Below are 72,089 nucleotides of genomic sequence, written 5' to 3' on the forward strand. Positions count from 1 at the left end.
ACCAAATAATAATTAACAATCAAGAACAAAAAAATCACAAAAAATCTCATAATTAAATCAAACTTAAAAAAATTACTCATCATATACTTAATATACATTAAATTAACTACATATACCTAAAATAAACTAAAAAATAACTAAAAATCAACTCACACAACAAAAAGAAATTATCTAAAAATATATAAGGAATAACATAAAAATAAAAATAAATTGTTGCACATTGAATTTCAATCAATAACCATGGTTATATAAGGACAACTCTCATATATGTATATACTAACATAAAATAATATCACTATTAAAAACTGAAACTTGAGTACTCCTTAAAATCGTATGGCCATCTATATCATATAACACGCGTACTTTTTTTTTTTTACTATGAGGACATATATACTATATATCTTCTATATAAAAAGTGTGTAGATAACGGAAATTCTTGGTTTAACGGAATTATTATAAAACTCTGTTAAGTTTGACGGCTTTTAAGAATCTGACGTTAATTTTAACAGACTTACTTTAAATAATTAAATTTTTTTAAATAACATGAGGATAACGTTAGAAATATGATGGCATTCTTCTATATAAACTTTTTAAGTACACGTGTATATTTTTGGGCTGTTAAAAAAATCTATTAACGTCATTAGAAAAAATCCCACAATTGATATTTTTATTTCAATTTTTAAACTTTTATTTAAAACGGAATTATTATAAAACTCTGTTAAGTTTGACAGCTTTTAAGAATCTGACAAGGTAAGGAATATGATAGTATTCTTCTATATAAACTTTTTAAGTATACGTGCATATTTCTGGAGTGTTGAAAAAAATATGTTAACGTCATTAGAAAAAATCCCACAATTGATATTTTTATTTCAATTTTTAAACTTATATTTAAAATAATAAAAATATTTATAGGCCTTGATTTTTTTATTTTTTTTTTATTTTTGAATTTAAAAAAAAACGTCAGTTAACATTACCGAGTGTGTAATCTGTTTCGTCTAGATATTTAAAAAAAAAATCAAGTTTAATTTTTTTTTTAAAATATCTTTAATTTAACAGTACTCCTATATAAGAGTCATCTTATCAAATATAATTTATCTCTCTCGAAACTCTATCAATTGTGAGTACATTGACTACATTGTTAGGCTACCTTATCAAATATAATTTCTCTCTCTCCAAACTCTATCAATTGTGAGTACATTGACTACATTGTTAGGCTAGAGTTGAACAAGAGAACACGGTAAATATTTTTGTCACACAAAATCACATCTCAAATTCTTTATAATCATCCATTATTGATTTACTATACAATTTTCACATAAATAATTACATCTCAATTTACTATCCAATTTTTTCTCAAATAATTGCATCTCAAATTCTTTATAATCATAAATCATTGATTCAGTAACTATTTTTTTCACAATTCAGGTGGTGGTCAATCTTCACAGCAAAGTCCCAAGGTAAGTTGACACATAAAAATAATGCAAATTCAAATTTTTTAAACAAATTACTGTATTCACTTATCAATTACTCTATATCATAGATCATTTATTTACTAACCATTTTTTTTTTCTGAAATTAGGTGGTCATTCTAAGCAAAGTTACAAGGTAAATCGACAGTAAAAAATAATGCAAATTGAAAATATTTAAACAAATTACTCAATTCAATAATTAATTACTTTATACATCTTATTCAAAATAAAATTTTATCTCAAATGAGGCAGTGAAATGCCATCTTATACAAATTCAATTATAAATTACCATATTCATCTTATAGAAATTTGGTTTTTTTCTCTAATCAAGTAGTTATTCACAAATCAGTGCAGTCAGTTCATATAAGATAAGGTTCAACAAATCACAAGGTATCTTCTTATACAAATTCAGTTATGATATATTATGCTATGTGAGTAAAAATATTTTAAATGTTTTCAGTTTATAAATTTAGTGAGTTGAAAATAGTAACAAAGTAAATAGACAAATAAAACCTACAAACATTAATAAGAATTTAGGATTGATTAGATCAACTATCAAGAAAAAATGCTAATGCAAAAATAAAATACTTAGATCTAGAGCTAACTCATTAATACTTGGATTGTTAAAATCTAATTTAATTTTATTGAAAACCCATGTAGCCATTAAAAAAGAAAAAGAAAAACTTTTAAAACTTATACTTGCCTCTGAAAAGTAACACATTAAAACCTAGTATAACATGTACACATAAAAAATATAGTAACATAAATCCACCTATGCCAAACCATTCTCAGATCATCATATGCCAAAAATTTTACAAGCATGAATCCCCAAAAATGCTTACATTAGAGGAAAAAACAGAATTAAATTATAAAAATATTTCAACAATACTCAAACAAAAAATTAATCACACAAATAAAAGGATTTGAATAAGTAGTAATCAATTTAGTGAGTTTAAAATAGTAACACGATCAATTAGTAAATAGAGAAACAAAACATACAAGTATTAATAAGATTTTAGGATTGATTAGATTAATTATCAAGATTAAATAATACTCAAACAAATAATGCTAACAATGTATAAATAAAATTCTTAGATCTAGAGCTAACCCATTAATACTTGGGATTGTTAAAATCTTACATAATTTTATTAAAAAAACCATGCAACCTTTATAAAAGAACAACAAAAACTTTTAAAACCTATACTTGCCTCTAAAAAGTAACACATTAATACTTAATATAACATGCACATACAAAAAATATAACCTATGCCAAACCATTCTCTGTTCTTCTTATGATAGAGTAGTTAGGAAAAGTTGAGAAGAAAATAATAGAATCTGTTGACGCCGTTTTTCGTCAAACAGTGAAAGAAGAGCACGTAAACAATGAATGACAATGGCTAAATGAAATAAAACAAATCAAACACGCTATTTTTACGTGGTTCAGCAGTTAAATCTGCCTAGTCCACGAGTCTCTGTTATTAATCTTAAGATTATCTCTGAAAATTCTTTAGCATGAATTCTGCAGAGATTTCTCTCAAGGATCAGAATTTCGGTCCATTACAATGGTGCATGGCTTCTATATTTATAGAGAAGGATGCAGAATACTATCCCACATATTTTGGGTAGTTACTCTTTTGTGAATAAAATAAATGGCTTTAAATGCCTATAATCAGATATAAAAGGAAACGTCCCTGAAGACCAGGAAACGCATAACTGACCTTATAATATCCCACGATTCTTGGGGATTTACATTAATAAATGAGGATTACATCTCATATTTATAATACTTGTAGATATTCAAGGTGGTTATCGCGTATCTCTAAGGCTTTAACATCCCAGGTCTCACGTCATTGTGCGAGCTAATGACATCTCCCGAGATCACGTGTCTTTCGAGATCGTACGTACATCGAGCTCGAGACCCCCGGTCCGAAGTCGTCCCCGAGGATGAGTGTGTTCTCGGAGCTACCTTTCGAGATCGAGATCGTTTCGAGCTCACCATATTCGAGGTCATATATCGTACTTTGCAGGCTCGATATACGATCCTGGAGCATACTCTAATCCTTACGAGACCATTTGTTGCAAATCCAACTTTCGAGGTCACATTTACCATGGCTCGAAATCTGGGTATAACATCTTGCCCCCTCAAAAGTATTTGTTCGAATCCTAAGAGAAGGAAACTTTTGAACTACTTTCTTTGAGAATTGTACCGTTATACACTCTTGAAAATGGACACGCGTCAGCTGGGTATTGCTCACTTTAGGTACTTGAGTACCTTGGAAACACGCCCACGATCGTCCGTCTGACAACTTTTCGGCGCCTTCTTGTCATTGATCCCCATCCGTTCGATCTAGTGGGGATTTCATTCGACGCTCCTGATTAATTCCTTTTCCCCACCTATATATACAAGACCCCACTCTTCATCTTCTTCACTTTTATCTTCATTCGCCATAAGCAAGAAAAGAAAAAAAAAAAAAAAAAACTCAGAGACCTCTTTGCAAAGTTCCTGTTCCGTGCATGTTTTCTCGACCAAAGAAACAAAGGAATCCTGGTCGGTTCGAGTCAGTGAGTTCTTTCCTGCAACCTCTTCTTCAATCGACGATCTCTCTGCAATCGCCATTACTGTGTAAGTATGTCGTTTTTGTTTTCCATTTAAAATGTTCTTGCTGTGCGTGCTAGTTTACGTTCTTAGCATGATACGATAGGAGGTTTTGAACCGATAGGCTTTTATGCTTTCTAGATTTTCATTCTGGATGTTCGTCTCTGGTTTATACCCAGTTTTGACGTTTGAGTGTGGTTCCCATTTTCTGGGTTTTGAAACTCTTAGGCAGCGTTTCTTGTACATTAAGTTTTCGGATAAAAACATGGGTCTTGACTAATGCACGAAACTCAAAGACGCCTTTCCTGGTTAACCGCCATTCTTCTTTCCCTTGAATTTCGGGATTTTCAAAAAATTATCCACGCTCCTTTTCTTTTTCGTGGAATACACGCCCCTGACTCTTCAATAAGGGTCTTAGTATTTAGTCTCGTTCCTAAATTTCCGAGCTAATTCCATTGAGCTCGTGATTCTTGCATGCATGGCCCTCACCATTTTTTCTTTCTCGTTAGATATCACAGAATCTGGAAAGACGGTGGGGGTCATTGCGGGCAATCCCTTACGAGCCAAAATCTCCGAGCCCATAATCGCTCTTCGCCCGGAACCAACGTCGGATAAGAGAATACGAGCTTGCACGCGAGCAAGAAGACATTCGAGCTCACTACCGCCGTCAGATAGACGAAGTCATCGAGGGGAAGAGGGGAGTTCTTCGGGAGGCCATCTATCCGGAACCTAATTCAGGCCCTAGGCCGATTCCTCTCGATCCTGCTTTAAAGGTTACTGTCACATACCCCCCCGGAGAGCTCAAATTTGCATTAATGGGGGAACCTTCCACCTCTCAACCGAGGAGAGAGATGTTCGAGGCCGAGCTTTACTGGAGCACGGTTACCACAACCAGTCAAATATCTGAAATCCTGGCTTTCCATGGCCTTAGTTTGTCAGGCACCTTGAAGTGTCGACCTCCGACTGGTCAAGAACGGAGCTTCTTCGCCCCTGGCGGCCGTGACGCCACAGTGAAATATGTGGCATGGATCCAAGAACATATGAGGGCAGGAGCATTGCTGCCCTTGAAGTCTTTTTTCAAAGGCTTTATTGATTTTGTTGGGTTGGCTCCGTTCCAACTCAACACCAATTCGTATAGGGTGCTGTCTGCCCTGAGGTCCTTGTACCACGAGCTGGGGTGGGAAGGACCTTCACCTCAAGAGATTTTATATCTCTTTTGTTTAAAAAGTAACCCCTCCCGAGCTCGTGGAGGGGATGGCTTTTACTACCTCTCGAGCTACCCCAAGGAGACGAAGGTTTTTGGGGACCTTCCCAACCACCCGCCTGATTTCAAGAGAGCCTTCTTTTGGACAGATGGTCTATCCCCGTCTCGACATTATTCGTGCAGGCGGATTCGTAAGTATTCTCGTTACTTTCATTCCTGAGCTCGAGACTTTAGTTCTTAAATCCATATTTAGTTGAAATGTGCTTCGCTTTTCAGCTAATTTTAAGCGTCCCACCCCTACTGAAGCGATGACGAGGCACAGAGAAGCCTTGCTCCGACTCCCTAATGGCAGGAGATCTCTCTCGTATCTATTACATGACGACAAGCTCCGAGCTTGCGGGTTGTTGGGAGAGGGCCAGTCAACCTCTGACTGGTCCAGTAAAAAATATGAACACTGGGAGGAGGTGCCACTGCCCACAGGCGCCCTTCCTCCGAGGAGAGAAAGGAAGACATCACTCCCAGTTCGCTTGAGAAGTCTGCGTTCTGGGAATGAAGCCAACGATGAAGCCTCGAGCTCGGACTCAGATGAAGGTAAAACCCTTCCTACTTTGCGAATGTGGTCCCCCACTTTACTAAAACACAGGCCCAATAGGTTAGTCTCGTTCCCACAGGATAGATACCACTTCTACATATGGAGTTGGGTAGATGACTGTGTCCATAGGTTTGATAGTGGGCTCGGGAAATACGACACCATGTACACCATGGACGAGGTGTGGAATGGGATAGCTGTGCAGTACGGGACCAATGATTATAGGGACCTCTTGAGGTTATCACCTACTTATAGGGAAGGCACTCCCCCCGCCTCCTCTGAAGACGGGGGAATTTCATTGTCCCCAAGCTCGAGCTCGGGGGAGAGTTCAAGTTAGGTTTCTTCTATCATCACTCTATATGTCTGTGATACTGAAATAACTTGATGTACACTTTTCTTTTACTGACTCACTGTGTTGTGACTTGTGCAGGCGAGATGGACTCCGACCTTGACACCCTTATCGACAATGCGGGCGCCAAGAGGAGCAAACGCCCTAGGGCGGGGTCACTGAAGACCGGCCAGCCGAGCAAAGGCTCCAAGAGATCCAAGAAGGCACCTCCGCTTGCCCCGCCGGCTTCGAGCTCTGTTGCTGCGTCGACTGTCCAGGCCAGCGCCTCCACGACAATGCCATCCTCACAGGCCGTCGTCTCCGCGGTTGCACCGACTTCGCTGGTTGGTGCCCCTGCCATTGTTGAGTCCCAACCTCCTGTGGTGGGTGAAACGTCTTCTGCTCAACTTTCCAGAAGACCTTCTGCTTCTCGAGTTCAGAAGCTAACAATCTCCACCCATATGGACTCATATGTGGTGGACAATGCTGCTGGACCTCACGGATCTACGCTGATCTCGGATGTCATGTCTCGGATCGGCCAGAGCTATGGCAGTTTCGAAGCTCCCCAGTGGCAGTGCTTAACCGGCACCCGAGACCGCACTGTTCTTTACGAGAAGAGTATCGAGCACACTGCTGCGGTAAGTATTCTTCTATGTTCCTTTTGCTTACATTCATACTGACCTGAGGCTAATGGTGGTTTCTTCCTTTTTTCAGGCTCTTGCCTTCACTGCCCAGCTCAATTACGAGCTGAACAACGAGATCCATTCGAGCAGGACTCATGCTCAAGAGGCGAAGGACCTCCACCTTAGAGCGAACGATGATCTGAAGGCGGCGAATGCTAAGCTCGAGGCAGTGGTTAAGGAGCGTGAGGACATGGCCAAGGAGCTCGGAAAGCTGAGAGCTGAACTCGAGGAGCAAAAGAAAGATAACACCCAGCTTCGGGAGACCAATAAGAAGCTTGAAGAGGACAAGGCCACCACCTTCGACATCATAGAGGATGCCAAAACTCGCCTTCTTGCCGAGTACAAAGAAAAGAAGGAAAAGGCGGTCGACTCAGCCATGTACCGGATGTGGGCTTATAACGAAGAGCTGGACACCAGCTTCTTAGGTCCCCACGAGGCGCCGCTTCTTGAACGATGGAATGCTCGGCTCGAGAAGGAAGAGGCTGAACAGCTTGAGAAGGAGAAGGTTGAGCAGCTCGAGAAGGAAAAGGTTGCTCCGGGCACCGTTTCAGAGGAAGCTCAGGAGGATAGTCATGTTATTCGTCCTGAGGGGTCCGGTGCCACTGATGCTGAGAAGGCCAAGGAGACTCCTCTTCCTTGAATCTGACCTCGGGGAGATCAGTTATCGGGGCTGCGTCCCCTTATTTCTGTAACTATTTTAATATATGCCCACGGGGCTGATACAATTTCTTTTACCATTCTTTTATATGCTTTACATTTCTTGGCTCGAAATATTTTGCATATTTTTATACTGATGAAGCGGTTATGTTTATTTATTCATACAAACATAGTTTGGATTTAGGCTCGAAATTCGATGCATTCATGCATAGTTTATTCGAATTATCCGCTTCCGACCTCGTTACTTATCAAGGTCGGATATTACTTTAACCATGAATCAAAAGTACTTATATGGTATGTAATGTGAATGATCTGGTTATATTTTTTTTTGTTTAGTCACTTTTCCTCTGCATCCTCGGTTTTTGTTCTGAGGTTAAGAGTTTGAAACTATTTCTCTTAAGATATTCCAGCCTCGATCTCGACTTGTCTCGTTATAGGTTTAGGCTCCTACTTATCATCGATCAATTTTTTGGCTGGTTTGTTCCAGACCTGTTAAGTTTGCACATCTGGTTAACTCCAAACGTTTTAGGTTTTTGGTAGTTCGGTTATGTCCGAACTATCTAAGCTCGCGTATTTGGTTTTCTCCAAATACTTTTATCTTTTTGATAAGTCGGTTATGTCTGAACTATCTAAGCTCGCGTGCTTGGTTATCTCCAAATACTTCATATAAATATATATTTTTTATTTTTTAATTTGACGGTATATATACCAATGATGCCCCCTTAATATCCTATGAGTGTGACCATAGGTTATTAAATTAAGAGAGATTGCAAAAATAAAAAGAAATTACATATGGAACAAAATAGACCTTTTATTTGATGAAATTCAAAAACAAACAAACAAACTAGTACAGATAGAAATTCATGGTTACAGGCAACACTTCCTACACTATTGATAGTAAGGTCTAAGGTGTTCGCCATTCCATGCTTGCGGTATCGGGCTCCCATCCAATCTCGCAAGTTTGTACACACCAGGTCGGATGACTGACTCTATCTAGTATGGTCCTTCCCAGTTTGGCCCGAGCACTCCAGCTGCTGGATCTCGGGTTGCCAAGAATACGCGTCTTAATACCAGATCTCCCATTCCGAACTTTCGATCTCGAACCCTCTTATTGAAATATCGTGTAGTTCATTGCTGGTAAGCAGCATTTCTCAGCTGAGCCTCTTCTCTTTTTTCTTCGATCAAGTCTAGGGTTTCTTCGAGCTGAGTATGATTTGAATCCTGATCGTAAATTTGAGTTCGGATCGTCAGGATTTCGACCTCGATGGGCAACATTGCCTCGCAGCCGTACGCTAGAGAGAACAGGGTATGTCCTGTTGAGGTCCGAGCTGTAGTCCTATATCCCCAAAGGACTTGAGGCAATTCCTCGGGCCATCGTCCCTTTGCCTCCTCCAACTTTTTCTTTAGAGAACTCTTGAGAGTTTTGTTAACGGCTTCGACCTGACCATTCTCTTGAGGGTGAGCCACTGATGAAAAACTCTTTATTATGCTGTTCTTTTCACAAAAGTTGGTGAATAAATCGCAATCGAACTGGGTTCCGTTATCGGATACAATCTTTCTCGGTACTCCGTATCGGCATACGATGTTCTTTACCACAAAATCAAGGATCTTTCTCGAAGTTATGGTTGCCAATGGTTCAGCCTCCGTCCATTTCGTGAAGTAATCAACAGCGACTACAGCATATTTCACTCCGCCTTTTCCAGTTGGGAGAGAGCCTATGAGGTCGATGCCCCATACTGTGAAAGGCCATGGGGATGTCAACATGGTAAGTTCGGAAGGTGGAGCTTGGGGTATCGTTGCGAATCTCTGGAATTTGTCGCATTTCTTCACATACTCAAAAGAGTCTATTCTAATGGTTGGCCAAAAATATCCTTGACGTATGATCTTCTTGGACAGGCTATGCCCCCCGGTGTGGTCTCCGCAGAACCCTTCATGAATTTCTTAAATGATCTTCTTTGCTTCGGGAGGGGTTACACACCTAAGCAGCGGCATGGAATATCCTCTTCTGTATAGCTTTCCGTCCAAAATGGTGTAACGAGGAAGTTGATACATCAATTTTCGAGCCTGGTTCCGATCTTTTGGAAGAATTCCATTTTCGAGATAATCAACTATTGGACTCATCCAGGTCGGTTTTGTTTCAATCATACACACATCTTCCTCGTCTGGCTTAGTAATGCTGGGTGCTGATAGGTGTTCTACGGGTACAACATTCAGCTCTTCATTTTCGGCGGAAGTGGCGAGTCGAGCTAAGGCATCTGCATTTGAGTTTTGTTCTCGGGGAACCTGTTCGATTGCATAAAACTCAAAATACTCCAATGCGGATTTTTCCTTCTCCAGATAAGCTGCCATTCTTGTGCCACGAGCCTGGTACTCTCCCAAGATTTGATTAACCACGAGCTGGGAGTCGCTGTAGCAATGTATAGCTTTGGCCTTGAGCTCTTTTGCTATTCGTAGTCCCGCGAGTAGAGCCTCATACTCAGCTTCATTATTAGATGCTTTAAAGCCAAATCTTAAAGCAGAGTGAAATTTGCTCCCTGCAGGAGTGATCAGAATAACTCCTGCCCCCGCTCCATTTTCATTTGATGAGCCGTCGACGTAAAGTTTCCACAGCTCGTGGGCCGTGGTTATTACCTCGTCGTCGGCTATACCAGTGCACTCCACTATAAAGTCTGCCAAGGCTTGTGCCTTAATGTTCGTTCTTGGATGGTAGGTGATCTCGAACTGTCCGAGCTCAATAGCCCATTTAAGGAGTCGACCTGACGCCTCTGGTTTAGACAGGACTTGCCTAAGTGGTTGATCTGTCAGTACATGGATGGGATGTGCCTGAAAGTAGGGGCGGAGCTTGCGAGATGAGTGGATTAAACTAAGGGCGAGTTTCTCCATCAATGGATATCTTGACTCTGCCCCCAGTAATCTCTTACTGATGTAATAGACGGGTTTATGCACCCTCTCTTCCTCTCGAATGAGCACCGCGCTTATTGCGTGTTCGGTGGTTGAGAGGTATAGGTACAATACTTCTCCCGTTTTGGGTTTTGACAGGATGGGTGGTTTAGCGAGGTGTCTTTTGAGCTCCTGAAAGGCTAGCTCGCACTCTTCTGTCCATTCAAACTTCTTACTTCCTCTCAATAAGTTGAAGAATGGAAGGCCACGATCCGTTGACTTCAAGATGAATCTGCTCAGGGCGGCCATCCTGCCAGTCAAGCTTTGGACATATTTATGCTTCGGAGGTGAAGGCATATCAATCAGGGCCTTTATTTTGTCGGGATTAGCCTCGATTCCACGAGAGTTGACAATGAAACCCAGAAATTTTCCCGAAGATACCCCAAAAGTGCACTTCTGAGGATTTAGCTTCATGTTGTATTTTCTGAGCACACCAAAGCACTCTTCGAGGTCATCAACATGGTTCTTGTTAAGTTGAGACTTTACAAGCATGTCATCAACATAAACTTCCATGTTGTTCCCTATTTTCTCTGAAAACATCATGTTTACGAGCCGCTGATATGTAGCTCCAGCGTTCTTGAGCCCAAATGGCATAACATTATAACAGTATAGCCCTTTATCTGTAATGAAGCTCGTATGTTCTTGGTTGGGGGCATGCATGGGAATCTGGTTATATCCAGAATATGCATCCATGAATGACATCAAGCCATGCCCCGCCGTGGCATCCACGAGCTGATCAATTCTTGGCAGCGGAAAACAGTCTTTTGGGCAAGCCTTGTTGAGATCCGAGTAGTCAATACAGGTTCTCCACGTCCCATTGGGCTTTGGGACCAACACTGGATTGGCTACCCAGTCAGGGTAAAAGGCATCCCTAATGAAATGGTTTGCTTTTAATCTGTCAACTTCCTCCTTTAATGCTTTCTTTCTATCCTCGTCCAGCTGTCTTCACTTTTGTTGCTTCGGGGGAAAGCTTTTGTCTATGTTTAATGCTTGGCTCGCAACATTCGGGCTTATCCCCACCATGTCTGAGTGTGACCATGCGAAGACATCCTGGTTTTTCTTCAGAAAGCAAATTAATTGTTATTTTGCTTCGTCTTGGAGGTGTTTTCCGACCTTCACCTTCTTCGAGGGATCAACTTCGTCGAGCTGAACTTCTTCGAGCTCTTCCAATGGTTCGAGGTCAACTTTCTCCTCAATCCTTGGATCGATTTCCTCGTCAATTTCTAAAATCGTTCCATCTTTATTTTTTATGATAACGAGTGCTTGAGCGCTCGTTTGTTTCTTTCCCCTCAAAGAAATGCTATAGCACTCCCTTCCTGCCAATTGATCTCCTTTTAATGTCCCGACCCCGCTTGGGGTTGGGAACTTAAGGGCCAAGTGCCTCACAGATGACACTGCCCCCAGCCCGACCAGGGCGGGTCTCCCGAGCAGTACATTGTAGGCAGACGGTAAATCTACCACCACGAACTCCATTATCTTGGTCACCGAGACTGGATAGTCTCCCAAGGTCACAGGGAGTTCAATGGATCCCATACAGGCAGTCCCTTCTCCTGAAAAGCCGTACAAAGTAGTTGTACATGCCTTTAGGTCACGAAGGGAGAGTCCCATTTTCTCGAGGGTCGCTTTATAAAGAATGTTGACGGAGCTCCCATTGTCTATGAGAACTCGGCGGACTCTCTTGTTGGCAAGCTGAAGAGTAATAACCAATGGATCATGATGAGGGAACTGAACATGGGAAGCGTCCTCCTCAGTGAAGGTTATCGGTTGCGTTTCAACCCTTTGGCTTTTTGGTGCCCTAGGTTCGGGTTCATAAGGAGACCCGTCCCCTGTCTTCAGCTCGTTAACGTATCGCTTTTGAGCATTTCTGCCCCCTCCTGCGAGATGAGGCCCTCCCGAGATGGTTATTACGTCCTCTCCATCTATCGGCGGGGGCCTGTCTTCTTCCCGAGATCGGGAGTTATTATTTTGTGCCGTCGAAGGCGCGGCTACTCTCTGGCTCGCAGTAGTCTGTCCAGTACCCTGGTTTTTGACATACTGCCGGAAATAGCCTCTCGAGATCAACCCTTCGATCTCGTCCTTCAGCTGTCGACATTCATCAGTTGTGTGTCTGGTGTCTCTATGGAACCGGCAATACTTACTGGAATCCCTCTTGGATTTTTGATTTCTCATTGGGTCCGGACGCTTGAAGGGGACCTGGTTTTCTTTAGCCAGGTATATGTTTTCCTGAGACTCGTTGAGCTCGGTGTGCACTTTATATACGGAGAAATACCTTTCTCCTTTCTTTTTCTTTCCTCCTTCAGCCTCGGGGTTATTTCCCTCGCTCTTTTTCCTCTTGGAGGGATTCTCCAAGGTAGGCTGTGGAGCTGCTGGGTCAGTCGAGGTTGAGGCGGAGTTAATGTTTATCGTTGTAGTTTCGGTCTGCGAGGTCGCCTTGAGCGTTGACCTTGCCTCCTCTACATTGACAAATCTCTGCGCCCGTCTGTTAAACTCGGTTATTGACCTCACCGGTTTCCCTTGCATGTCATCCCAAAGGGCACTTCCGGGTAAAACACCAGCTCGGATAGCCATCAGGTGCCCACTGTCATCCACATCTCGAGCTCGGGCGACCTCTAGATTAAATCTTGTCAGGTAGCTTTTCAGTGTTTCGCCCGGCTGTTGTCGGACGTTAGTCAAAGTGGATGCCTCTGGTCTGACTCCCATCATAGCTCGGAACTGCTTCTTGAAGTCTCTAGACAACTGATCCCATGAATTTATCGAGTGTCTCTTGTACTTTTCGAATCAACTCTTGGCAGGTCCGGCCAATGATGTTGGAAACAACATGCACCTGAGCTCGTAACCCACGTTACTAGCTCTCATAATAGTGTTGAATGTACTCAGGTGACTGCATGGGTCGGTTTTTCCTTCAAACGCTGGGACGTGAGGAATCTGGAACCCTTGAGGAAATTGAGTGTTAGAAATATGTGGAGCAAACGGCTCGAGCTCCTCGTCAGAGTCCTCATATCGACCATTCCCTCATTCATTCTTTAAAAGCCTAAAGGCTTTTTCGAGCTGATCGATCCTTTCTTGGACTGGGTCCTTAGGTGGTGTCTGGAATTGACAGTCATTGATCATGATTCCAGGCTCGCGTCTCCGTGAGGGATCTCTACGCCCATTCAGGTGATTCCTTAGGTTCGGATTTGTCTGATCTCCCTTCCCCCTGCTCTGATTCAGATGATTTCGCAGGTCAGGACGATTCTTGCGGCTTCCAGTATTTTTACGACCTCGGTCGTGTTTACTGACGGACCTAGTCTCTCCGGACTCATCACTGGTGAAACTCATTGATCGGTCATTTCGCGATGGGTTCTTCCCATGTCGCCTCGTCTCCGCAGTGCGAGACCGGGACGTCTGACTTTTCTCAGATTGTGCGCCTCTCCGCTCCTGGAAAGTCTCCCTGTGTCCTTGTCTATCCCCCGTATGCCCTTGATCCTGATCTCGAACAGGTTGAGCGTTTCTGCGGGGAGGTGAAGGATATCTTATGGGAGACGGAGGGAACCGTATTGGCGACGGTGGCTGCCGCCCTTGCCTCGGCCTAGAGGGTCCAGAATTTGCCCGAGATGGGTCAGTCGCGTTCGGTGCACTACCAGGAACCTGAGTCCGAGCCTCGGTAGGAGCTCGGTTATTCTCAGTTCCTGCAGGCACTTCCACAGGTGGATTAGGCGGGACCCGAGCTCGGGTACTCCTCTGGGGCCTAGGAGGAGCAGATGGCTCTGCTGGCGATGGAGGTTGAGTCGGCCTCCTTGTGGCAGCATCTTTTCGTGGACGTCCACGGGGCCTCCGGGGAGGAACATGCACGTCACTTGGAGGAGGGACTTGGTTTTCGCGCGGAGGCGGGGGCTGAGCCACCTGCGCCTCTGCGGCCATCCTAGTCAACTCCTCATTCCGTTTGTTGGCTTCTGCCAACAGCTGTTTCAATTGCTGGTTTTCTAGTTCTACAATAGGAACGTAACGCTCAGGATTGTAGTACATATCCTCATCCCTCGGTGGAGGCGGTGGTCCCCGGGAATCGGAGGACCCACTTCTCTCCTCAGCATCCGGGTTCTCCATTGGTTGTTTTCCAGGACGCCTTGGGTAGTTTTCATCAGGGGTGTTCTGATTGTTTGTAGCCATGAATCTCTCAGGGATGAATGCTTAAGGCTCTCAACGAAAGCACCAAACTGTTGACACCGTTTTTCGTCAAACAGTGAAAGAAGAGCACGTAAACAATGAATGACAATGGCTAAATGAAATAAAACAAATCAAACACGCTATTTTTACGTGGTTCAGCAGTTAAATCTGCCTAGTCCACGAGTCTCTATTATTAATCTTAAGATTATCTCTGAAAATTCTTTAGCATGAATTCTGCAGAGATTTCTCTCAAGGATCAGAATTTCAGTCCATTACAATGGTGCATGGCTTCTCTATTTATAGAGAAGGATGCAGAATACTATCCCACATATTTTGGGTAGTTACTCTTTTGTGAATAAAATAAATGGCTTTAAATGCCTATAATCAGATATAAAAGGAAACATCCCTAAAGACCAGGAAACGCATAACTGACCAAATAATATCCCACGATTCTTGGGGATTTACATTAATAAATGAGGATTACATCTCATATTTATAATACTTGTAGATATTCAAGGTGGTTATCGCGTATCTCTAAGGCTTTAGCATCCCAGGTCTCACGTCATTGTGCGAGCTAATGACATCTCCCGAGATCACGTGTCTTTCGAGATCGTACGTACATCGAGCTCGAGACCCCCCGGTCCGAAGTCATCCCCGAGGATGAGTGTGTTCTCGGAGCTACCTTTCGAGATCGAGATCGTTTCGAGCTCACCATATTCGAGGTCATATATCGTACTTTGCAGGCTCGATATACAATCCTGGAGCATACTCTAATCCTTACGAGACCATTTGTTGCAAATCCAACTTTCGAGGTCACATTTACCATGGCTCGAAATCTGGGTATAACATAATCATATAAACAAAGATCAATCTCCTCAATTTGTTGGATTCTAATATAAACAAATATAATAAGAAATGAAGAGATCAAAAACAAAAAAAAAGGACTGATCAGATTGAAAACATACTAACTACAAACAACATAATCAGATTTCAAAAAAATAAAACCCACTACAAACAAAGTAATAAAAACTAAATAAAAAAAACATCTAAAATTCTTGACCCAAAACCTAAATCCAATCCTAACACAGTTTTCCTTCAATAAAACAAAAAATCCATGAATAATTTCAAAACCCCATGTCAAAAATCCAACCAAACCCAACAGACTGAAAAGCTTCACAAAAGCAGTTATTCATTCTTTAATTAGTTAAAAAAAAACCAAAAATATATGAAATCAAATAGGTTGAAAACCTCATACCAGACAACCAGAAATAACATCACCGATCGAGATTTAGGACCAAGTGTACCCACAATTTCTAAAATCAGTGTAAGGCATCTCCTTGGCTCTCTCATCATCAAGACCCAAAATGGTAGTATCAACCTGCCAAGGAAACAAAGTTACCAACTTGCACTACCCAAATACACGACAAACAGCTAACTCATAGCTCGTGTAGCATAATACCAAATCAAAGCATTACCAATCTAAAAGTGAATTAGCAGAAAACTTACCTTCATAGCTTTGAGTTGCTCCCCTTTGGGTTTCTCAGCCATAGTGATATCCGCATCAGTCTCTCTGTGTGCCTGAATAAACGTCTCATAATCCATCCTATACAAATGGTCTCCAGTAAGAACCAAAAACTCTACGACATTATGTTCCTCAAAGAGCCACATGTACTGTCTCACCGCATCAGCCGTCCCCTACAGTAGTAAATTAAACAGTGAAATACACAGTCAAAAAGGTAAGAAGAAGCCACAGCCATGTCCAGTATAAACCAATCAACCAACCTGGAACCAGTTGGGATTCTCGGGGCTCTGCTGAGCCGCAAGAACTTCAACAAAGCCTTTGTTCTTGTAATCTCCCATATTATCATCATATAATATTAATAATTAAGTTATTTTGGAAAAAAAAATTGGATATATCTTAATAATAATATTCATAATATATAAATTGTATGTCTTAATAAATATATAAATATTATTATTAATAATTTCCATATATATATACTAGATACAAGCAACGTGCAATATGCACGTTTGCTTAGTTTTATTTATAGAATTTATTAATTATTTTTATTAAATTTATATTAATGTCATATAAATTTTGAAATAAATATCATATTTTAATTAAATAATTTATTTATTTTGTTCAAGTCTATGTTTGTTATAGTTTTTGAATTTGGGAGTGACAACAAGATATTATATATTATATATTTAATGTAATATTAAATATTATACGTGGATTTTAAATTTAAGTTTCTTGCTAGATTTAAAAAACAGAATTTGTTGTTAATTCACAGTAGATTATATTATATGTTTAATGTGATATTATTCTAATAAGTGAGTTTAAGTTTAATTAAATTTTATTTAAGTTATAAAACGTTTGATTTTATTATTTTTAAATAATTATCATTGTAAATATCTAAAAAATATCATATTTTAATTTGTTTAATTATTTATTATTTTTAAATAATTATCATTGTAAAATATCTTAAAAATATCATATTTTAATTTGTTTAATTATTTATTATTTTTAAATAATTATCATTGTAAAATATCTCACAAATATCATATTTTAATTTTTTTAATTATTTATTTTATTTTATTTATATTTAAGTGCTTACAAACTACCGTTAAATATAAGAATATTCTGTTAAAGTTAACATTAAAAAAATAAAAAATCGTTAAAACCAATAACTTTCGTTATCTACACACTTATTATATAGAAGAGATAACATAGTTTGGTGGATTAACATATTTTTATATAAAAAAATAATTACATTAAAAATTTAACTTTATTTTTATAATAATTTTACTTTCACGATTACACTCATTTCTATTCACATTTAACACTTTGAGTGCTACCAGGTTAGTATTAAAATATTAATTTTTTTATTATTGCATACATAATTGGAAGTTTCTTGGAATATGAAAATTTAGTTAATTAGTACATTTGAAAACATATTTTATCATTTAATTATTTATTCTATACTATGATATGATATATTTGTTATTTTTTTCCTGTAGAAATATATCTTACAGTTGAAACATATACTACATTCATTGACATAATGGGAAATGGTAAGATTTCATTAATAATAGTTTAAAAAAATTAGAAACCTAAAAATTTATGAACTTTATATTTGAATGTTTTTCCTTTTTGAAGATCATGACAAACCACCTACAAGAAGAATTTCATATAAAGATTTTTCGGAAGAAAAAAAGGAAGAAATTCGTAGAAAACAAAGAGAGAGATATGCTAAACAGAAAGCATTAAAAACCAATTCAATTCGTATAAATGATACGGAATCATCAAATAACGATGATTTGGACACATTTGATAATGATCGTACGACAGTATTGATTACTCAACATTCAAATATTGGTGTTCAATATACGAACAATATTGAACATGTTAGTCATCTTCAAAGAGTATCAAAGAGACAACGAAATTCTCATACTCATACTGACATCAATGAAGAGGGATCGTCTCATGAAAGTTAATCTATTTCAATCTTGATCGCACCGGGCTAATTCATTCAGAGCCAAATTCATCTATACATGTATTTATCCAACATGTTTTCCTGAAATTATTTTTCTCAATAGTCTAATTCAACCATCCTTCTATTCGTTTTTTCTTAACATTTCAAAGTTTTTTATGAATAGGACCCATATGTTGTTTAACAGGATGTAATCTATGAAACAAACATACCAAGACCTTGTAGGGGTAAGGCATTAATATAAAATTAGTTAGTTTTTCAAAATTAGTCATCAAAACAATATGGACAGTTTCATTTTATTTTCTAATTAGTAATTCTCATCAAAATAGGCCAATCGCAAACGCGTTCTACTGGATTTAGACAATTGCTAAAAGTAGTGCCATCTGAACCATATTCACTTCCATTAGTGCCTAGCTATCAACATTGTAAAGTAAAGCGATTCTGCCATGAAACAACTGGGTTTTGATGTGCTGATGGAAAAATTTCTCTGGCCACAAATAATGTACCAAATGAGCTTTATGCGCTGTTTACATCCAACAGTAGTGAATCTCAACATTTTCGAACATACATTCGAACTTATAACAATAAGTTTGCGTTTACATCGTTCGATGTTAATTTTGATAAAGAAATCTGTCGAAGAAATAGAGGAATATATACTTTCAGAACCCAAGGACAAATCTATCACTACATAAACAACTTGCTCCCTTCCAATAGTCATCCTTCTTATCTCCAATTATATTTCTACGACACAGAGCATGAATTACAAAATCGAATTTCTGATTCAGACAAAATGGAGCCATCAATTGTAACCCAGCTCATCAAAATTCTTCAGATCAATCCTTATTCTATTTTTTTTTCGTTCACTTGGAGATATCCCTGATTTGGAAAAACAAATCATTCATATAAAAACAGATGCTGGGCTTGATCAATGTGTATTCAATGCCCCTACATCCTCACAAGTTGCAGCGATATGGGTCGAAAATGATGATAGAGATCAACCAAGAGGACGTAACATTCTTGTGTATAACCATTCTGGTGGAAATCATAAAGTTCAGTATTACTTTGGGTGTTATGATCTATTGCAATATCCAATATTATTTCCTTTCCTTTCAAAGATTTAGAGGAAGCAGATCAAAGTACAACGAAACAAACCCATCAATAAATCCTCAAGAATCATCCACTGCAGAAGAACTACTTGCAACAGAAGAGCGAGGTTAGACTGTGGTATTAAAAATTTAGAAAAATACATTTAGTATATATACATCCAAGTTAGTAACATTTCCTTGACATTCATCTTTTGTAGGATTAAACCAACAAAGAAAGTGCCCAACAGTTTCATGTCGCGAATATTATTGTTACAAGTTGCAAATAAGAGAAAATGTCAGATCAATTTTGCTGCTTTCTGGTCGATTATTGCAACAGTTTGTAGTTGATATGTATGTGAAGATCGAGACCTCAAGACTAGATTATTTTAGAGGCAAACAACAACATGTTCGATCAGAGTTGTATCAAGGTATTGTTGATACAATTACACTTGGGGAAACAAATCCTTCTAATGTTGGGAAACAGATTATACTCCCATCTTCTTTTATTGGAGGTCCAAGAGACATGAGAAAAAGATATATGGAAGCAATGGCTTTAGTTCAACGTTACGGCAAACCTGACATTTTCTTAACGATGACATGCAATCCAAATTGGCCAGAAATTACAAATGAACTAGGTCCACACAATGAGAGTCAAAATAGACCTGATTTGGTTGCTCGAGTCTTTCATGCGAAATTGGAAGAATTAAAGGACCAGTTATTCAAAAGGAAAATATTCGGAAAAGTGTCAGCATATGTCTATGTTATTGAGCACCAAAAAAGGGGTCTTCCGCATGCCCACTTTTTAATTATCTTACAAAATGAGTGGAAACTCCATGCACCAGAATATTTTGATGAGATCATATCAGCAGAGATACCTGATAAAAATACAAACATCCACCTCCATAACGTAGTTGTGAAGCACATGATGCATGGACCATGTGGAGTATTAAATCCATCAAATGTTTGCATGAAAGGAAATCGTGGATGCAAAAGTAATTATCCAAAGAATTATGCATCTGCAACAACTGTTGGAAACGATTGCTTCCCAATATATAGGCGTTCAAACAATGGAATGACTGTGAAGGTCCGAGGACAATATCTAGACAATCGTTGGGTTGTTCCATACAACCCGTATCTCCTTGCAACATTTGAATCTCACATTAATGTAGAGATTTGTTCTACAATAAAAGCAGTGAAATATCTTTACAAGTGCATTTATAAAGGTCATGATCGTGTCGCTTTCAACTTGGTTTCTGAAATAAACAATCAACAAGTTGATGAAATCCAACAATTCCAGTCAGCCCGATGGATTGCTCCCCCAGAAGCAATGTGGAGAATATATGGATTTATTATCAATGAGATGTCCCTAGCAGTGTATAGTTTGCATTTACATCTGGAGGATCAACACTCGGTCACTTTCCAAGCAAACGACGATCTAATTAACATCCTCAATTTAGACCGTTCTAGAAAAACTATGCTAACACAATTCTTTGCATTAAATCGAGTAGATGAAAATGCAAAGAAATTACTGTACAAACAAATTCCAGAATATTATGTTTGGAACCATCAACACAAAGAATGGACTCCCCGAAAAACGAAAACAGTCATAGGTCGTATTGTTACAGCAAATCCATTTGAGGGTGAGCGTTATTTCATGCGGATATTGCTAAACCATGTAAGGGGACCGCTGTCCTTTGAAGATCTTAGAACAATCGAGGGCATTTTGGCCCCCACATTTTGTGAGGCAGCAACAATGCATGGTTTGTTACAAAGAGACAGTAGCTTAGAAGACTGTTTACATGAGGCATCTTTATATCAAATGCCATCCAGTTTGAGGTGACTGTTCGCAACAATATTGGTATATTGTAATCCAACCAATCCAAGAGACCTTTGGGAACGTTTTGAGGAAGATATGTCAATTGATTTCAAATCTTCAGAAGATTCCACATCGACTGCAAGATATCATGTATTAAGGTCAATCTCTTCTACAATTGAATTAATGGGGAAAAACATTAACTCTTACCATCTTCTTGATGAAGACATTTCTTTCGATGGAAATGAATTTCAATCTAGAGAAATCGATGATGAGTTGGGTGTTGAAATTCCAGAAGAAGATATTACATCTTCAAGATCACTTAATAGCGAGCAACAACAAGTGTATAATGTAGTGTTGGAAAAAGTTTTATCAAACCAAAATGCTGCATTCTTTGTAGATGGCCCAGGTGGGACAGGGAAAACATTCCTATACAGGGCACTTTTGGCAACAGTACGATCAAGAAACTTGGTAGCACTTGCAACTGCTTCATCAGGTGTGGCTGCATCTATACTTCCAAGAGGTCGAACAGCTCACTCACGCTTTAAGCTTCCACTTGATACTGACGAAAAAACCAAATGTTCTGTGAGCAAACAAAGTGCGCTTGCAAACCTTCTTCGTGCAGTAAAATTAATAATATGGGATGAGGCACCGATGACAAGAAAACAACACATAGAGGCATTAGACAAAATGCTACGAGACATCAATGATTCTGACGTAGCCTTCGGTGGAAAGGTTGTTGTTTTAGGGGGAGATTTTCGACAAGTATTGCCTGTGGTCCGTAAAGGAACTAGACAAGAGCAGGTTAATTCCAGTCTGGTTCATTCTTACTTGTGGCCTACATTGACTAAGTTTCGACTAACTGAAAATATGCGAGCAAGATTAGATCCAATGCTTTCAAATTATGTGTTATCAGTAGGTAATGGATTGCCACCCACCACAAAAGATGAAATCATCAAAATACCAAATGGGATGCTTGTTCCCTATGATGATGACAAGACTTCATTAGATCACTTAATACAAGATGTTTTCCACAACATTCAAGATTATTCAGGAAATATGTCAACTATGATGAACCGGGCCATACTAACACCAAAGAATAGTTTTGTGGATGAAATAAATGCATTGTTAATACAAAGATTTCCAGGTGAAGCCCAACGATATTACAGTGTAGATGAGACAATAGATAAAACTGAGCAATCAGTTTTGGAAGATTTCTTAAACACATTAACGCCTAATGGACTTCCGCCTCATGAATTATTACTAAAGAAAAATTGTCCCATCATGCTCCTAAGAAACATTAATCCTTCAGAGGGATTATGCAATGGAACCCGTTTGATTTGTCGGGCTTTCGATCGAAATATCATAGATGCTGAAATTGTCGTTGGACATCATATGGGAAAAAGAGTCTTCATTCCAAGAATACCATTCTTACCAAATGTGGATGATAATAGTGGTTTTCCGTTTAAGCGAACTCAATTTCCTATAAGATTAAGTTTTGCAATGACCATAAATAAGTCACAAGGCCAAACATTAGATTATGTTCAGATTTATTTACCACAACCAGTATTTTCTCATGGCCAATTGTACGTGGCTTTATCAAGGGCAAAGATAGCGTCTACAGTGAGGATTTTAATTCGACCAGTGACTACTGATAAACTTGACAAAAACTACACCAAAAATATTGTGTACACAGAATTATTATCAGCATCATGTTTAAATTAATGTTTACGTAAGTAATATTCACAGATTTTATTAATCTATTTTCAATCAATTATTTGATAAATTAATAATTCAAATACATTATATTTATGTGTGTAATATTCTTTTATCTTTACAGGAAAAAATGCCAACAATATGTACATCGATCAACGAGATCACACCAAATACAAAACCTTGGAAAATCAAGATGATTGTGGCAGACAAATCTCCAAAGCGAACAAGTCGTTCCTCAGCAGTCAAATACCAAAATCTAATATTAATTGACCAACAGGTATCATATTTGTTATAATATATATTAGTTTGAAAATTACTAATACTCTCCTAAATGAATGTAGCATACCTCTATTTATCATTTGCAACTCATATAATACAATATTAACAATTATTTCTTAAAATTTTGGTTAAGGGGAATCGAGTCCAATCAGTAATTTATGGAACAGATATTGACTCTAGGGAGGACACTTTAAAATTGTTTCACTCTTATTATATCAGTGACGCACTTGTCAAAAATGCCAACCCAAGGTACAAGATTGGATCATATGAATATGATTGGACCCTCAACTCAAGAACACTAATAGAAGATGTAGAAGAACAAGACAATTAAATAGAGGCGCCAAAATATAACATCGTTCCATTTACAGACTTGCACTCTTACAAAGACTCAACTGAACGAATAGGTATTTCAAATTTAATTCTTATACAAATTGATTATCATCAAAATAACCATTTTCTTATTTCAATATGTAGATTTCTTAGTTGTTGCAATCTAGATTGAATCAACAAAAGAGATACCCACAAAATTTCAACAACAAACAATCCAAGAGATATATCTTATCAATGAAAGGTAATAAAAAACATACTTTCAATTACATTTAGTATTGATATTACTTTACAAAATGTACACTAACATTTTTTATTCAATCTAATTTGTCAGCTTCAACCCAATAAAATTGACTATGTGGGGTCGGTTTGTCCAAGACGAATGCAAAACAATAACAAAAATTATTGAAGAATACCCAATAATATTGGGAACACAAATAGTTGTTCGAACATATAGAGGTACTTACAAATACATAACTTATATATTCTTATATCTTTGATATACTTTCATTAATATAAATCTCAAATTGAACACAGGATTGTCCTTATCATCACGTTCATCAATTACCTTTACAATCAATCCTCAAATTCCAGAGGCAACTGCATTGAAGCAATGGTAATACCCCCATATTAAAATACACATATTGCTCAAATTACTTTAAATTTAGTTATATTATTTTCATACTGTTGACGCCGTTTTTCGTCAACAGTGAAAGAAGAGAACGTAAACAGTAATCAGTAATGGCCAATAAAAATATGATAATACAAATGAGATTTTTTACGTGGTTCAGCAGTTAAATCTGCCTAGTCCACGAGTCTTTGTTATTAAACTTAAGATGATCTCTGAAAATTCTTCAAGGAAGAATTTTCCAGAGTTTTCTCCCAAGATCACAAAAATTCGGTCCTTTACAATGGTGCATGACCTCTCTATTTATAGAGAGGATTTTAGAATACTATCCCACATATTTCGGGAAGTTATTCTGTATATGCAAATAAATTAAATGGCATTAAATGCCTGCAATCCGATATACAAGGAAACGTCCCCTGGAGATCAGGGGGCGTATAACTGAACATATAATATCCCTTGATTGTAGGGGATTTACAGAAATAAATGTAGTGTAACGACCAAAATTCGCTAATAAGGCTTAAGAGCCTTGATTAGTGTGCCAGGAGGGCATTAATGGAATAATTGTGATTTAATGAATAATTATGTGCTTAGTACCGTTTATATGACAACTGATTGTATTATGTGGTAGTATGATATGTGATACATGTGAGAACCACATTATTATGTGGACAGGTTCGTTGAGCGCGACTCAAGACGATTCTAGGGTCAGATAGCGGGAAAAGTCACAATGGGGTTTAAGTTATGACTTTGGAGAAGTCGGGGATGTTATTAGATAGCGGATAGTGAATTGGGTTACCGGGACATGGAAATAAATATATGGAGATATATTTGAGGTTAGAATGTCTAGGCAGGAATAATGGGGGATTTTACCATTTTGGCCTCGGGGACGGTTCCGGCAACCCAAGCCTCCGGATTAACTTAACAGATAAGTTAGACTTGAGGAAGATTTTAGAAAACATAAACCGACTAACACTTAGGCTCTCTCTCTCTCTACTCACGTTCAAGGAAACACATAGAAAAACACAAAGGAAACCAAGGGAACTAGCTGGGATTTCTGTGATTTGAGATGAGGAATTGAAGGTCTAGCTCAAGGATTTATCAAGCATTAGAACAGGGATTAAGGTAAGTATTTAACTCTGTTTTCTGTGGTTGAATTATGAGATTTTGCTGGGTTTTAGTTTAGTGCTGAAACAAGTTTAGTTGTGATGTTTAAGGCAGAATTAAAGAGGGGAATTTGGGGACTTGACTTGGCTACAGCTTGGTGAAGTGGTTCCACAGCAGAGGTGAGTTTTAACTTCTGGTTTGGAGGTTTTAGATTGAATTTGGTGGCTGGTTTGTGTGTGTTTAAGCATTTGGGTTGCAGAAATTGGAAGGAAGGGATTGGAGTAGGTTAGGCTATGTTTTCTTGGGAGTTGTGCTGTTTAGATCATGTTAAAAAGGTTGGGAATTGCTTGGTTAAAAGTTGGAGAGTTTTGGGATGGATTAAGGTAAGGTTTTGAGCTCTGGAATGGTGAAAAAACTGGGTTCGAAGGGGAGGGTCGTGGCTCTGTTCTAGAGCGCCGCGGCCCTAGCATGCAAAGAAGGCAAGGAGGTTCGGCCAAGGGGGCGCACCGCGGCGCCCAAGGCAAGGGCCGCGGCGCGTGTGTGGTTCATTGAGGGAATGGGTTCTGTTTTGGGGAAGGGCCGTGGCTAGGCTTTGGGGGCCGCAGCCCTTGGTTGCACACTTGGGATTTTGAGGGTTTTAAGCATGGGAGAGTGGTCTTGGGTGCTCGGGTTTGGTTTCACCACCGTGCTTGGTGGAATTAGGAGTCCCGAGAGTTAGTTTTGTAATTGGGAACCTATATTTGATTATTTATGAAACTCTATGCTTTGGTTGTGGCTAGGTGATTAAAGCTTAGGCTCAGGAACGAATCGTGCTTGAGGGGTGTTGCTCGTAATTCGATAACCATACAGACTAAAGGTAAGAAAACTGCACCCGGTTGAATATATGTGACGGGACTAAGAGCTCCCTTTTGTAGATGCTTGAAAAGATGGTATCATGCCATGCAAGCCATTTAATGAACCAACAGCCTAAGGGTGCCAAGGGTCTCACTAGCGCACAGGGCGCGGCTCGGACACTGGTATCCGAGGACAGCTTATTATGCACTGAGCTTGGTTTAAGCGGGCCAGAGTCAGTGGGTTAAACAGAGGGTGCGGCCTAAGTCGTCGACCCTGAGTATTATGAGATATGAATGATATATGAGATAGAATGTGTCTTGGATTGAATTGCATATGTTGTTTATCTGTCGTAGAATATCTGATGAGTATACATGCTTACTGAGCTACTTGTCTGTTGTTATGATTTGAGTTATATGTAATGTTTTCTTGCTGGGCCTTGGCTCACGGGTGCTACATGGTGCAGGTAAAGGCAAGGGCAAGCTTGATCAGCCTTGACTGGAGAGCTCAGCGAGCAGAATGTACATAGCCAGGTGCTCGACCGCCACGGTTGAGATCTAAGCAAGGACATGAAACCTGATGACCACCTGTTTTGGCCTTAGTATGGCTAGTGGTTCTTCATATATTTTTGGGAGTCTGTAAACTTTCTTTTTACTTCGTTTTTGTATGGGATCCCATGTTACTACAGTTTATATATGCTAAATGAGTCTTTTGAGACCAAACCCTTTTTAGCCCTAGCTCTTACATGTTTAGCGACACGATTTCAAATCAATGACTTGGTTAGCAATTCTTGCACCTTTATAAATACACAGTGTAGCGATCTTGGCTATCCAGGGCGTTACATGTAGACTGCGTCTCTTATAGATGACTTACTAGGATATTCAAAGTTATTATCCTATATTACCAAGGCCCTATTCTCCCAGGTTTCTTATTGACTTTCGAGCTATAGCATCTCCCCGAGGCCACATGACTTCGAGCTCATACGCGCGTCAGACTCGGAGCCTGATTCGAGGCCATCCCGAGAACAGATGCACTTCGGAGTCTATCTTTTGAGCTTGTGAGGATTTCGAGGCTATCATCTTCGAAGTTGTCTCTACTTCATAGGCTCGATGTTTAGATTCGGACATATTCCAGACTTTACGAGTTCATTCATTATGAATCCAGCTTTCGAAGTCACAATTCTCATGGCTTGAAATCTGGGTGTAACATATTGCCCCCTCAAAAGTATTTGTTCGAATCCTATGAGAAGGAAACTTTTGAACTACTTTCTTCGGGAACCGCACCGTCACATACTTGAAAATGGACACACGTCAGTTGGGTATTGCCCATTCAGGGTACTCGAGTACCTTGGAAATCTGCCCACGATCGTTCGTCTGCCACCTTTCTGGTACCATCATATCACTAATCCCTATCCGTTGGATTTTGCAAGGGTTTTGTTCAATGGCTCAGATTAATCCCCTTTTACCATCTATATATAAGACCCCACTCATCGTCTTCCTTTTATTTTTCGCTCATCAGAGGAAAGAACAAAAGCAAAACCAGAAACTCTCCCTGAGAACTTCTTGCTTGTGCATGTTTTCTCAGCCGAAGAAACAGAGGACCGTCAGTTTGTTCGAGACCGTGAGCACATACCTGCAACCTCTCCTTCAATCAACAATTTTTCTACAATCGCCATCATTATGTAAGTATTCGATTGTTTTTTTCTTTGTCTATATTGTTCTTGTTGTTTCTGGGGATGCAGTTTTTGTGAATGCACTAGTTTACTTTCTTAGTTTGTCACGCTAGGAGATTTTCGACCAATAGGCCTTTACGTTTAAGTCTCCATGCTAGGTTTAAATCACTGGTTCTAAATCCAGTTTTTGGTGTAAAACAAGGTATCTTTTTTCTGGGTTTCAAAATTTGAAAGACATATCTTGCACACCAAGATATCGGGTACTAAATCTTGGTTTTAAAGAACGCACGAAACCCAAGATTACCTTTTCTGAATAACCGCCACCTTTTTTCCCTGATATTTCGGGATTTTCAAAAAATTATATCCACTCTCCTCCTTTTCCTCGTAGAATACACGTTCCGACTCTTTAATAAGGGTCTTAGTATCGAGCTCGTTTCGTTCTTAAGCTCCGAGTTTGTCTTGTCAAGCTCGCAACTCTTGAACTCTTGCATGCATGGCCCTCACCATTTTTTCTTTCTCGCTAGATGTCACAGAATCTGGAAAGACGGTGGGGGTCATTGCTGGCAATCCCTTACTCACCCAAAACCCCGAGCCCAGAGTCGCTGTTTGCTCGGAATCAACGTCGAATTCGCGAGTACGATCTCGCGTGTGAACAAGAGGAGATTCAAGCTCATTATCGCCGCCAAATTGACGAGGTTATAGAGAGAAAGAGGAGAACCCTTCGGGAGGCTCTTTATCCACAACCTGATTCTGGTCCTAGGCCGATTCCCCTCGACCCTAAATTAAAAGTGACTGTTGCGTATAGCCTGGGAGAGCTCCAATTCTCGCTCATGGGGGAGCCATCTACCTCACAACCGAGGAGGGAGTTCTTCGAAGCCGAGCACTACTGGAGCTCCATTACCTCACTAGGCCAGATAATTGATATCCTAGCTTTCCATGGCCTTAGGCTGTCAAGCACCCTAAGGTGTCGAGCTCCCACCCCCAGTGAGCAAAGTTGCCGCGCCCCGGGAGATGGAAATCCCAAGCTGAGGTATGCGGCCTGGACCCAAGAGCATATGAAAGCAGGAGCGTTACTGCCTTTGAAGTCATTTTTCAAGGACTTCACGGATTTTGTTGGGCTGGCTCCATTCCAGCTCAACACCAATTCTTGCAGGGTTCTGTCTGCCCTGAGGTCGCTATACCACGAGCTGAAGTGGGAAGGACCTTCACAACAGGAGATTCTATACCTCTTCTGTCTGAAAAGCAACCCCTCCCGAGCTCGGGGAGGAGATGGCTTTTACTACCTTTCGAGCTACCCCAAAGAAAAAAAGGTGTTTGAGGATCTTCCTAATCATCCACCTGATTTTAAGAAAGCCTTCTTCTAGACAGATGGCTTGTCCCCATCTCGATGCTACTCATTCAGACGGATTCGTAAGTATTCCAACCTTCTTTATCTCTGTGCTCGGGATTTTATTTGTAAATCCGTACTTAGTTGAAATGTGTCTTATTTTTCAGCCAATTTTCACCGTCCTACTCCCGATGAGGCAATGAAGGAGCATAGAGAGACTCTGCTCCAACTCCCTTACGGTAGGAGGCTCTCTCGTACCTTTTACATGAAAGTAAGCTCCGAGCCTGCGGGCTTTTGGGAGATGGCCAGTCCACCTCAAACTAGTCCAATAAAAAGTATGATCATTGGGAGCAGGTGCCTTTGCCCACATGCATCCTCCCTCCAAGGAGAGAGGTGAGGCCTCCACCCCCAGCTCGCCGAAGAAGCCCGCCATCGGGGAACGAGGCTAACGATGAATCCTCGAGTTCAGACTCGGATGATCAAGGTAAAGTCATCCTTAGCTCGAGAATGTGGTCCCCCACCTTATTAAAGCACCGACCCGATAGGTTAGTTTTGTGCCCAGATGATAGGGACCACTTCTATATATGGACTTGGGTAGACGACTGAGTTCATAGGTTTGATAGCTGGCTCGGGAAGTATGACACCATGTATAGTCTGAACGAGGTATGGGACGGGATAGCCGTCCAATATGGGACCAATGACTATAGGGACCTTTCGAGGTTGACATCCACTTATAGGGAAGGTACTCCCGCCGCCTCTTCTGAAGATGGGGGAATTTCATGGTCCCCGAGCTCGAGCTCGGGGGAGAGTTCCAGTTAGGTTTCTTCTATCATTGCTTTGTATATCTATGCGATACTGAATCACTTTATATACTATTCCCTCTTTTTGTTATGATTCACATTGTGTCGTGACTATGCAGACAAGATGGATTTCGACCTTGACAACATCATCGAAAGTGGTGGTGCCAAGAGGAGCAAGCGTCCCAGGGCGGGGTGGCGAAAGGTGGATCGGCCCACCAAAGTCCCCAGGAGGTCCGAGAAAACTCCTCCCCCGGCTCAGCCTGCTATGAGCTCCGCCGTGGCACCGACTTCGCAGGTTGATGCTCCCACTGTGGCGCTGACTTCGTAGGTTGGTGCCTCCACTATGGCTGAGCCCCAACTTCCTATAGCGGTCCAGCCATCACTTGGTCCTCCTCCCAAAAAGCCCTCTGCTTCGCGAGCCCACAAGCTGTCAGTTTCTACTCACGTCAAGGAGTACGTAATTGACAACGCGGCTGGAACCCATGGGTCCATGCTGTGTTCAGATGTCATGTCCCGGATCAGCCAGAGCTTCAGCAGTCTCGAAGCTCCTCAATGGAAAATTTTGAACAATGCCCGAGACTGGACTGCCCTCTATGAGAAGAGCATCGAGCTCGCTGCCGCAGTGAGTTTTCTTCTACTTTTTAGTTATGTTTATATAATCTTGGTGTTAATGACGATTTTTTCTTTTCAGTCTCTTGCCTTCACTGCCTAACTCAACTATAGGTTGAATAACGAGATCCATTCGAGCAAGTCTTATGCTCAGGAGGCAAAGGATCTTCAACTCAAAGCGAGTGACGACCTGAGGGCGGCGAATGAAAAGCTTGAGGCAGGAGCTGAGGAGCTTAAGGCCAAAGAGTCCGAGCTTGACAAGCTGAACACTAGGCTTGCGGAGCTCGAGAAAGAGAATGCCAGGCTCGCGGAGCTTGAGAAGGAGAACGCTCAGCTCCAAGAGGCTAATAAAAAGCTCAAAGAAGATCAGGCCGCTACCTTTGACATAATTGAGGGTGAGAAGGCTCGTCTCCTTGCTGAGTATAAGGAGAAGAAGGACCAGGCGGTTGATTCGGCCATGTACAGAATGTGGGCCAACAACGAAGACCTGGATACCAGCTTCTTAGGTCCTCTTGAGGCGAAGCTTCTGGATAAGTGGAATGCTCGGCTCGAGGCGGAAGAGGCTGCTCGGGAGGCCGCCTCCAAAGGTGCTCAGGAGGATAGTCATGCTATTCGTCCTATGGGGTCCAGTGGTGCTGATGCTGAGAAGGCCAAGGAGACTCCTCCTTCTTGAATCTGATCTCGGGGAAATCTTTTCTTGGGGCTGCGTCCCCTTATTTTTGTAATTACTCTAATTTATGTCCGTAGGGCTGATACAATTTCTTTTTTATATTAATACATATGCTTTGCATTTCTTGGTTCGAAATATTTTGCATATTTTATATTAATGAATCATTTATGTTTATTTCTTCATACAAACATAGTTTGGATTTAGGCTCGAGACTCGACGCATTCATGCATCGTTTGTTCGAATTATCCGCTTCCGATCTCGTTATTTATCAAGGTCGGATATTACTTTTATCATGAACCCGAAAGTACTTGTATGATATGTAATATGAATGGTTTAGTTATATCTTATTGCTTAGTTACTTTTTCTTGTCCTCGGTTATTTCTCCGAGGTTATGAGTTCGAAACTATTTTCCTTTAAGATATTCCAGCCTCGATCTCGACTTATCTCCAAGTAGGTTTAGGTTCCCACTTATCGTCGATTAGTTTTAGCTGGTTTGCTCCAAACCTGTTAAGTTCGCACATTTGGTTATATCCAAACGTTTTTCTTTTGATAATTTGGTTATGTCCAAACTATCTAAGCTCGCGCATCTGGTTATATCCAAACACTTGTATGTTTTTGATAATTCGGTCATGTCCAAACTATCTAAGCTCGCGCATCTGGTTATATCCAAACACTTGTATGTTTTTGATAATTCGGTTATGTCCAAACTATCTAAGCTCGCGCATCTGGTTATATCCAAACACTTGTATGTTTTTGATAATTCGGTTATGTCCAAACTATCTAAGCTCGCGCATCTGGTTATATCCAAACACTTGTATGTTTTTGATAATTCGGTTGTCCAAACTATCTACGCTCGCGCATCTGGTTATATCCAAACACTTGTATGTTTTTGATAATTCGGTTATGTCCAAACTATCTAAGCTCGCGCATCTGGTTATATCCAAACACTTGTATGTTTTTGATAATTCGGTTATGTCCAAACTATCTAAGCTCGCGCATCTGGTTATATCCAAACACTTGTATGTTTTTGATAATTCAGTTATGTCCAAACTATCTAAGCTCGCGCATCTGGTTATATCCAAACACTTGTATGTTTTTGATAATTCGGCTATGTCCAAACTATCTAAGCTCGCGCATCTGGTTATATCCAAACACTTGTATGTATTTCGTGCATGTTATTTTATTTTTTAAGCTGATGGTATATATACCCATGATGCCCCCTTAATATCCTATGAATGTGACCATAGGTTATTAAATTAAGAGAGATTGCAAAAATAAAAAGAGATAACATATTGAACGAAATAGATCTTTATTTGATGGAATTCTAAAGCAGACAAATTAATACAGATAGAAAATCATGGTTACAGGCAACACTTTTCCTATACTATTGGTAGTAAGGTCTTAGGTGTTCGCCATTCCATGCTCGCGGTACCAGGCTCCCATCCAATCTTGCTAGCTTGTAAACACCGGGCCGGATGACTGACTCTATCTGGTATGGTTCTTCCCAATTCGGCCCGAGCACACCAGCTGCCGGATCTCATGTTGCCAAAAATACGCGTCTCAACACCAGATCTCCCATACCGAACTTTCGATCTCGAACCCTCTTGTTGAAATACCTGGTAGCTCGTTGCTGGTAGGCAGCATTTCTCAGCTGAGCCTCGTCTGTAACGCCCCAACTCCTGGGACCGTTACGGTGTGCCTTGTAAATAGTGCTAAACTCGCTAACCGAGTCATTTGGCCAAAATCGTGAACTAAGTATGATTAGCGGTTTAGGGATTAAACATCTTGGTTAGGGTGTAACGTTTCACTAGAACGTTTAATATATACATTGGGATCCCGAAAATATATTTTCAAAGTTTATTACAGAAAATATTTACAACAGGTCGTTCTAAGCGGCAAAACAGGGTTCAACCCTAGTTCCACTTTAAACCTCGGTCGTGGCGGACGAGCAGCTGCATATGTACACATCATCACCTAAGCTCTTCAACTCAAGGATGGTCCAGCTTCCTCTTGCCTTTACCTGCACCACATAGCACCCGTGAGCTGAAGCCCAGCAAGAAAACATAACACTATACATAAACATTATCAAATGATTATCATTATAATCACACTGAGCATAAAACTTTCAAACCAATGAGTGAGCATCACATGATTCAAGAGGGAGAGTGGCTGTTAGGTAAGCCACTAGCCTCCAAGCACTTATTTCATTCATCGACCCTCGAGGTCGGTCTGGTATTAATGCTCTTTGAGTCATTCAATGTCGATGGTCGATTAGATCTAATCTCCGTTGGCTTGCGTGAACCATGCTAAGACCGCTCTGACTAATAAGTCAGCGCTATGTGACCAGTGCCCAGTATCACTGCCGAACTTGACTAATAAGTCACAGCTTCACAGTTGATACTAACACCTTTGCCAATTTCTGACTGACGAGTCAGTGCAACGTGACCAGTGCCCAGTACCACTGCCAAACCTGACTAATGAGTCACGGCTTCACAGTTGATACTAGCACCTTTGCCAAATCTGACTAATTAGTCAATACCATGCACAAGTAAGCAATGCTATCAATATGTATCATATGCCAGTTATCCAAGAATAGGGCATTCAGCATGCTTACTAAACAGTCGCTAGCATAATCATGATCATGCACAAACTCAGAGACTAAAGCTTTGGCCAATCTCATATTCATCATTCATGGCATGCCCTAATCACATGTTTCTCGTGCATCACATACATCACACCTAATCATCCATCATGCCTCAGTAATAATCATATGAAAATGGGCAAGATCGCCAAGCATTCATTATGCTATCAATTTTTACATTTAAACATCCAACATGCATCAATCATAGCCATGCATGTCACACACGGGGTGCAGTTTTCTTACCTCAGATTCGAGCTAGTACCAATATAAGAACGATCCTTGAGAACGATCAACCTTTAAGCCTTTAGCGGTCACCTAATCATAACCAAATATGGAACACCATTAATAACATGATAATCAAAGTTTCCACACCAATATCTAGCCCCCAAGAGGTCAATCCAAACTAATCCAAGTAGTAGGGACACTCCCGAGACCCATAGCTAAGTTCCCGGGGTCAAAACGAGCAAACGGGGTGAAAACAGGGCAAGGGCTGCAACCCTAGCACCTTGGGCTGCGGCCCCCAGGGTTCTCTGAGGCAAGGGCCGCGGCGCCCTCCATCAAGGGCTGCGGTGCCCAGCAAGGCCAATTTCCTGACACCTGCTTCATCAAACTAGGGCCGCAGCGCTCAAGAACAGGGCCGCGGCCCCCAACCCTGGGCCATTCCCAAACGCGTTTTAAGCACTCCAAATACTCCAAAAACATACCCAAACATTCCCCAATCATCAAATCAAAGTTCCCAAGCTTCCCAATACTCCAAAACCCTCAAAACCCAAGGTTCAAACCAACCAAAAACTCAACAATTCACAAAGTCCAATTCTAAGCTTAAAAACTTTAAAAACTCAAAACTTCAAACTTAGATTACCTCTGATTGAATTGTTTTCTATTGAATCCTTCGGTCAAGAAGCTCATAATCTCTCCTAGGATCGCTATGCCTCGATCCTCGCTTGATTCCGACTCCTAGAACTCAAGATTCCTTCAAAAAGGCCTAAACGGTAAAACAGACTTTGAAAAGGGAGAACGGGAGGTTCTCTATCGTACGTTCTTATCTGACAAGCTACTTCAAGCTTAAGTAACCTCAAATAAACCTAGTGCTCGGGGTCCCGAAAACACCCCCAAGGATACTATAGTCAAAACTTCCAGAATTCCATCCTGATCTCAAATACTCCCACTCTATCACCAAATAAACATTTCTATTACCCCGAAATTGACCCCGTTATGACAAAACCGCTAACTCATTATATATGACCGTCTCATGTCGAATAGCTCAAATATATCTCCATAATAACTAAATCTCATTCACAAATTACAATATGCACCCAATTTATAAATATGCCCTCAGCAGGCCAAATTACCAAAATGCCCTTATCATTATAAATACACCCATATGCATGCATCTATCATCATATAATATTATAATTCACATTAACACGCATATGATCATTAAATATCATCCTAAATCAATTATGGCCCTACCGGCCTCCTAATCAAGGTCCTAAACCTTATTAGGAAATTTGGGGCATTACATCTTCTCCCTTTTCTTCAATCAAGTCTAAGGTTTCTTCGAGCTGAGTATGGTTTGAGTTTTGGTCGTAAATGTGAGTTCGGATTGTTGGAATTTTGACCTCGATAGGAAACATCGCTTCGCATCCGTACGCTAGAGAGAACGGGGTATGCCCCGTTGATGTTCGAGCTGTGGTCCTATATCCCCATAGGACTTGGGGCAATTCTTCGGGCCATCGTCCCTTTGCTTCCTCCAACTTTTTCTTTAGTGAACTCTTGAGAGTTTTGTTCGCAGCCTCGACCTGGCCATTCGCCTGTGGATGAGCTACTGATGAAAAACTCTTTATTATTCCGTTCTTTTCACAAAAGTTGGTAAACAAGTCACAATCGAACTGGGTTCCATTGTCGGATACAATCTTCCTCGGCATCCCATATCGGCATACGATGTTTTTTACCACGAAGTCAAGGATCTTTTTAGAAGTTATTGTTTCCAATGGCTCAGCCTCCGTCCACTTCGTGAAGTAATCCACAGCGACTACGGCATATTTTACACCGCCCTTGCCAGTTGGGAGAGAGCCTATGAGGTCGATTCCCCATACAGCGAATGGCCATGGGGAAGTCAACATGGTCAGCTCGGATGGTGGAGCTCGGGGAATCGTGGCGAATCTCTGGCATTTGTCGCATTTCTTCACGTACTCGAAAGAATCTGTTTTAATGGCAGGCCAGAAATATCCTTGGCGTATGATTTTCTTGGATAGGCTGTGCCCCCCGGTGTGGTCTCCGCAGAATCCTTCTGGTGGAGTTACGCACCGAAGTAATGGCATGGAATATCCCCTTCTATACAGCTTTCCATCCAAAATGGTGTAACGGGGAAGTTGATACATTAATTTTCGAGCCTGACTCCGATCTTTTGGAAGGACTCCGTTCTCGAGATATTCAACTATTGGGGTCATCCAGGTAGGCTCTGATTCAATCAAACACACATGTTCCTCCTCTGGCTCGTTAATGCTAGGTGTCGAGAGGTGTTCTATCGGAACAACGTTCAGCTCATCATTCTCAGCGGAGGTGGCAAGCCAAGCCAAGGCATCAACATTTGAGTTCCGTTCTCGGGGAACCTGTTCAATTGCATAAAATTCGAAACGCTCCAATGCGGATTTTTCCTTCTCCAAATAAGCTGCCATTTTTGTGCCACGAGCCTGGTATTCTCCCAGGATTTGATTAACCACGAGCTGGGAGTCGCTGTAGCACTGTATTGCTTTAGCTTTGAGCTCCTTGGCTATACGAAGCCCCGCCAGTAAAGCCTCGTATTCGACCTCATTGTTCGATGCTTTGAAGTTAAATCTTAAGGCAGAATGAAATCTGCTCCCTGCGGGGGTAATCAAAATGATTCCTGCCCCCGATCTATTTTCATTGGATGAGCCATCGACGTATAGTTTCCACAGCTCGTGGGTCGGGGTTATGACTTCGTCGTTGGTCATGCCAGTACATTCTACTATAAAGTCCGCCAATGCCTGTGCCCTAATGGTCGTCCTCGGATGGTAGGTGATCTCGAACTGTCTGAGCTCAACCGCCCATTTAAGAAGTCGACCTGAAGCTTCTGGTTTAGACAAGAATTTCCTAAGTGGTTGATCAGTCAACACATGGATGGGATGTGCTTGAAAGTAGGGGCGGAGTTTACGAGATGAATGAATTAGACTAAGCGCCAGCTTCTCCATCAGGGGGTATCTTGACTCTGCCCCCAGTAATCTTTTACTGATGTAGTAAACGGGTCTCTGTACCTTCTCTTCTTCTCGAACGAGTACTGCGCTTATTGCGTGTTCGGTGGTGGAAAGGTATAGGTACAGTACTTCTCCCGTTTCAGGTTTTGATAAGATAGGGGGTTCGGCGTGGTGCTTTTTAAGTTCCTGGAATGCCAGCTCGCACTCCTCTGTCCATTCAAATTTTTTACCTCCCCTCAAAAGGTTGAAAAACGGGAGACAACGGTCCGTAGATTTTGAAATGAACCTACTTAGGGCCGCTATCCTGCTGGTCAAACTTTGGACATCCTTGTGTCTTCGAGGTGAGGGCATGTCAATTAGGGCCTGGATCTTGTCGGGGTTGGCTTCTATTCCACGAGCGTTCACGGTAAAGCCCAAGAATTTTCCTGAAGATACTCCGAAAGTGCACTTCTGAGGATTCAGTTTCATGTTATATTTTCGGAGCACGCCAAAGCACTCTTCGAGGTCGTTAACTTGGTTATTGTTAAGTTGAGACTTGACAAGCATGTCGTCAACACAAACTTCCATGTTGTTGCCTATCTGTTCTGAAAACATCATGTTCACGAGCCGCTGGTATGTGGCCCCAGCATTTTTGAGCCCGAATGGCATGACATTGTAGCAGTATAGCCCCTTATCCGTTATGAAGCTCGTATGTTCCTGGTCGGGGGCATGCACGGGAATCTGGTTATATCCAGAGTAGGCATCCATGAACGACATCAGGCCATGCCCCGCCGTGGCATCCACGAGCTGGTCAATCCTTGGTAACGGGAAACAGTCTTTCGGGCAAGCTTTGTTGAGGTCTGAATAGTCAATACAGGTTCGCCACGTCCCATTGGGTTTTGGGACCAACACCGGATTGGCTACCCAGTCAGGGTAAAAGGCATCCCTAATGAATCGGTTTGCTTTTAACCTGTCAACCTCCTCCTTCAGTGCCTTCTTTCTGTCTTTGTCCAGCTGTCTTCGCTTTTGTTGCTTCGGAGGGAAGCTTTTGTCTATATTTAGCGCGTGGCTTGCTATATTCAGACTTATTCCCACCATGTCTGAATGTGACCATGCGAAGACATCCTGGTTATTCTTTAAAAAGAAAATTAGTTGCTATTTTGTTTCATCTTGGAGGTGTTTACCAACCTTCACCTTTCTCAAGGGATCGGTTTCCTCGAGCTGAATTTCTTCAAGCTTTTCTAAGGGTTCGAGGTCAGCTTTCTCCTCAACCCTTGGATCGATCTCTTCATCAATTTCTAAGACCGTCCCGTCTTTACTTTGAATAATGACGAGTGCTTGTGCGCTCGTCTGTTTCTTTCCTCTCAGGGAAATGTTGTAGCATTCCCTCCCAGCCAATTGATCTCCCTTTAATGTTCCGACGCCGCTAGGGGTCGGGAACTTAAGGGCCAGATGCCTTACTGATGAGACTGCCCCCAGCCCAACCAGGGCGGGTCTCCCGAGCAGCACATTGTAGGCTGAAGGTAGATCTACTACCACGAACTCCATCATCTTGGTTGTCGAGACTGGGTAGTCTCCCAAGGTTACGGGGAGCTCGATGGATCCCATACAGGCGGTCCCTTCTCCTAAAAATCCGTATAAATTAGTTGCACACGCTTTCAGGTCACGAAGGGAGAGCCCCATCTTCTCGAGGGTTGCTTTATCGAGAATGTTAACTAAGCTCCCATTGTCAATGAGAACTCGGTGGACCCTTTTATTTGCCAGCTGGAGAGTGATGACCAGCGGATAATGGTGAGGGAACTGGACATGGGACGCGTCTTCCTCAGTGAATGTTATTGGTTGGGATTCAATCCTTTGACTCTTTGGAGCTCTAGGTTCGGGTTCATAGGGAGACCCATCCCCAGTTTTCAGCTCGTTAACGTATCTCTTTTGGGCATTTCTGCCCATTCCTGCGGGATGAGGCCCTCCCGAGATGGTTATTACATCCTCTCCATCTATCGGCGGGGGCCTATCTTCTTCCCGAGCTCGAGAATTATTATTTTCCGCGGGTTGCGGCGCGGCTACTTTCTGGCTCGCGCCCGCCTGACTAGCACTCTGGTTCTTGACATATTGTCTGAAGTAACCTCTCGAGATCAATCCTTCGATCTTGTCTTTTAGTTGTCGACATTCATCGGTAGTATGCCCAGTGTCTCTGTGAAATCGGCAATACTTGCTGGAGCCCCTCTTGGACTTTTGATTTCTCATCGGGTCCGGACGCCTAAAGGGGACCTGGTTTTCATTGGCCAGGTATATGTTCTCCCGAGATTCGTTGAGCTCGGTGTACACTCTATATACGGAGAAATATCTCTCCCCTTTCTTTTTCTTTCCTCCCTCGGCCTCGGGGTTACTCCCTCCGTTCTTTTTTCTCTTGGAAGGGTTTTCCACAGCAGGCTTTGAAGCTACTGGGTCCACCGAGGTTGAGGCAGAGTTGATGTTTATCATTGTAGTTTCGGGATGGGAAGTCACATTAAGTGTCGACCTCGCTTCCTCTACATTGACAAACCTCTGCGCTCGTCTATTAAACTCGGTTATGGACCTCACCGGTTTTCTTTGCATATCGTCCCAGAGGGCACTCCCTGGCATTACTCCGGCTTGGATAGCCATTAGGTGTCCACTGTCATCTACGTTCCGAGCTCGGGTAACTTCCAGATTAAACCTTGTGAGGTAACTTTGTAATGTTTCACCCGGTTGTTGCCGAACGTTAGTTAGGGTTGATGCCTGAGGTCTAACCCCCATCATGGCTCTGAACTGCTTCTTGAAGTCTTTAGACAGCTGCTCCCAAGAAGTTATTGAGTGTCTCTTATATTTTTCGAACCAGCTTTTGGCTGGTCCTGTCAATGATGCTGGAAATAACATGCATCTGAGCTCGTAACCCACGTTATTGGCTCTCATTATGGTGTTGAACGTACTCAGATGACTGTATGGGTCGGTCTTTCCCTCAAACGTTGGGACGTGAGGTATTCAAAACCCTTGGGGAATGGAGTGTTGGAAATATGGGGAGCAAACGGCTCAAGCTCCTCATCAGAATCTTCATATCGATCGTTTCCTCGCTCGTTTTTCAAAAGCCTAAAGGCCTTTTCAAGCTGATCAATTCTTTCTTGGACTGGGTCCGCGAGGGGTACTGTCTGGAATCGGTTGTCATCGATCACAATTCCAGGCTCATGCCTCCATAAGGGATCTTTACGCCTATTCAAGCGATCCCTCAGGTTTGGATTTATCGGGTCAACATTACCCCGACTTTGATTCAGGTGTTCTCGCAGGTCGGAGCGATTCCTGCAGCTTCTAGTATTCTTACGACCTCGATCATGCTTGCTGACCGATCTGGTATCTCCAGAGTCGTCACTAGTAAAACTCGTCGCATAATTATTTCGAGACTGATCTCTTCCATGCCGCCCTGTCTCCGCCGTGCGAGACCGAGATGTTTGACTTCGCGGCCTAGACGGTCCGGAGTTTGCCCGAGATGGGTTGGTTACATTTGGTGCGCTCCCAGGGACTTGAGTCCGAGCCTCTGCAGGGGCTTGGTTGTTCTCAGTTCCTGCAGGTACTTCCACTGGTGGATTAACCGGGGCCCTAGCCCGAGTACTTCTCTGGGGCCTAGGGGGAGCGGATGGCTCTGCTGGTGCCGGAGGTTGTGCCGGCCTTCTTGTGGCAGCATTCTTCCGTGGATGCCCACGGGGCCTGTGGGGAGGAACGTGCACGTCCCTCGGAGGAGGGGCTTGGTTTTCACGCGGAGGCGGGGGCTGAGCCACCTGCGCCTCTGCGGCTATCCTTGCCAACTCCTCATTCCGTTTGTTGGCCTCTGCCAACTACTGTTTCAGTTGCCGGTTCTCAAGTTCCACAATGGGAACGTACTGCTCAGGATTGTAATACATATCCTCATCCCTTGGTGGAGCAGGTGGTCCCCGAGGATCAAAAGATCCACTTCTTTCTTCGACATCTGGGTTTTCCATTGGCTGTTTCCTAGGACGTCTTGGGTAATTCTCTTCGGGAGCATTCTAATTATTAGTGGCCATGACTTATTCAGGGACTGAATGCTTAAAGCTCTCAATGAAAGCACCAAACTGTTGACGCCGTTTTTCGTCAACAGTGAAAGAAGAGCTCGTAAACAGTAATCAGTAATGGCCAATAAAAATATGATAATACAAACGAGATTTTTTACGTGGTTCAGCAGTTAAATCTGCCAAGTCCACGAGTCTTTGTTATTAAACTTAAGATGATCTCTGAAAATTCTTCAAGGAAGAATTTTCCAGAGTTTTCTCCCAAGATCACAAAAATTCGGTCATTTACAATGGTGCATGACCTCTCTATTTATAGAGAGGATTTCAGAATACTATCCCGCATATTTCGGGAAGTTATTCTGTATACGCAAATAAATTAAATGGCATTAAATGCCTGCAATCCGATATACAAGGAAACGTCCCCTGAAGATCAGGGGGCGTATAACTGAACAAATAATATCCCTTGATTGTAGGGGATTTACAGAAATAAATGTAGACCGCGTCTCTTATAGATGACTCACTAGGATATTCAAAGTTATTATCCTATATTACCAAGGCCCTATTCTCCCAGGTTTCTTATTGACTTTCGAGCTATAGCATCTCCCCGAGGCCACATGACTTCGAGCTCATACGCGCGTCAGACTCGGAGCCTAATGCGAGGCCATCCCGAGAACAGATGCACTTTGGAGTCTATCTTTCGAGCTTGTGAGGATTTCGAGGCTATCATCTTTGAAGTCGTCTCTGCTTCGCAGGCTCGATGTTTAGATTTCGAACATATTTCAGACTTTACGAGTTCATTCATTATGAATCCAACTTTCAAGGTCACAATTCTCATGGCTCGAAATCTGAGTGTAACACATACATTCTTCCTATATTTATTAACTTTTATTACTATTCCTTTTTTATTCTAAAGGGCGAATAATAATACACTGAAAATTAAAAGTATCATTGAAACGTCGTTGACACATCTATCTACTACTATATCATCTATTGGACTTCAAAAAACCGTCAAAATTTGTGATATTCCTCGTGCAATGAAGGCTTTGCAATCTATGGAGGTAAATATTACTTTTTTATTTCAATTTAATAACAAAGTACAATTATTAACTTTCTAAAGAAATATTCTTATTTGATGTAGAAAAAATACTTTTGGATAGAAGCAAAGATAAATATAATTGATTATGCCCAAATGTACTATTACATGTTCTGTGCGACATGCCATAGAAAAATACGACATAAGTATGCCGAAATAATTGTTTGTGAAAATCCAAACTGCAAACAGCGAGGCACCCCTACACCACAGTGAGTACATTTGATTTAAATTTCTAAATAAATTATAAATTTTAAAAAACTAATATTCACATTAAAACTAATATATTTAAATAAATTTTAAGTGCTAGGGCATATGTGCAACTAGAAGATGATACTGGAAAGCTCGATGCTGTTATGTTCGGAGAAGTAGTAGAAAAGATATTTGGTAGTTCTGTAGTCCAGTTGATGGAAAATTCTACACAGGTAAGAATAAATATTACTACATTTCAAAATAATACATATGAAAAATACCATAATTTATATAAATTAACTCTAAATTGTTCTTGTAGGAAATTCCTCAACACATTGAAATTGTTGCAAATAAATTAGCAACAAAAAAATGGACAATCAAATTGTCCGGAGATGAAGAAAAATTGAATAATGTGAAATACAAACATTTCATTATTCTCTCAATTGAAGCCAAACAAGATAACAACGAGGATGAATCATCATCCTAAACTACAAAGACAAATTAATCTCTTTCTTCATTTGTTTTAATTATTTATTTATTCAGACAAAATCACATTCTTTATTAAACTATATACAATTTTATTTTTATTTTTTTATTTACAATGTTATTATTTGAATTCCAACGATATTTTTATGTCATACATTATATTAAATATTGTCTTTTAAAATATATGACACTAATTATATGAAATTTATTCATTTGGAACCCGTATTTTTACAAAATATCATTTTGGTACCTTTTTTTTTCAATAATCAATCATATGGTACTATTTATTTCAAAATCATAGATATTTAGTATTTAAACTCAAATTTCATAAATATAATTTTTATCAATATGACAAAACTGTCATCAATTATATGTAATTAAGTAATTAAATTTATATTTGGAACTCATATAATTGAGAGAAGTTTTATTAAATTGGTAAAATTATATCAATGAAATACATAGTACCAAATGACTAGTAATGTAAATATAGAGTAGCAAAAGGACACTTCACAAAAATATACCAAAAATATACCGTACTAGATACTTACCTACCTTTTATTAAATAATAAAATTTAATACGAAAGCTATAAAATAAAACCTAATTCACACATTTTCTTAATATAACTAAGCAAGTAGGTTGCTTTCTGCTAGTATATATATATATAGCTTAGTCGTTATAAACTGCACATTCTAAAATGCATGGTATATATATTAAACAACTCCTACGTCATTGATGTTGCCTTGTCTTTGCTCTTAAGACTCAGTATTTTAATGAACTTCAAAAGCCTTATATATGAGTCATTTTTTGGAGTTCGCCGGAGTCCTTTTTCAATAAAATACATCATGAGTGGCTTGTTTATCGAAAGCCAAGGAAGCATGATTAGTCGTGTACACATTGTGATGGATTTTTTCTTCAAGGCTCTCCTCTTTAATCCTGATCACCTCTGAGTCTAACTCAGTCGGATTCCGCCGAAGATGGTGGTGTCAAGGTGAGATTTGTCGGACTAAGATCATCTCGGAAGAATGTCAAACGTTCCTTCAAGTTCAAGCAGCTGCCGAGAATAAGGCAACGTCAAATGTCGCTTTTACGTGGCAGGAGATGGTGCTAACAATGGGAGGAAGCCTGTGGTGACAGCGGTGGTGAGAAGATTATCGTGGTGGTGGCGCCGGGAGGGTGTCGTGTTGGTGGTAGCCTGCATCGTCAAACGGTGGCAAAGTTGAGACTCTCTCAGTCTTGTACAAGTCACCACCATGAAGTGACGCTTAGGAGAAGAGGAGAAGTGTTGCCGATCACTAGAGGCCCGCTGTGGTAGTGCTCATCGGCCGTTGGTGAGGAAGAAGACTGTAAACGTAACTTATATATATAATATTATTTATACAGTATATATATCGTATATAATGTTATTAGTCAATTGCATATTATATATCTAATATATAATTATTAAATTAATATATATCATATATATAACTTAATGAATAAATATTATATTAAAAACAAAACCGAAAAAGCTGTAAAATTGTAAAAACAAAATATTGAATAGTACAAAAGTTAAAAAAGTCGTGTTAGTAAAAAAGTTAATATAGTGTCAGTTTTGTCATTTTATATAAATTTCTCTTTTTTTAATACTCTATATATTATTTTTATTTAATCCAACTTAAATGCAAATAAGTTTAAACTAAAATATCTAATTACTAAAATATTTTATATTTTTTGACAAAAAAAATATTTATGATTAATTAATAATAAAAAATGAAAAAAAAATCTATCTAACTTTAAAGAAAAACGTAAAACAATTTTTTTTTTAATAGTCTATATATTGTTTTTATTTAACTTAACTTAAATGCAAATAAGTTTAAACAAAAAATCTAATTACTAATTTTTTTATATATATTATTTTATTTAATGTAACTAAAATTCAAATACATTATTATTATATTGTAATAAATGAGAAGACAATAAAAGACTTGAAGTTCATTAGTAAATGAGTCTTGAATACTAATTCTCTAGAGAAAACTCTCTCACTTAAAATCATTTTTTTTCCATAGTTAAAATATTGTACATTCTTTTTTATTGATAATTCTTTTTCAATTCTTTTTTTCGCTTTTACATATATCCACTTTTGCTAATTAACTATTTTCATTCTATTTGATTATTATATTGTAACAAATGAGAAGATAACAATAGAGTTGAAGTTCATTGGTAAATGAGTCTTGAATACTAATTCTCTAGAGAAAATTATCTCACTAAATTTTTTTTTCCATAGTGAAAATATTGTACATTTTTTTATTGATAATTGTTTTACAATTATTATTATTATTATTATTATTATTATTATTATTATTATTATTATTATTATCGCTTTTACATACATCCACTTTTGCTAATGAACTATTTTCATGCTATTTAATTATGATACAATCTACTTATCTATATATATATTTCATTATTTTTGCATTTCTTATTTATCATTACATTTGTAAGATTGATTGTTGAAAGCGTCAAATTCAGTATTTCACTTCTTTTTTATTTTTATTTTTCTAGTCTCTTATGTTTATTTATTTTTATCTTTTATGGAGTCTATCTTTTACCCCCAAATTCTAAGTGTATGGAAATTCACTATAAAACAAATGTTGACGGTGAGAACTCGTCAACTAAGTTGAGTTGGAAAAAATTATCAAGTAAAGATAGTCAATAAAAAAACTGTAGAGATTTAAGTAATAACTCAAGAACAATGACAGAACAACAATGGAGAAATCAATCTTTTATTCACTCTCAAGCACTTGCTATAGTAAATTTCCCAACCCCTTCTCAGGTGGAGTTAGAGTTCATTTTAGCCCTGGGTACATGGTGGTCCAGGGGACCAAGTGGTACATAAGTACTCTGTCAGGATTGTGGTCGTGCATCCAGTACAAGGACAGGCGTCAGGAGGATGTCTCCACTACTTGTCCGTACCCATGTCAGAGGACAGACATAGTGGCGCAGGTGGTAGTGGTGTCGACTCTGACTCCTGGCCGTAGACGTACGGGCCATAACTCATGTCCTAGCATTCCCACTCCCCCACTGGTACGGGTGTCCGTACTTCAACATACAAGGTCTTAAGGGCCATACCCAGTACTAGATCGTACATGTATGTTCCATTCGACTCGTACCCGAACCTCTAAGCATTGGGGTCTCAAGGTATAGGGAATGGGACACTTGGTGCATGCAATGGTCGTGACGTGAGGTGAGGCTCTCGAGTCCTTGGCATGAGATGCCTGAAGCACCCCGAGGTCACCCACGAGCATGGGTGATAGGCATGTGGCCTCGAGAGATGTCTAAGGGTGCGAGGTGAGACGCCTTCCTCGCGAGCCCCTTGGGGGCGCGACTCCCTTGACGCGTGGCCTCACTCGCGTGGCCACCTGGTGGCATGGCTCCCATGCCACTCAGACTTTGATGGCCATGGCGTGGCTCCTATTCCTTTGCGAGGCCTCCATAGAAGGCCTATTGATGGCGCGGCTCCCTAGCTGCTCACGAGTTCCCTTCACGAGGCCCTCCCCCCTTCGCGTGGCCACATGATGGCGTGGTTCGTTTGGGGTGCGAGGCCGAACGCCTGCTGGGGCGCGACGCCGAGGGTACTCCGGGCATGGCTGCGCGAGGCCGAACGCCTGCTGGGGCGCAAGGCCACGGCGCTGGGGCGCGACGCTGAGGGTACTCCGGGCATGGCTGCGCGAGGCCGAACGCCTGCTGAGGCAGGACGCCGAGGGTACTCCGGGCATGGCTGCGCGAGGCCGAACGCTTGCTGGGGCGCGCGGCCACGGCGCTGGGGCGCGACGCCGAGGGTACTTCGGCGAGGCCACACGGGCTTAGACGCGAGGCCATGGGCGCTGGGGCATGAGCCTGGGTGCGCGAGATCATCTCGCGAGGCACGATCCTAGGCATGCGAGGCCGTTGCGAGAGGGTGGTGGCTCGTGCGTCTCGTGGCTTAAGCATGCATTTAGGCCTTTAAGGGACCTTAGCGCGCGTCTTAGTTCTTTTATGGGCGTGGAATATTGAGGGTCCACAACAAATTTTATTATTGATTCACTGAAATTTATTTTTTATTATTTTGTTAATAAAATTCCAAGACGACGCTCTTTTTTTGTATGCATTTCTTTCTTCTTGGACTTATTGAGTATATGTATGTTTAATGTTATTTTTTTGCTAACCTATTTATAATTTTGGTTCATTCTCTAAAACTAGTAACACAAATTTTTTAAGAAACATATATATATATAAAAATTAATTAATTAATTTAAACTAATTAAAACCAATCCTTTATTTTGTGTATTTATATTCTAACATTTTCTCTTTTTTTTTTCTTCTATTTTTAATTCATTTTTAGAAACATTTCATATCTATAATAAAAAAAATTAATTAATTAATTTAAACCAAATAAAATCAAATAAATTTATAAATAATCATGTGCTTAAACAATTGAGAGAAAAAAAAATTTCTTTTTTTTTTCTCATTTTTTATTATATTTTTTCTAATTTATAATTAATAATGTAGTGCACCAATTTTTTTTTTAGTTTATTAAAATTTTTGGTGTTTTATTTTATTTAAGTGCTAAGTGTGGTGAATTGTTTTATTTAAATGTTGTTTATTTTATTTAGTTGTTGTTTGTTTTATTTAATTGTTTGTTATTTTATTTAATTGTTAGAATTGTTTGGTATAATCTTTTTGAGTTTAAATGTGTTAATTGTTTGTTTGATTATTTATTTTTAATATGTGAATAATTGTGTAACTTGTTTATTTTTCTATTAGTGTTACATTTTAAATAAGTGTGACAATTGATGTGATTAAAATAGGTTATTTTTATTTTATTTTTAAGTGTGTGCCGAAATGTGTGTGTGTGTATGTGAATGTGTTTTATTTTTCTTTTATTAATTTATTTAGTTATTGTTCCCATTATAGAAAAGGAAAGGGTAGTATGAATCTAGACCTAATGTGAGTCTTGAGCATTTTTCCTTTTAATTATGAAAAGAAAAGAAAATAGAAAAGAAAAGAAATATAAGTTGTCATCTTGTAGGAAAAGATGACAAGGTTGATTTTTGATTTGGTTCACATTAGGATAAGGGTTTAGGTGAGGTGTAAGGAGAGGAAATGATGGGATTTAGCTTAAATTATGGGATAGGAATTTGGCTTTTCACACTTGAGTCCTTTTCTTAAGGTTAGGTCACTAAAGGCTATAAATAGGAGAGTATGGAAGCCTTGGCATTCTTTTGCTTGTGGCTGCCAAAATTAGAGAGAAGGAGAGAGAGAGAGAGGTGTGAAAGAGAGAGAAAGTGGAGGAGAAAGGAAGAAGAAGGAGGTCATAGGTATGGTTTTCTTATGGTTCCATATTATTTTTCTTTAGATTAAGGTTTATCTTCCCCATCATCTTAAGTCTTTTTTCTATGTTCTTCTTCTTCATGGGTTTCAAAAACCCTAGGATATTCAAGGGTGATTATCACTTGGGTGTTGATCAAGTTGTGTTCTTGATTTTACAATCAAGAGAGGTCTTGAATCTCTACCCCTAATGCTATGGTGTTCTCTTGAGTTATTAGATTTGTGGATATTTTTCAATGTGTTGATGCATGAGAGATTGATCTAGGCGTGGGTAGGGGTTTATGGTGTTGGTTTGATTTTTTTATTGTATGTTCATAATATGTGTAATGAGATGATTATTTAAATATGATGTTGATGATATTCTATGATTTTATGTATGTATGTTTCGGCCTATGTGGTTTGGGCATATTGGGTTGTTTTATTTTGTGTCACATTTACATGTTAGAAACATGCTAGGTTTCATGTGTATATAGATGAGGTTTTTGTGTAAATTATTGTTGGGTATCCTAGGTGTTTCGGCCTAGGGGTGATGTTCAAGCATAATTGTTTTCTTATATGTTTTAAGTCAATTGTGAATCTAGAAACATGATAGGGTGTATATGAGATTTTGTATTAATATATTATGGTATGCATGAAAAATAATAGGAACATATTAGGTTTAATATAAAAGCATATATGAGGATTTGTGTTATGTTATTCATGCATGTTGTATTATTATTTTGTTGGGTTGCATGCATGAACTCATTAGAAAAATGATAAGGTTTTATAAGGTTGTATATGAATATGTGTTAGTTATGTTCTTTGAATTATTTGTATAATAAGAGCATGTTAGGATTTGTGAATTATTGTGTTAATAAAACATGAATGATCTTGTGTGAATTTTATGAGGCATGAGGTAAAGGATAAAATTCATGGTGATTTATGCTTGCTGATTTTGTGATTAAATGGTGAAAAGATTGATGAAATAAGGATATGTATGGATAAGAATGACTCTAATGATATGTGGTGTTTGTGAAAATAAAATGGTGCTCTAATTCACAATTAAAATGATGTTTTTGCACAAATAATTACCTACAGATTTTTTGTTATATTTGTCAGGAAATATGAGTTTTAAAAATAGGATAATGATTTTAATGATAAATTTGATTGCTGGAATTTTTGTTTAAAAATGTAAAGTGTGTTTCAATAAAATGAATTTTATTGGTATTTTGAAATAAATAAATAACCTAAACTATGGTAAAATTTAAAAGTGGTATTTTTAATATAATATGAGTGGTTATTTTACAAGTTATGATTTTCTTTAATTAGATTAAGAAAAATGTTGGATTTAATTCACTTGTGATTTTTAAATAATGGCTGAAAGTTTAGTTTAAAAAGTTTTAAATAGTTATTTAACTTTCACATATGAAATTGTGTTACATAAAAATTAAGTATTAAAAATAATTCAAACAAAATATATTGTACCCACACTTAAAATTTATGTTTTTCTCACATCAATTATGTAATTCTATTAATTAAAATTAAATTAATATTTTTCTAAGGAAACATGGTAATCATAGGTATTTTTAAAAAAAATAAATTTCAAGCCTTGGTTATTTCTTTGTAATTTGAAAACAATAAATTGATTTATCACATATATTTTAAATGACTAAGTAAAATTATTTATATGAAATAAAAATAATGTCTTGGGAGATTTAATCAACCTAGTAATTTTAAGAAGATAAACAATGGTAAACAAAACATGTTACAAGTCTATTATTTAAAACGATAGAAGTAGACGCATGGAATTATTGTTTTTAACGCCACATTTATGCAACATTCCCACGTATGCATGTTACATGCAAATTCACTTTTACGTCCAATATAATGTCTATTATGCAACCATGTAGTTTTTATAGAAAGATCATGCATGCAATATAGGTAGAATGAGCATTATTCTTTTTATGACCTTATGTGTAATTAAGCATATGTGTATGTTGTGTGTAACTCCTACCATGTGTGCATGGCCTATGCACACATGAGTTATATGAGAGGGCAAAGTAGTAATTATATGAAGTAAGAAATGTTGTTTTGATTATGGTATAGGCTCGTTGAGAAGTTGTGGTTTTACTTAGCTTGGACCTGAGGTAAGGAAGTTAGATAGAATTTATGAATGTTATATTATGAATGGTAGGAATGTTGTGTGACTGAAATGTTATGAATTATGAATGCCATAATGTGATGATATGTTGGCTTGTATGAATATTGTATGATACGAATGGATGTTAGCGTGATGAACGCGACACATCAAAATGGGTTGCTAAGGATAAAGAAGACGTAACCCGAGTTACTAAGGATATGAAGACGTAACTCCATGGGCGGACGCGCCGAGGTTATTCAAGGACCAGAGACTCTTGTTTACCTCAAAGGGTGGCATGGACAAGTTAGCGGGCCATGTTCACAAGGAATTGTTCTTGATTATGTTATGATGTTTGGTGATGTTTATGATAATGTTATGATGTTTGGTGATGTTTACAATATGATGGTGGTATTTTGTTTATGTTTATGATATTGATGCCAATTTTATGATGATGCTATGATGTATAAAGATGAATGATAATGTTTGTAATTTGTTGTATCTTATTTGCTTGTTGTTTGTACTTCCTTACTGAGCTTTTAGCTCACCCCCTTACTTTCCCTTCCAGGTAGCAAATAGGTTTCTCTGTGGCACGCGTGGTGATGTGGGGAGTTCTGTCGTCCTGGTGTGTATGATGTGGGGCATCCTATGGACGAGAAACAATCAACTTTAAACGCCATTTTTAACAATTTTATGTTTAATGGGATTTTTCTTAAAATTTGTCAGTGGGACTTAAACTTTTGTTTGTTTTAGAACTTTGCATAAAACTGATATTTTCTTTTTAAACTTTTGTGCCCAATTTGCATGTTTTAAGCAAGACCCCACTGAAACCTTTATAATAAGTGTCTTTTCTATTATAAACCATTGAAAATGTGAATGTTTTATTAAGTACTAGTTAAGGGCGTTTTGCAAATAATAATATTAATAAATGTTTATTAAAATTATTTAAACATAAACAATTTTACAAAAATATATCTTAACAACATATATAATTTAAATTTGAATTCTAATTTGATTTATTTAAACGATATAATTTGAATTCAAATTTCATTAGATATGTAATTACGATAATCTAATTTATGGTTATTAAATAATTAAGGGAAAAACTCTCTCTATTTTTTAATTTTTTAATTTTAATAATTATTATAATAGATGTTAATTAAAAAATATATATATTAATAACAAATCATCTATCTATTTATATTTTTAACATTTGACAAAACACAAGGTCCTAAGGTTAGTTTTTAACATAAAAAAATCAAACGAGAAATCAACCAAAATATACGTGGTTTAAATAATCTATCTATATATTCATATTTTTAACATTTTAACAGAACACGAGGTTCACAAGTTATTGTTTAAAAATAAAGGGTCTAAATGGGTAATCGACTAAAATACAAGGTTCAAAATGGTGTGAGCCCTTACAAAAAATATAAATTATATATATTTATATAATTTACTTTTTATTAAGATATATTAACATTTTGAATAAATACATGATCCAAAGGTTAATTTTTCAAAATAAAGTGTCAAAATAGGTAATCGGCCAAAATACAATGTTCAAATAATTGAACCATCTATTCCTATTTTTAACCTTTTTGACAAAATACGATGTCTAAAACTTAATTTTTAAAAATAAAGGGTCAAATGGGTAATTGGCCAAAATAACCCTTATTATTAAGGATTTCTCGAAAACTTGTAGGATGTTCACTATACAATGAACACCATCATGAAAAAAACTACGGTCAAGACGTCTTCACGTGTTCATATAAGGAGTATGTTATAGGAGTAGGGTAAAAATGAATCCCTACCACAAAATCTCCCTAAAAAAATTTAAAATATATACTTTTTAATTTTTAGAAAACACTGCACAAAGCACGATTATGCTTTCTAGTATTTATATAAAGGAGAGCCTCAAGGAGCTGATGTGGCACTTTAAACTCTCACCAAACCACTCTATCTATTTTATCATTTTTTATTCAACATAATATTGATTTAAGGTATATTCTCATTTTTTTATTCTACATAATATTAATTTAAATTTAAATAAGATACACTACTACAAAAATGGGCTTTCCCGACAGTTTTTAACTGTCCCTATTGAGCAATAGCGACAGTCGACTAACTGTCGTATTTGCCTATGTCGGCGTAGAGGTAGCTATGCTAAAAATTAACCAGTGTCACTGTTGTAGGCAATGCCGATAATTATTAGGTATCGTCGCTGCTGGCAACACCGACAATTAATAGTTGTCGTGATTGGCTCTCTATGGTGACAATTTTTAACTGTCGCAAAGTTTCCACACTAGAGAGCACTGCAAATATGTTTTTCAATGCCCTTGGTTTCAAAATCAACGCAACAATTGCAGTAAAAGAATGCACATAAAAAATTTAATTAAATCAACATTGGTAACATTAACTTTGTATTTGATTAGTTCTAACACTTTCTAATAAAAGAAATACATAGTTCCAAAAAAGTTTGTCATAAAATGGATATCTAGCAAAGTTCCAAAAAAACTAGTTTCTCATAAAATAGATATTTAGCAAAGTATGCACATCAAAAAGCTAAATTAACTCATCCTATAATGTGTTAGATTGATTCTATATTTGATTAGTTCTAACAATTTCTAATAAAAGAAATACAAAGTTCCAAAAATGACTAAATTCCCTCACATAGGTACTGAGCATGCATGCCATCATTTAGTGAGATGCAGTAGAATTCGCCTACTCCTCTTGAACTTTATTAAGTTCAGCGTCAGTATGTGGTAAATCTGAATTGAACTGCAAATAATTGAAATTATAAGTTAGATGCCAAATATATATGTAATTAAAATATAACTTTATTAAAGTTAAAAGGTCAACACATTTAATTATTACATTATTCGATAGATATGCTCTTTTTTTGTTGTGAAATGAGATCCCTAGCATACTTCATGTTGTAGAAACCACACTCTATGGTTTTTTGTTGTTGTCGGCACTATTAACATAGACAAATATAACCGTATATTACATATACTTGTTAGTATACTTATAATTTGAATCTTATGTTTTATAAAGTTGAATATTACTAACCTTTGGACTATAATACTTTAGGCTTGCAACTCTTTTTCCCTTTTCCGTGTCATATAGCGTGAAAGCACTATACATAATAAAAGTATTTTAATTATCAAACAAGTACTATTAAAAAGATAATATACATTAAGGGATGAAACTTATATAAACTTTCAACCTAACTATATTTTTAATCTCAATGCGTAACTGAAGGTTAATGGGATCCATGAATGCCAATAAATGTGAGTGAGGTTGAAATAGGAATAACATCCAATATTCACTAGAAAACAAACAATCAAATATTTAGAAGATGACTATATGAACTTAACATTTCAAAACTCAATATAAACTTACTTGCTATTCCAAGGACAAATAAGGAACTGCTTCTCGCCCATCTGAATGAATCGATCTTTAAGTGCTTGAGCACACTTATTCTCATGATCTACACTAACTTCACCTGGATGCAGAAATGCGTACAAATGATCCAACCCATTGGTATGTAGTATATCATCCAACAACCTAGAAATTAATCATATTTTATTATAAAAGACATGCATATAATTTAAATTTTAAAATATAAAAGGCATGGATATATACCTCAAATACAATATCATCGAAGTTTGTTAAATTTTGTCCATGTTGCAAAATTGTGTCACATCATCCTTGAAAAGTGTAGCAATCCTGTTGTATCTAAATACATGTGATGGGATATTAATCTTCTTGTGGTGGTCATTATCCCATGGTGATACAAACTTCAATGAAGAGGTCAAAGTGCTTGATATAGATGCCGAATCATTATGAGAGATTGAAACTACCTCACGTGTCAATGGCTCTACAAGCGGAAGCTTTGGGGGTTGTGGGTGTTGAGTGGAAGGTATCACCGCCTCAATATCTTCTCGCTTTCTCTTCTGCTTCTGACCCAAGGAAAAGTTAAAATAAAATAAATTTCAAAATAAAATAAGTTAGGCAATAATAACTTATAGACATTACCTGTCCCCGCTCACTTTCGTCGATAATAAGATGTTTATGCCAAGCTATTGGTACCCTAACTGCTTGACCTACCAAAGTGATCCCTGCATTCAAATTAGGAAATTGTAGCCTAGCCATCTCTTCGCGAGCTACCTCAACGACTACATGAGCAACTTCTTTAGGAATCTTTTTCCCATGGATATCTACTATCAATCTTAAGGATATCTACTACGTTGATTATGGTAATAATAATACCTCATGCATAGTCGGTGGAACTTATAGTTTTGGAGGAGTAAACACTGGTTAAACATGTGGTGGTGGTGGTTGTGCTAGTACTGGTAACAACCACTTGTTCAACATGTGGTGCTAGTGGTGGTGGTGGTGGTGGTGGTGGTGGTGGTGGTGGTGGTGATACATTAAAGGAAGCTCTTCCCACACAAGAACTAGATGCATGTGATGACTCACCGATATTGCTCTGTGCCGATCTAAATTGCTCCATCAATTGATTTAACTTCTCCTTAGTTCAACGGCTCCTCTCATCAGATTGTCGAAGTTACTCTTCCAGCCTATTAATGCGGCTATCTTCTGAAGTAGTTACTTTGAGCTAACTTTTTCTCTTAGGCTTTGGTGTCTTAAAAAATTGGGTAGGGGTAACACCTTTAGGCATCCCCCTACCACATCCAGAATGCCCAGGGGTGCCCAAAGCCAAAGATAGGATATCTTTGGATCCTTCCACCTCCAAAGTTCCTTTTACTACCATTTGTTTGTAGTCAACCTATACACAAAATCAAATTAGTTAATAATTAATACAAACTTCCATTTAAAAATGTTAGTAAAAAAGTAAAATTATACTCACAATCTTCTCCATACTTGATGCTACATCCTCAGTTGACTCTCATTTTTTGTCCATTTCTATCCTTATCCATATATCAACATCAAAATTAATTAGTTCGTGGCCTAATTCTACTTCAAGTTGTTGCTCTATCTATTTGTAACCACCCCGTCCTATGCGGTGATTGTATTTGTTCTATGCCTGCGCACCTTGTTTCTTTTTTCTTAACTCATCCCACTGAGGAGATAATCTTTTAGCAACGAATCATTCCCAATCGTCTTGTTTGATCCAGTTGCCCCATGCATTTGGTGGATGGGCAAGAAGTTCAAGAGCTTTTTCCTTGTACTTTTCAACTTTATTTTTTCTTAGCCAACTCTTCCAATCTCTCCATTGGTCCCCACCTTCACTCAAAACTTTTGCTTTAGATGTGGTCTGTACATCGAATGACTCCTACATAAATAAACAAAACAATTAATCAATTAATAAACAACTATATGTTCACTCATATACAAGTTAATAAATTTTAAAAACATACATTAATTTCCTTCCAAATTAGCTCTTTAGTTTCATTTGGGACCAACCTCCAGTCAACGATATTAAAAGGAATGTGGCAATGTGCCAACACTCCAATACAACTTGCCATCTTCGTTGCTCCCTTTTCAATTGATATCCCCAATCGATTATACTCAACCAATAATTTTCAACCCTCACTTCTAGCCTTTATGATGTCATCGCAAACTGTTTTACCCCTATATATCTTCAAAATTTCAACTTCTTGTGGGACATCACCCACCTCATCATTATCATCGCCAAATGGGTTAACATCATTATCAGATAAAGGGGGATCCATATTTGTGTACCTAAATTTGAAGAAAAATAAAAGTTAGCTCACAAAGTAATGCGTGGTTTCCCACCAAAGGTTAACAAAACAAAATGCAAAGTACCTTGTTCTAAAAGTGTTTTCATGTAAAAACCACTCAATTTGTCAAGTAACACTTAATTTTCAAACCATAAACCTTCACCATCCTCACGTAAACCAATGTTTTCGTCCTCAATGTTAACATCAAGAAGTGGTGCGTCAAGCACAAAAGTTTCTTGTTCGAGTAAAACATCGTTGTTGTGAGATTCTTTTAGGTGTTAGTCTTTTGGTTAGCTTGTTAACACAACAGACCAGTGAGCATCTAAAGGATCGGTGACATTGAAAACTTGCTTGGCTTGGGACACCATTATAATTGATCAGATTTGTGCCCTATTCAATTCAAGCCAACCAATGCAAATCCGAAGTTCTCTTGTTTAACCCCGTTATCACTCTTCACCCAATCACATAAAAAAAAAGGAAATTCAAACATTTATATAATATAATTCCCAAATTTCTTTGATAACTCCACAGAATGTCATATCGCATTCTATGGGATTTTTATCTTTGGAACTAGATACTTGAAAAGTTTTGGCGACAATACTAACAACATAATTTTGTGTCTTTATACTATTATCACGATCGATTGTGTTAAATTGAGTACCATTTCTATAATAAGATTGATATTTAATCACATTAAATATAGGGCCTTGTGATGTCCATTTTAATGATTCCGACACTGTATTTAGTGTTTTACTCAATTCAATTAGGACCTACAAACAAAAATTTAAAAAAAAAATCAGATATATAAAATATAAAAATACCATCCTAACTTAAAAATAGGCTCACGAAACATAAAACAATAATTTTGTACCTGATTTTCTAACCAAGTGCTAAAATTACGATAATGTTCATCCTATAACCATTTTTGATTCTTCGACTTAGTTGGATAGGAACTTTTGATCTAATTGAAACGCTCCCTTGAAAATAGAGTGATCCAAACTTCATTATTGTTTTCAAAGTTAACTACTTATATCGTTAAATTGTTCAAAAAAAAATTAGAATTAAAAGTACTTACTCAATGTGGGGTTGAATATCGTTAATATTTTGTAAGACTAAGCGACAAGCTTAATCTCGATCAATTTGATTTATTTTTGAAACAACACCACCTCTTCCACCTTTACTAATTTCAATCTCAATTCGAGATGAACATGCCCCAACACTTGAAACACCTGACAAGTAATCTGAACAAAACTCCATTGCTTCTTCAACGATATAAGATTCAATAATGCAACCCTCAGGCCTGCTTCTATTTTTGACATAACCTTTTAAAATCTTCATATACCTTTCAAAAGGGTACATCCATCTTAAATACACTGGTCCACACAATCTCACTTCTCCCACCAAATGAGTTGTTAGGTGAACCATAATATCAAAAAAAGAAGGTGGAAAAAATTGCTCGAACAAGCACAAAGTGTATATGATTTCTGATTCAAGTTTGTCCAACTTAGAAACATCTACTAATTTACAAGAAAGAGATTTAAAGAATAAGAAAAATCTTGTGATGGCATTCCGAACCTTTTTGGGTAAGACAGAACGAAAAGCGATTGGTAGAATATGCTCTAAAAGTTTATGATGATCGTGGGATTTCAACCCAACTAAATTCAAGTTCTTCATATCTACCAATGTAGAAATATTGGAGGAATAACCTTTTGGAACTTTCACATTGGCCAAACAATGACAAATTGCTCATTTCTCTTCTTTATTCAAGGTATAACATGATGGTGGTAAATATGTTCGTATCTCACCAACCTTTTGTGCTAAATATGTACGCACAACCATATCTTTTAAATCTAATTGAGCTTTAATTCCATCCTTACCCCGTCCAGGAATATTTAGCAATGTACTAATAAGGATATCAGACACATTTTTCTCAATATGCATGACATCCAAGTTATGACGTAGGACCAAATGCTCCCAGTATTCATGCTCAAAGAATATAGACTTCTTCTTCCAACAAACCTTAGGATCAATCAGAACCTCCTCACCATTTTCATGTCCTCTCTTTCTTCTCATGCTTTGTTTGTGCTTTCCTAGTTTGAATTGGACTTTATTCAACTTTTCGACCAATTATCTTCCAAATAATGGTGGTGGAGCCATTGCAAACTCTTGTGAACCATTGAATGGTTTTTCCCATGTTCAGAAGACATGATCGCGGGGTAAGAACTTTCTGTGTCCCGTGTAACAAATCTTTCTAGAGTGCTTCAAATATTGAGAACATGTGTTGTCCTCACAGATAGGACATGCCTCATACCCTTTCACACTAAACCCGGATAGATTACCTAAGGCAGGAAAATCATTTATGGTCCACAACAACACAACTATAAGTTTGAACTCTTCTTTCCTATATGAATTATAAGCATCAACACCTTCATACCATAAAGTCCTCATATCATCAATAAGAGGAGCTAGATATACATCAATTTCATTTCCGGGTTTTTTAGGACCTGATATTAATAATGTCAACATAGTCAACTTCCTCTTCATATAGAACCATGACGGTAGACTGTAGATGGCAAGCATAACAAGCCAACAACTATATTTACTACTTAGGGAAGTATGTGGATTAATTCCATTAGCAGAAAGGCCTAGAGGAATATTTCTAGGTTCATTACCAAACTCAGGCCATTTCCAATCAATTCTCTTCCAAGCAGGCGAGTCAGCTGGATGTCTAAGTTGACCATCCTGTATTCTATCATTGGCATGCCATGTTAAGTTTTTAGCATGGTCAACATTTTGATAAAATCGAATCAAACGAGGTATAGGTGATAAGTACCATCAAAATTTTGTAGGAACTCCTACCCTAACTGTTATTATCAATAAAACCAAATTTCTTTGTAATTTCATTTATTATCAATAAAAGAATAGAAATCATTTTTTGACTTGGTCAATCACTTTGCTCACATGTTTTATTTTCATGATTATTTGTTTAATATAAACTTCTATTAGTTCACGAGCATATAGCTAATCATATTTATGGTGACATAATTACAGTGGAATATAAATATGATTATATGTTCAAAATAAGTTAGTCCTAAGATTAGTCAATGCACATGATTTACATTGACTTGACAATCTACGATATGATATACTTACACATTGTGGTTTTATGTTCTTTCCAGAACATTAGCAAAGTAGATAAGATCGAATGTATTTTTTACATCAGACTGGACCGATATTGACAGTAGATAGGATAAGTAAACATACAGTTATTATCTATTCTAGTCATATCATAGTTGACCATATGTCAATTCAATCTCAATTCTGAGTGGTTAGTATTCTAACTGATTGTATTATTTGAGTTCTTTGACTTGTTCGTTACCAGCTTATCCTATGGAATAACCCATACTTACATCTTGGGAACTCGGTAGTATAATTGAGTGGGAGTGTTAATCATAGATATGAACATCTATAGCTTCTAATGAAGAAGTGAAATTATGATTTCCTTTTAGTTTGGTTTAAGGTGCTAAATGATAGAGATCTCATTTCAGTAATTAATATTAGTTTACTGAAATATCATTTACAAGGAACTAAGTGTTTTAAGGATAAAATACAATGAGGGGTAAAACAGTATTTTAGTCCAATCTCACTGTAGACAGTCTATAGAGGATTGAGTGACAATTATGGTTGTAACAATGGATAATTAATAGCGTATCTATATTTTTTATAGAGCATTCTATGTATTCAAGAGTGCAATTCCGAGTCTTTAGTGGAGTCACGAGGAATTAATAAGTTAGTAAATTTATTTGTTAGATTTATGACAACTTATTGGAGCTTGATTTCATTGGCCCATGGTCCCCACTATACCTTGAATAAAATTATCTAGATGGTCTCAATTAATTGATTTAATTATCAATTAGAATTATCAAAGTTGACCAGGTCAATTTTGGATAGTTTCACAGAGTTATACAATTCAGAGAAGAAAAGAGAAATTAGGGCAGATTTATTAATGAAGATAAATTGGTATCTAAATTAATAAATAAGTTTAAATCAAGGTTCAAATTATAAATAATTAATTTTATAAATGATTTAAATAATTATTTAATTAATTAAATAAATATAAAATAATACAGACCTTGATTTTAAGTCTAACGGGTTTATAATCAAATGAGAAATTTCATGGGCCTAAAGCCCGTGATAATTTCAACCTAGGGCTGATTATTGGCTATTATTTTATTGATTTTTTAATTAAATAAATGACCTAAATGAGTTTATAAAAGGAATGTTAAGTGAGAGTTGAAAACAGATGACAAACATTGGTTTTCTAATAGGTTTTAGATTCTCTCTAAACATAAGTCATTTTCTAAGCCTTATTGTTCTTTTCTCTTCTTCTCTCTGTATCTATCTCATGTGTTGAGAATTTCCCACTCTAGTCTAGGTGATTCTAAGGGTACTTTGGAAGACTGTGAAGAAAATTAAAGAATGGTTCAGTTTCTTAGTAATACTCTGCGACAGAAAGGATGCAAGGGTTAGAGAAACTGAAGGAATGACTCACTCATTCCGCTGCGTATAATGTAAGTATTCTTATCATTATTTCTCATATTAATTTGTTTAATATAAGATCTACATGAAAATAAATAAAGATCTTGTATAAGTTTCCTAACAACTAGCCTCAGAGCCTTTGGTAATCTTTATTTTCATGCATGAACATGTTAAAAATTGAATTATTTGATGTGTTTGAATAATTGGATGAATTTTTAAGTTTTTATGAAGCATATTGATTTTATGTGATTAATAGCAATTTTTAGGTTATTTTGTTGTGTTTTCTATGTCATTACCTTTTATATATGCTTTATTTTGTGTAAAACGTGTTAAAAATTAATTAGAAAATTGTTTTGGTTTGAAAAATTGCACAAAAAATTTTCTGGAATTTTTTGGGCCTAGCTGCCCATGCGTGCGCACACCCGCGTGCATCACCCGCACACCACCGCCTGCACGCGCGCACCAGCGCGCACGTCACCCTGCCACCTGCGCGCAGCCCTCGGCAGCCAGAAGGCCTCGTGTGCGCGCACCCCAGCCATCAATGCGCATGGTGAACAATACGGGTACTGTTCATCCGAATTTTTATTTTATTTTTAAATTAAAGAAATTAAATTTGAAAATTAATTATTTATAATAAGAGCAAAAAATATGAGATTTTTTTTTGTATTTAAAAATGTTTTTTTAAAATAAAATATTTTTGTTAGTTGAGATTTAAATAATTAGATATTTTCTACAAATATTCAAATTCAAATTTAAAAATAGACTAAGAACTTAATTTTAAATTTTTTAATATATTAAAATATTATAATTAAGATATCATATATTTAAGATTTTTTCTTTTAAATACTTGATATTTTTATTAAATATTTATTTGAAAATATAAATATTTGTTTATGCTATAGTTTTTAATATTTAAATTATTTGAAATTTGTTAGTTCGATATTTTTATGGATATTTGAATTTGTTTAACTATTTTAAGATATTTTAGGGTTGTTATAACTATTAATATATATTTTTTAAAATGGTTAAAATATTAGTTTGTAATTGTAACAACACAAGATATTTTTGAAAAGCAGTTAAGATATTGATTTTAAAAATTAAAATTGGTTAAATTTTGAACAATATCATTTTTTTAAACCAATTAATAAAATATTTCTTTAATAAATGAGATTTAAATTAACTTTGGTTAATTGTTGATAAATCCTATTTAAATTAAATTAATATTTTTTTTTCAAATTAACCTAAAACCAAGTTGATTGTTGATAAATGAAATTTAAATTAACTATTGTTAATTGTTGATAAATTTCATTTAAATTGACTTATTTTTTGTAACTTATTTTTTGTAAAAATTTAATTAATTTGAATTTTTTGATAAATTCTAGAAATTAATTGTGGTATTTTTGCAAATAAAATAAATTGTGGTATTTTTGCATAAATTCATAGACTTGCTCATATAGTAACATGATTAGGTCCATCCAATTATAACATGTCTGTTTGCACTATATGTGGTATTTTTGCAATTGGGTTTAGATGCATATAGTGGCCCATATGTTTGTTAGATATATGAATTTTTCCAAATAAAATATTCATAAAATGATAGGTTTTATTTGGGCCCATTAGAAAATGTAAAGTTTAAATTCCTCTCTTGTGGGTGATTCCACTTGTGAAAGCCCATTTGATTTGCATGACTATAGTGGGCCTAATCAATTAATTAAACGAAGGTTTAAATTCCTGTCTTTTGGACCTTGTATGGAAGTATGGGGGCCTTTGTAGTGGGAACGGCATACTGGACCCAACCCTCCTCCATACAAGCCCAATTGTTAAGGCCCGTTTACTTGAGTTGGACTTAATTGTATATGTTCATTATATTAGTTAAACCTATATATTGATTAGCAACAAATTAATTCTAAATTAATTGAATGACAATTAGATTAAACATTAAAGTTCTTGCGATCTGATAGGGGTGGAGAATATTTGGTTATGTAGTTCCAAGATCATTTAACTGAACTCGAGATTTTATCACAACTTACTGCCCCAAGTACTCCACAACAAAATGGTGTAGCGGAACGCCGAAACATAACTTTATTGGAAATGGTTCGATGCATGCTTAGTTACTCAACTCTACCAACTTCGTTATGGGGACATGCAATTGAAACCGCGAATGACATTCTCAATGTCGTGTCGTCTAAATCAATCCCCAAAACACCTTTAAAATGCTAGAATGGTCGTGAACCTAGTTTACGCCATTATAGAATCTGGGGGTGTCTCGCCCACGTCTTGAGAAAAAAGGAAGGAAAGCTAGAACTGTGAATTGAAGTTTGCATGTTTGTTGGCTATCCTAAAGGTACTCAGGGTGGACTTTTCTATAGTCATTCAGAAAAGAAAGTGTTTACTTCTAAGAATGCTACTTTTTTGGAAAATGACTATGTCCAAAACTTCAAACCACGTAGCAAATTAGTTTTAGAGGAGATGGTTAAAGAATTGACTCCAACCAATGTTCCATCGTCATCAATGCGAGTTGATGATGAAATTCTCACTCTTCATGTTCAACCAACACAAGTTGATTTAAATGAAGAAAGTACCACTGTTCCTGAGCAAATAGTCACGAAGCCTCGTCGTAGTGGGAGGGTTTCCAGGAACCCAGTTCGCTATGGTTTGGATGGTGAAACCAATATGGTTGTTGGTGACACTGGTGACAATGATCCATTGTCTTTCAAATAGGAAATGGCTAACCCTGAAAAGGAACTATGGCTCGAAGCCATGAAACAGGAAATGGAGTCCATGTACTCAAATTCCGTCTGGGATCTTTGGAAGCACCTAGTTACTTTAGGGCCATTGGGTGCAAGCGGATCTACAAGAAGAAACGAGGTGTTGATGGAAATTTGGGTGAAGCAAGTTATGTTATAGGTATCCAGATCATTAGGGATAGAAAGAACAGACTGTTAGCTCGACCTCAAGCAACTTACATTGATAAAGTTCTTCAATGTTTCTCAATGACAAATTCCAAGAAAGGGTGTCTACTGTCCCGCCATGGAATTCATCTTTCAAAGAAGCAGTCTCCCCAGATTCCTAAAGAGGAAGATGCAATGAGAAAAGTTCCTTACGCATTTGCAGTTGGAAGTCTGACGTATGCCATGTTGAATACGAGATCAGATATCTACGATGCAGTGAGAGTAGTGAGTAGGTATCAGTCAAACCCAGGACCAGAACATTGGATAGCAGTTAAGCATATCCTGAAGTATTTAAGGCAGACTATGGAATATATGTTAGTCTACAAGGGTGGTGTTCTAAACCTTGTAGGCTACACCGATTCAGATTTTCAAACTGATATCGATGACAGGAAGTCTACTTCTGGAATGGTGTTTACTCTTGGGGGTAGAGCTGTGATATGGAGAAGCGTAAAGCAGTCTGCAATCTCAGATTCCACTAGGGAGGCTGAGTACATAGCCGCGTTAGAAGCAACTAAGGTAATAGTCTGGCTAAAGAAGTTCTATTAAGATCTTGGTGTTATTATAGAAATAGATAATCCGCTTGTGTTGTGTTGTGATAATACAGGAGCGATAGCCAACTCGAAAGAACCTCGTAGTCACAAGAGGAGTAAGCATATAGAAAGGAAATATCACATAATTCAAGAATATGTGGCCAGGGGAGATGTGAAGGTTATGAAGATTGCATCTGAAGATAATCTTGCAGATCTGTTTACAAAGACAGAACCAGAAGCTACATTTTATAAGTATATCAAGGAAATGGGATTAGTAGAATTAAGGCATTAGTTTAAATTAGTGCAAGTGAGAGTTTGTTGGGGTTTTATGCCCTAATTAAAACACAATTTCTTTGTAATCTCATTTATTATCAATAAAAGAATAGAAATCATTTTTTGACTTGGTCAATCACTTTGCTCACATATTTTATTTTCATGATTATTTGTTTAATATAAACTTCTATTAAATTACGAGCATATAGCTAATCATATTTATAGTGATGTAATCACATTGGAATATAAATATGATTATATGTTCAAAATAAGTTAGTCCTAAGACTAGTCAGTGCATAGGATTTACACTGACTTGACATTCTACGATATGATCTACTTACACATTGTAGTGTTATGTTCTTTCCTATACATTAACAAAGTAGATAAGATCGGATGCATTTGTTACATCGGATTGGACTGATATTAACAGTAGATATGATAAGTAAACATACCATTATTATCTATTCTAGTCATATCATATAGTTGACCATAGGTCAATTAAATCTCAATTCTTAGTGGTTAGTATTCTAACTGATTGTATTATTTGAGTTCTTTGACTTATTCGTTACTAGCTTACCCTACGGACTAGCCCATGCTTATATCTTGGGCACTCAGTAGTATAAATGAGTGGGAGTGTTAATCATAGATATGAACATCTATAACTTCTGATGAAGAAGTGAAACGATGGTTTCCTTTTAGTTTGGTTCAAGGTGCTAAATAATAGAGATCTCATTTCAGTAATTAATATTAGTTTACTGAAATATCATTTACAAGGAATTAAATGTTTTAAGGATAAAATACAATGAGGGGTAAAACAGTATTTTAGTCAGTTGACGCCATTTTTCGTCAATTTAGAAATGAAGAGCACTAAACACAAAATCAGAAAAATAAATAAGAAACACACGATTTTTTTTACGTGGTTCAGCAGTTAAAATATGCCTAGTCCACGGGTCAATATTATTCAACTATGGAATTCTCTCAAAGCTTTTAAAAATCAATTCAGCAGAGTATTCCCAGTACCAATTTCAGTCCCCCTACAAATGAATTTCTCCAGTCTATTTATAGACTGGTTTACAGAATATCTTCCTTCACATTTTTGGAATTTATGGTTCAAATTTCAAATAAATGCAATTAAAAACGTATAAATATACAATATCCCCTGATATTCAGGATTTATTAACAGATTACAACAAATCCCTTGATATATGTATTTTCAAATAGTAACCGTATTCACACTAGATTATCGATCTCGAACATTTGACTTACATATCTTCAGGGATTGACAAACCATCACGAGCTCGCTACCTCGACTTGTCACATTCTTAACAAGTGACTTTATCGAGATTGTCTTCTCCGAGATCGCAATGCTCGGGCCCAAACCTTCTAGACGGATACTAATAAATTAGACAAGTGTTGAACCCTTGTCATTGTAGCTTCGAGCTTAACTTGTAACCTCTAAACATCCTCGGGATCACGTGGTTCTGAGCTCGCCAATTCCAATGTCGTCGTTTTAATATTGAGCGATACTGTCAAACTCAATTCTCATTAATGCTGATCACATGATGAATTTGCTTATTTCGAGCTTACACTTTATGAGCCTGTCTTTCGAGACCATAATTTCTATTCTCGAAATTTGGGTGTAAAATTTTGCCCCCTAAAAAGTATTGGTGCAAATCCTATGAGAAGGAAACTTTTGAATTGATACTTTCAAAAATCGTGCCACCTACCATACTCAAGTATGGACATGTGTCAGCCAAGAGTTGCCCAATCAAAGTACTTGAGAACTTTTTATCTCTGCCCACATCTTTTCGTTTCTCCTTTTTGCCGCCATAATCATATTTGCACCCTATCCATTAGATCACACTTTAAATGAAACTAAGGGTCATGATTTGTTCGACCTTTGACCTCCCTTGAGGTTTATATATATATATCCACTTTGTCTTCATCACTCCCACTTTTGCATTCCGAATTTCAGAGAGAAGAAAACGAACCAGAGCCTCTTTCCCCCTTTTTTTTTTTCTTTGCATGTTCTCTAAACCGAAGAAACAAAGCAACTCCTGTACCTCCGACTCAGTGAGGTCCTTATTGAAACCAATATTCCAGTCAACGATGTCTCTATATCCGCAAGCTTCTGTGTGTAAATTTCTGTTCTTGACTCTCGTACTTTGTTTTTCATACGTTTTTACGTACTTCTCTGTATTATAAATATGTTTTCTAGTTTCGTTTCTAGTTTTTGCAAAGGTAGTTTATTTGATATTAAGAAAATGTTTGGATTTGAAGTTTTGGAATCACGGTTTTTTAACCCAAATTTTTTTAGTGCAAAAAATGCAACAATGGGGTTATTTTGATTAGGAGTAGCATTTCGTGTAAGCCAAGGAATAGGGGTTTTTGTTTTGGATTTAACTGTACAAATCCCAATAATATAACCTTTTTTGGTAACCGTCAGCTCTATCCTTGAAAATCCAGGATTCCTTGAAACTGGTATCCACTTTCCCACTCTCTTGTGTGGGTACACACTGGAAGCCCGAACTTTATAGTATTTAGGGGCTCACCTTCGAATTCATCTTTCCCTTGTGAGACTTCAGTCACGATTGAGGTAATTTCCTGATCTCAAACTTTCGAGCTAGAATTGTCAAAATTATAATTTCTTTATGATTTCCTATATACTGGGCCCTCACCCTTTTCTTTCTTGTTAGAAGTCGTAGTACTCTGAGACTCGGTGGGGGCTCGAGCTCGCTATTCCTTACTCCCTGTCTACTCCCAGTCTTGAATCACCCTTCACACAAAACTAACGTCTGATACGTGAGCATAGAGAAAGGTGTGAACAAGAAGATATCCGTGATCAGTTTCGACGCCAAATAGACAAGGTTGAGGAGAGAAAGAGAAAAATACTCTAAGTCGTGGTTTATCCAGATCGGACCCTGAAATCACACCTATTCCACTAGATCCCAAGTTCAAAGTCACCGTTGCCTTCGAGCCTGGTGCACTTTCGTTTAAACTAATGGAAGATCCTTCAGAGCGTCCTTCCACCTCCCAAGCCGCATCAATTCCCACCTCGAAAGAAGAATTATTCGAGGCTAAGCACTATTGGAGCTCAGTCACTTCTACCAGACAGATATCTGAGATACTTGCTTTCCATGGACTCAAACTTTCTAGCACCCTGATGTGCCGGCCTGTGGCTTCGAACGAATAGAGCTGCTTCACCCTGGGAGATGGAAATCCCAATAGCAAAATCAAGCTCGCCTCATGGAGTCGCGAGCATATGAGGGCAGGGGCTCTGCTACCCCTGAAACCATATTTCAAAGATTTTCCGGACTTCATTGGGCTCGCCCCATTCCAGCTCCAGAACAATTCCTTCAGGGTTCAATCATCCCTCAGGTCGTTATACCACGAGCTGAAGTGGGAAGGGCCTTCCCCCCAAGAGATATTATATCTCTTTTGTCTCAAAAGCAACCCATCTCGAGCTCGTGGTAGAGATGAATTTTATTATCTATCGAGCTACCCAAAGGAGAAAAAGCTCTTTGAAGATATGCTAAATCATCCCCCGAATTTCAAGCTCGCCTTCTTCTGGACAGACAGTCTCGCCCCTTTCAGATTTTACTCTTTTCAACATATCCGTAAGTACCTTATCACACTTATCCCTTTTTCTTTATTAAATAGTTAGGCTCGGAATATTGATACTCAGTTGTTCCTGCAACCAATTAGCACCTCCATCCCATCAGAAACGATGGCGAAGCATAGGGCAGCCTTGCTCCAACTTCCCTATGGTTGGAGATCCATGTCCTACCTTCTCCACGAAGACTGGCTCCGAGCCTACGACCTCTTAGAGGAAGGCCAGTCTATGGACGACTCATCTTACTGCAAGTACTTGAAGTTTCCCAGCGACAGACTCCCTCCAAGGCGGAGGTCTTCGAGCTTGCAGGCTCGCGCCCCGGTGGCTCGTTGGCACGATCAGCCTTCCTCGGGCAATGAAGCCTAAGACGAAGCTTCACCAAGCTTGGATGATGGAGGTAAAGTTGTGCTCAACTCCTCTATGTGGTCTCCTTCTATGCTTAAGGAAAAATCTGATGCACTGATCCTCTTTTTGGATCCTAGGGATAATTTTTATGTGTGGTCAGGGGTAGATTATAGAGTGCCTAGGTTTGATAGCTAGTTAGGTCAGTATAAAACCATGTATAGTCTGAACGAGGTCTGGGATGGGGTTGTTGTTCAGTACGGAACCAACATGTATAGAAACCTTTCGAGGCTATCTCCTACATATCGAGATGGGACTCCCCCAGCATCCTCAGAAGATAGGGCAATTTCCTGGTCACCGAGCTCAAGCTCGGTCGAGTGTACCAGTTAGGTTTATTTTATCCTTGGTCTTGTTTCTTTTAGTAACCTGAGCTCGATCACTAAAGTGTGACTTGTGTTTTTTGCAGGTGACATGGAATCTAATCTCGACAACGTGCTCAAAAATCCCTTGGTGGCCAAGGCAAGCAAATGCCAAAGGGCGTCTCAAAGAGGGGGGCGTCCCTCCAAAATTCCCAAGAGATTCGAGGCAGTCCCTCTAGCTTTGGTTGTTCAGGGCTCGAGCTAGGCTGCTGACCCTAATCCCGAGATTAGGGTAACTGCTGAAATTGAGTCAGCGGTGCCCATAAACACCCTACCTCCTCCTTCGGTCTCAATCACCCAACGAACTCCTGCTGCCCAAAAGAGACAAGCCCCCACGGGGGAACGACTTTGGTCGATCTCAACTCACAACCCAGAGTACATGCTTGATAATGCATTTGGGTCACACAGAGTCAACCTAGGCTCGGATGTCCTATCCTGCGTTGGCCAAAGTCTTAGCAACCTCGACGCCCCTCAATGGGAGTTCCTCACCTCCTGCCTCCCAACACCATCTTTGACAAGGGTGGCGAGCTTCTATCTTCAGTATGTTATTTGTACTGTGACTTTATCATACTGACTTACATCGCATGCTTAAGAACTTGTATTCGTTTTTGTGTACATGCATTCGCTGCATTTGTTCAACATAACTTTAAGTTGAACAACAAGGTGGCTACGAGCAGGGCACATGCTCAAGAAGCCAAGGACCTCCAGCTGAAGCTCGCAGACGAGCTCAAAGCAGTGAAGTTGGAGGTGGTGGCAGGGGAGGCAGCCATTCTCAAGGTGTCCGAACTTGAACTGAAGCTGGAGGCTGCCCAGAAAGTGTCTGACCTTGAGTCAACGATGGCAGTGACCTTGAAAGAAGTCGAGGCCAAAAATTCTGAGATCAATGAGAAAGCATCCAAGATTAAGGAACTTCAAGAGTTAAACTCCAAGTTGGAGGAGGAAAAGAAGGCAACCTTTAAGATAATCAAAGGTGAGAAAGCTCGCCTTCTTGAGGAGTTCAAGACCAAGAAAGATCATGCCGTAGATATGGATGTATCGGATCTGGGTGAACAATCCTGACCTCGATACTAGCTTCTTGGATAACTTAGAGGCCAGGTTTGTTGACAAATGGAAAGCGCGTCTTGAGGAAGAGGAGGCCAAGCTCGAGGCTGAGGAGGTGGCGGAGGCACCCGACACTGCTGGTGGGGAGGCGTCTACTTCGTGAAGGCGAGATCATGGGTTGCGTCCCATTAAAAATTTATAACTATCTTTCAATATATATTTTTTATATATGTGCCCTTGGGGCGAAGACAATATATAGCTCGATTTAGAGCTATTTTTATTAAATAGTAACTTTAATCTTTATGCATACAATTTTCAGGCTCGAAAATCTTTTATGCATTTGATTTTGTTTTCAGCTATTTGCCTTAATATTATGCTACATTTCTGGGTCGAAATATTTCGAACATGTTATATTAAACACTTGCTTTTATATTTTTTTATTCGTACAAATACATCTATTGGATTTAAGCTCGAATTTCAATGCATTAATGCACAGTTTATTCAAAGTATCCATGTTCAACTTCGTTACTGTCAAGGTCGAACCTTACTTTTCACCATGTACCGGAAAATACTTAATTGGCATGTAATTTTAGTAGTTTAGTTATATCTTGCTTTCCTAGTCCCTTTTTCTCATCCTCGAGTATATCCTCGAGGTTACGAGGTCGAGACTTATTTGCAAAACTTTCTAGCCTTGGAATCGACTTAGTTCGCAGTTGGTTAAATTCCAACTATTTTTTTTACTATCGATTAGGTTGGTTTGTTCCAAACTAATTTAGCTCGTGTTTGGTTTATAGGAAATGACACTTATAAATTTTAAAGTCAGGTTAAGTCCAAACAATTTTAGCTCGTGTGTACTCTTATAAACTTTCATGTCGGGTTAATGATCAAGACATTTTTAGCTCGTGTGTACACTTATAAACTTTCATGTCGTGTTAATGATCTAGACATTTTATTTTATGTTATTTATTTTTTCAAACTTATGGTATGAATCATATACCACTTATATTCCCCTTAATATCCTATGAGTGTGATCATATGTTATTAAATCAAGAGGGTTTGCAAAAAATAAAACATTAAAAGAGAATACAATTTTTGAACAAAACTGAGAATTGTGATTGATAAAAAGTAGAAAAAATGAACATGCTTGGTTATAATGAAAACATCATTCCTACATTATTGATAATAAGGTCGTAGATGTTCACCATTCCAAGCTCGTGGAACCAACTCTCCGTTTAACCTTGCCAGTTTGTACACTCCAGGTCAAATGATAGACTCGATCTGGTAAGGTCCTTCCCAATTAGGTCCAAGTACCCCGGCGGACGGGTCTCGTGTAGCTAAAAATACACGCCTTAGCACCAGATCTCCCAATCTGAATTTTCTATCTCGAACCCTCTTGTTGAAGTATGTAGTAGCTTGTTGCTGGTATGCAACATTTTTTAATTGGATTAAGCATGTACAGTCCGTCTCTTTGTTTCGCATGACAAATATTGTTCCCATTCTTTGAAATAAAAAATCATATTATTATTAAAACAAATTCCAAAATTTTGTTCATGTAACAAAGACAAAGAAATAATGTTTGTAGTAATTTCAGGAATAAAGAAAACATTATTCAAAACTAGAAAATTATTCTTAAAAAATAAATGGACTGTTCCACATGCTTTAGCTGAAGCAAGTGCTCCACTTCCCACTCTCATAGTCATGTCTCCTTGCTCCAGTAACTTTGCGGACTCAAGCATCTGCAAACAAGAACAAACATGGTTAGTGGAACCAGAATCAACTATCCATGATAATTTATGTTGTTCCACCATACAAGCTTTGAGTACAAGTAAATCTAATTTACCTTTCTTTTTCTCTTTCAGCTCGGTGAGATACTTTTGAAAGTTTCTCTTCCAATGACCATCAACACTACAATGGAAACACTTTTCTTTGGGTGCCTTTTGTTTGGGTTCATTGTTCTTTTTGTTCTCGAGTGCCTTGGATGACTTCTTTGCCTTTTTCGGATTGTCCTTTTTAGGTTTGCAGTCATTGTTATTGCTTTTCCTTTTCTTCTTAGAAGAAGATGGTTTTGCTTCAGCCTGACTTGAGATCGTCTTGTTCAAAGACTCAAAAGTTTGTAATTCATTCAGCAATTGTGTCATGTTGAATTCTAATTTATTCATGACATAATTTTTTGTGAATGTAGAAAAAGCAGGAGTTAAAGACTCAAGGATAATGCTTAATTGTGTCTTTTCATCCATGACTGCTCCATGCGTCTCAGCTTCATGAAGTACATTGATCATGCTCAAAACATGCTCATGCACAGATTGACCTTTCTTCAACTTAGCATTCATGTAGGTTCTAGTAGCCTCATGACGACTTTAATCAGATGGGCGCCCAAACATTTCCTTAAGAGATTCTAGTATCTCATAAGCAGTTTCCATGGATTCATGCTTTGTTCGTAAGACATCACTCATGCTTACAAGCATATAGCACTTAGCTTTGTTATTAGATTGAATCCATGCATCAAATTTTTCCCGAACATGTTTCGGGGCATTGGTGCCAGGTTCTTCAGGACATTCCTCATTTAGGACAAACTTGTGGTTTTCGCTAACCAATAACAAATT

The 72,089-nt window shown here is 38.3% G+C and overlaps 2 protein-coding genes and 1 long non-coding RNA gene across 3 annotated transcripts; 2 read left to right on the top strand and 1 right to left on the bottom strand.

The window, feature by feature from the left end:
• Positions 1–15,679: 15,679 nt before the first annotated feature.
• Positions 15,680–16,469, bottom strand: LOC133816183 (glucose-1-phosphate adenylyltransferase small subunit, chloroplastic-like). Its single transcript, XM_062248816.1, has 3 exons — positions 16,392–16,469; positions 16,116–16,304; positions 15,680–15,987 (listed from the first exon to the last, which is right to left on the bottom strand). The coding sequence occupies exons 1-3, from the start codon at positions 16,467–16,469 to the stop codon at positions 15,898–15,900; spliced, it is 357 nt and encodes a 118-aa protein (XP_062104800.1). The 3' UTR covers positions 15,680–15,897.
• A 1,205-nt stretch (positions 16,470–17,674) lies between these two features.
• On the top strand, positions 17,675–21,028 carry LOC133814524 (uncharacterized). Its single transcript, XM_062247471.1, has 5 exons — positions 17,675–17,684; positions 17,770–18,102; positions 19,016–19,157; positions 19,219–19,316; positions 19,407–21,028. The coding sequence occupies exons 1-5, from the start codon at positions 17,675–17,677 to the stop codon at positions 21,026–21,028; spliced, it is 2,205 nt and encodes a 734-aa protein (XP_062103455.1).
• A 26,121-nt stretch (positions 21,029–47,149) lies between these two features.
• On the top strand, positions 47,150–50,964 carry LOC133816184 (uncharacterized). Its single transcript, XR_009885061.1, has 3 exons — positions 47,150–48,124; positions 50,040–50,080; positions 50,639–50,964. It is a non-coding gene; the product is annotated as an uncharacterized LOC133816184 (long non-coding RNA).
• The last annotated feature ends 21,125 nt before the right edge of the window (positions 50,965–72,089 follow it).

This window comes from Humulus lupulus, chromosome 2 (genome assembly GCF_963169125.1).
Source record: "Humulus lupulus chromosome 2, drHumLupu1.1, whole genome shotgun sequence".
Taxonomy (NCBI): Eukaryota; Viridiplantae; Streptophyta; class Magnoliopsida; order Rosales; family Cannabaceae; genus Humulus; species Humulus lupulus.

Coding starts and splice junctions, on each gene's coding strand:
- LOC133816183 (XM_062248816.1), bottom strand. CDS start 16,469: ATGGGAGATTACAAGAACAAAGGCTTTGTTGAAGTTCTTGCGGCTCAG. Junction 16,305..16,391: donor AGAATCCCAACTGGTTCCAG/GTTGGTTGATTG, acceptor TTACTACTGTAG/GGGACGGCTGATGCGGTGAG. Junction 15,988..16,115: donor AGCAACTCAAAGCTATGAAG/GTAAGTTTTCTG, acceptor TTTCCTTGGCAG/GTTGATACTACCATTTTGGG.
- LOC133814524 (XM_062247471.1), top strand. Junction 18,103..19,015: donor AGAGGGATCGTCTCATGAAA/GTTAATCTATTT, acceptor ATATAAAAACAG/ATGCTGGGCTTGATCAATGT. Junction 19,158..19,218: donor GGTGGAAATCATAAAGTTCA/GTATTACTTTGG, acceptor TTCCTTTCAAAG/ATTTAGAGGAAGCAGATCAA.